At 40.9% G+C, this 72,089-nt stretch overlaps 1 long non-coding RNA gene across 1 annotated transcript; it reads left to right on the forward strand.

Annotated features, from left to right (window-relative positions):
• The first annotated feature begins 10,850 nt into the window (after positions 1–10,850).
• Positions 10,851–33,191, forward strand: LOC107794259 (uncharacterized). Its single transcript, XR_001649897.2, has 3 exons — positions 10,851–11,452; positions 13,792–13,920; positions 32,915–33,191. It is a non-coding gene; the product is annotated as an uncharacterized LOC107794259 (long non-coding RNA).
• The last annotated feature ends 38,898 nt before the right edge of the window (positions 33,192–72,089 follow it).

Genomic DNA, 72,089 nt, shown 5'->3' on the forward strand with positions numbered 1-72,089 from the left:
TGCTAGTATCAACAACTGGATGCAGGCAGCCACTTCTAAGCTGTCTGTACTTTCTACTTCGGTGGTAGCCTAGTCTGTACCTCCTCAGCCGCAGGTCCCATAGCCAGTGGAGGACACTCTCAAGGAGCTTCTGGACAACCCAAAAGGAGCTCCTGGAAAACCAGGAATTAATATTGGACGCTATGGGTTCTCATGGAAAAGCATTGAAGAAGTTGACCAAAGAAACAAAGAAATTGAGAAAGACTCGGGCATCCAAGGAGTCAGTGAAAGAGTTGAGGGTGGAGGTGGAGAAATTGAAGGTTGATCACTTGTCTTTGGACCTTTTATTGCATGACCCGGCTCCAGCTACCCAGCCTGAGCCGGAGCAGGAGACATAGAGGCCAGCAAAGAGGAATAGGGTTATTCCCCGTGCTGATGAAGCTATGATAGAGTTGGATGAGCCGTAGGGAGGTTCCTCTAGCCAGTCTCAGTCCCTAGTGCAGGCCCAGGTCCCAGTGGAGACACAAGTTCCCGAGCAGTCCTAGGACCCAGGCTCATGATCCTATGCAAACAGAGGGCCAATAGGGAGTTTCTCTTTACTCTCTATCTTTTATTGTTCTTATTTTGGTTAGTTAGCATTGAGGTCAATGCTATCTTTCATTTAAGGGGGTAGGCCCTATTTTGGATGATTTGGGGTTATATATATGACATTACTTTCTTTTTATTATGCTTTCTTTTTGCTTTTGGTATGTACATAATTTTACTATTTTAGTTCACTTTTCGTACTTTGCAACTTTGGTTTGTATATAAAGTTACTTTCTGATGTATATATTCTTTCCCCCTTATGTATATTCATCTAAATCCCCTCTTGTACATATTCATTTTTTTCTTTCATTGCTTCTTATTTCATTTTGATAACTTCTTATTTTGAGTTTTGCATTCAATAAGCCTATGATTTTCTTAATGTCACGGTTCTTTCCAAAGGTGGAATTTGTATGAATCGGGTGGCTCTTCTCGATGATGGATGACATGACAACCTTCTTAAGGGTTTGAGTCCGTTTTCTTTTGCTTTTTGTGTAAATAGTAGCTAGTTAGTAAGGGTGCCTCAATCAAAGCTTCACTTGGGCCTAACACATTTGCCTTTGATCCTATGATCAAAAACAAATTGTTGTGTATAGGATGGTTAAAGTTGTGACCTTGAGACTCTTGTGTTGGCCATTAATTATCAATTGGTTTTTCAGGATCATTCATGTTGCTCAAATCTTAGCTAAGGTTGTTGTGGGCCCCCGACTCTGTCTCTTTAGCAATCCTATAGCTTGTGTCATGAGAATTTGAATTGCAAGTCCAAGTCCCGAGCCATTAGTCTAGAACTTGCCCTGAATGTTTGTCTAGGCGAAATTCTAAGTGTAGTTTGACTGGAGATATGATTATAGGCTCTCCTTGATCCAAATGATGTCTTGAAAACTTCCATATCCTACCAATGATAATATCTCTAGTCAGCCCTTTTGAGCCATAGACCTTTTTCTTTCAAAAAACCACGATACAAGCCTTTACCTTATTCTAAAAATACCCTTTCTTGGCACCCGATCTTTTCTTAGCACAAGTCAAAAGTATAAGTTTGGGGGGAGAGACGAGGAATGCAATAAAGTGGTAAAAGTTACAAAATGAAGAAAAGGAAAGGCAATGAAAAAGAAAGAAAATCAAAAAGTCAAAAAGAATGATCAATGTAGAAAACAAATGGAGGGATTCAACAAAAGTAAAGAGATGAAAGGTGTGGAAAGTTGAGAAAGGAGAAAAAAGGTTTGAAATGAACAAGAAATAGTGATAGTGTGTCTCTATAACCCCTAAGAAAGAAGTTAAATGACTCAAAAAGTCAAGAGCATGTGTGCCAAAATGAAGCAAATGAAGTGCTTAAGGGAAGATGGAACCTACCTAGACCAAATATTTCCTACCCTGAACCAAAAGCCTTCACTGTATCTCGACAAAAGCCCTATATGATCTTGAGTTGAATGAAGCTTACATTAGTGGTAACTCACATAAGGGGCAAGCTTATGGTACTTAGAGCCGGACTTGTGATCTTTCTGTGAGAGAGATGAGTGTGTTTTCCACAATCCTCGTTCTGAGTGCTACAATCTAAAAGTGAGGTTTGCTTAGGGAGAGTTGAGGAGTATGAGTTTGGGTTCCACAATGACTAAAGTAGTAGAAAGAGTTTCTTTGATGGGTTGAGTAAACTCTTGATGCTCTTGTGTTTCACTAAAACCATGGTGCTTCGAAGGTCGAATGTTGTTACTGATTCATTTGAATCAAGGGCAACTGTTAGTCCCAATTGATGCTAGATGAGGTCACTTTAGGTCAACTGAATTTTCTTGGATTTACTCTTAAGGAGGTGGGTCTTATTTTGTTTGCTTGAGGACAAGCAAAAGCTTAATGGTGGGGCAGTAGTTGATAACTAGGGATTCTAGTTCATTTTATACTCCTTTTTACTTGAGTTTTGATTAAAATGTATACTAAATAGTCCTAAAGGCTTACATGTTGTACTTGTTTGCAGGGTTTGGTTAAAAAGGTGACAATTAGTCAAAACCAGCTCAAAAGGAGTGAAACATGCACAAGTACCAAGAACAAGTCCAAGCACAGTTAAAATAGATCCACTGCGGCCGCAATCCATTTAGTGCGGTCCGCAGTGAGCAGATTCAGAGAGGTGCAATTTTTGGTAACTCAAGCACTGCGGCCGCAAACCATTTTGTGCGGACCGCACTAGCCTCACCGTGGCCGCACTTCATTTTGTGCGGTCCGTGGAGATGAGATTTACAGAGTTATGAAAAATGGAGATTGAAGCCAGCGTGGTCCGCAAGCCATTTTGTGCGGACCGCATTGAAGCAACCGCAGCCGCGGTGCATTTTATGCGGACCGCGGTGGCCAGATTCAGAGAATGCAGAATCAAGCCAAAAAGCCTTAACGCGTTCCGCGGTGCATTTTGTGCGGACCGCAATACCTCGTCAGGGGTATTTTTGTCTAGAAAGTTCTACCCAGTATAAATACTTTCTTTTCACATTTTTTGAGCATCTTTTGTAATCTAATTTTCAGCTGAGCACGTGAACGGTGGTTTTTGACTATTTTGAGTAATTTTATAGTGGGTTTATCATTGAATCTTCAATTATTAGCTTGTAATTAAATCTTATGAGTTATTCTTCATCTATTTCTTTGTTTTCTTTCATTATTATGAGTCGCTAGACCCATTAGCTAGGGTTGTGGCTCAACGCTAGTGTGGGTATTTGATGGGTCTTTTGATTTAAGGCTTAGATGTTTATGGGTAGTTCATATTTGGACTGATTTATGTTTTTCATGTTGAATTAGTGGTGGAAAACACTAATTTGTGCCTATTTGACTTGGGCTCTTCTTGAGAAAGAGAGCTTGAGTCTAGGAAAATCAGTCCAACAAGGAATTGGGATGTAATCAAGAGATTGATAGCCCCAATTAAAGGGTTAAACCTAGAGATAGTAATACCCGACTTGAGCCTAAATTACTTGCACAATTTTGACACCCAATTGGTCTTGAGAAAGTCAATTAGGGCAAAGTGACTCAAACTACTAAGAGGTATAGATTGAGCAATTCCGTGCATTGGCTATATCACAATCCCCAACATAACGTCTTTGCCTTAGGCTTTACATCCCGTCAATTATTCACCTAGGAGAAAGTCACTTCCCTAGTGCCTCTTTAACTAATTAGAAAACCCTACAAGCAATCATTCTTAGTTTAATTTAGCTTATCATAAGCATAAATATTAGAAGTAATATCCAACCAAAAGATGATTGGAAGAGTAATTAAGAGCAATACGCGTCTCTAGTTTAGATAGGAATCCAATTCCCACGTCTAGCTCCATGTGGATTTGATCCTGACCATCTCGGGTAAAAGCTGCTTCGATGCTCTTGCCACTTCGTAGTGGTGTAGGGTTGGGTCTGATCACTTTCATCAAGGACGAGGTATCTAAACTCCTTAAAATAGGGTCCATTCGAGAGGTTAAATTAAGAATGTGTGTAGACGATAAGTATTTGAATAAGGCGTGTCCCAAGGACTCTTTCCCTTTGCCTAACATCGATCGCATGATCGATGCCACGATCGGCCACGAGATCCTCAATTTTCCTGACACCTACCCCGGATACAACCAAATATGGATGAACCCGGATGATCAGGAAAAAACCTCCTTCATCACTAAGTACGGCATATACTGCTATAATGTGATGCCATTCGGATCAAAAAATACCGGTGCCATTTATCAATGCCTAGTAAACTGAATGTTCGAGGAACAAATAGGAAAATTAATGAAAGTTTACATTGACGATATGCTGGTTAATTCTCTGCGAGTAGGGAACCATTTAAAATATTTGTAGGAAACCTTCAACATATTGAAGAAGTACAATATGAAGCTGACCCTGGAGAAATGTGCGTTTGGAGTCGGATTAGGTAAATTCCTCGGATTCATGGTATCCAACCGGGGAATCAAGATCAACCCCTACAAGATCAAATCCGTCGAAGATATCACTGTGGCGGACAACATGAAGGTCGTGCAAAGATTAACCGGGCGCATAGTCGCCCTGGGACGATTCATCTTGAGGTCCTTCGATAAGAGCCACCAATTTTTCCCGCTACTGAACAAGAAGAATAACTTCTCGTGGACCCTGGAATACCAACGAGCCTTGGAGGAACTCAAGCGATATCTATCGAGCCGACCATTGCTTCACATGCTGAAAGCGGACGAATAGCTATACCTTGACTATATCGGAGATAGCAGTAAGTGGAGTCCTGGTCCGGGAGGGGCAAGGTATGCAATTTCCAACATGTGTTGCGACTACTTACCATAATGCATAAACCTGAACTCTCGGGACGATTGGCCAAATGGGCCGTGGAAATCATCCAATACGATATTGAATATCGACCCCGGACAACCATTAAATCTCAAATTTTGGCAGATTTCGTGGTCGACTTTACGTCGGCCCTAATACCCGAGGTTGAAAGAGAGTTGGTGGTAAACTCAGGGACATCTTCGGGAATCTGGAACCTCTTTACGAACGGCGCCTCAAATGCAAAAGGGTCCAGACTTGGCATCATATTGAAGCCACTAACAAGCAATGTTGTTAGACAATCTATTAGGACTGTGAAATTGACTTACAACGAGGCCGAATATGAGGCCATGATTGCAGGTCTTGACATAGCCAAAAGCTTGGAGGCAGAGGTGATCAAATCTAAATGTGACACCTTCCTCGTGGTGTACCAATTTAATGGGACATTCGAGGTCAGAGAAGAACGAATGCAAAGGTACCTAGATAAGTTGTAGGTAACATTACATCAGTTCAAGGAGTGGACTTTGCAATACGTACCTCCGGATCAAAATAGTGAGGTTGATACCCTTGCTAACTTAGGGTCATCGGTCGAGGACAACGAGATCAACTCAGGGAAGTCGTACAACTCATGAGATCGGTAGTGGAAGAACGTCACGCTGAGATAAACTCTAAAAGCTTGACTTGGGATTGGAGAAACAAATATGTAGAATATCTGAAGATTGGAAAACTACCATCGGATCCAAAAGAATCGAGGGCCCTGCGTACTAAGGCAGCCTAGTTTAGCTTGTTTGAAGATGGAACCTTGTTCAGAAGAATGTCTGATGGCCCACTAGCAATATGTCTAGGATCAGGAGATAACGAATACGTCCTGAAGGAAGTTCACGAGGGCATCTGCGAAAATTATTCAGGCACCAAATCATTAGTTCGAAAGGTAATCAGAGTCGGCTACTACTAGATCGACATGGAAAAGGATGCAAAGGAGTTCGTGAAAAAATGTGTTGGATGCCAAAGACACGCTCTGATGATTCATCAACCCGGGGACCTGCTGCATTCGGTTTTGTCACCATGGCTTTAGTGGGGAATGGACATCGTCGGCCCCCTTCCATGGGAACTGGTAAGCTCAATTTATATTATTTATGACTGACTATTTTTCTAAGTAGGTGGAAGCCCAAGCATAAGAGAAGGTCGGGGAGAAGGAAGTCATCGATTTCATTTGGGACAGCATCATATGCTGGTTCGAAATGCCGGACGAGATCATGTGCGACAATGGGAAACAATTCATCGGTAGCAAAGTAAGCAAGTTTCTTGAAGACCACAAGATCAAAAGGATCCTATCAACACCCTACCACCCTAGTGAGAATAGACAAGAAGAATCGACCAACAAAACCATACTCCAAAACCTCAAAAAGAGATTAACCGGCACCAAAGGAAAATGGAAGGAAATCATGCCCGAAGTCTTATGGGCATTCCGTATGGCCTCGAAATCCAGCACCGGGACCACCCCGTTCTCGCTAGTTTACGGCGCCAAAGCCCTAATACTGGTTAAAGTCGGAGAACCAAGTCTCAGGTTTTGATACGCAACAAAGGAATCGAATGTCGAGGCCATGAATACGAGCCCGAAGCTACTAGACGAAAGGTGCAAAGCCACCCTTGTTCGGTTGGCCGCCCAAAAACAACGGATTGAGAGATATTACAACCGAAGGGCCAACCTTCGACACTTTAATGTCGGGGACTTAGTGCTAAGAAAGGTCACACTAAGCATCTGAAACCCGAATGAAAGGAAGACGGGGACAAACTAGAAAGGACCATATCAAATTATTGAGATGACCGAAAAGGGATCCTACAAACTCGGAACAATGAACGCGAGAAACTACGAACAATTTGAATATAACTCACTTGAAACGATATTACTGCTAAAGTAACCAACAAGGAGCAGTACAGATTTTTAGGTCTGAGAGCATGCGTTGCACTCTTTTTCCCTTGAACTGGTTTTGTCCCAAATGCGTTTTCCGACAAGATTTTTAACGATGCAATAGTGGATCGTGCTAACTTACAATAGAAGACCGGTAATAAATCGGTGTCAAAGATCACATCAACAATATCTGATGCTTCTCTCTATGATCAACCTCGAATACTTGGGGGCATTACCCTCGGATATCGACTATAACAAGGAAAGAAACTTCGTGATTGAATGGTCTCGACTCAATCGATAGGATTTATTGTATGGGCCAAATGGTCAAATGAACCTTGCCCTCATAAACTGCTCGATCCCTGGCATAAAACATGTACACATGTGTAACTAGTACACACAAGAATAAAAAGAAGTCTCTTCCTTGGGGATATATCTTGTCCCTTAAATTTTTTCTTGCATTTCTTGATGAATTTCCAACATCCGACCCCCTAAAGGTATCGATCCCAAGGGCCAATTTAATCTGAGTTCAAATGATCACTCTTTCTCAGGGACTACAGTCCGAAGACAAACTCGAATGGTCTGGGCTATCGGAGCTCGGTGGCACAAAACCTATTTTGCAATGCCTGAATTTTAAAGGATACGGCCATCCCCATTCAGGGACTATTATCTTAGGCAAGTCCAGATAACTTAAGGTAACAAGCCCACAAGGCAACACCTAAACTAAATAGGCTACGACTATATTAAAATGGCTAGGAGACATTCGAAATCCGTAACAAAAAACAATGCCTTAAACAAAATAATGTTGTAGGTAAGGCCTGTTTGAACCTCCGAACATAACCTAACTATTTCATGCTTAGACATTTCAATCTTTGAAATTAAATAATAAAGCAAAGGAAAAACTTAAAAACTGCTGAAGGAAAAAAGCTTCATATACATATCAAAAGATTTTTTATGAGGGCCAAAACGGCCTCGATACAAATTTTTACAAAGGACAAACGACATTAACAAAAAAGAAAGAAAAGTACACAAGTACAAATATACAAAAAACAACTAAAAAATGTACAAGGCATTTAAACGGCCTAGTTTCCACCGGTGCCCACCTCGTCACCAGGAGCTTCAGTGTCTCCTCCACCCTCGGATCCGCTCAAACTCTCGAAGCCTTCATCATCCTCAAGATAAGCCAACCTCTTGGCCTGGGTTTCGAGCCCATTAGCACTCTCGATTTCAGCCGACAGGTCGAAACCCCGAGTATGAATCTCCTCAAGAGCCTCCCTTCTGGACTGCCGCTTCGCGTGCTCGACTATATCTTCGCTCGATCCAGAGCTGCCTCGGCGTTGGCCTTATATTGGGCCACCATCTCGTCAGCATCAGATTTAAACACCACGGCCACCGACTTGGCTGTTTCAAGCTCATTGGCCAAAGTTTCTCGATTAAGGGCGGCAGAACTCAGCTGAGACTGGAGTTCCTCAATCTTTTTGGCCTGCACCACGACGTTTGCCTTTGTTGCCCGAAGTTGGACCTCAGCAGAAGCCAACTGTGCCCTGGCAGTTTCCTTTTTCAAGGCCAAACGATCTATTTTGCTTTTCCTTTCTTTGACCTCGACCTTTATCACATCTATCTCTGCCCGAAATTGGTCGATTTCATCAAGATTATATTTGACCTGTGGGTTCGAAGCGTTAGTCACTGAGTCTAGTTCATCGTCACTAACCTCAAAGACTTTTACCTTTTCCACTATGTCGGTGTGCTCCTTCTGAGTCGCCTCTAGCTCAGGCCGAATGCTCTTAACCTCCCCCTCACGTTGCTTGCTGAGAAGTTTGTAAGCATCCCTCTTCTTAATGAGCCCTCGAATCTCGGCCTCATATTTGTTTAGCTCTTCCTGATATCGGAGAAAAGTCTCGTGATGAAGCACCGAGGCCTACAAACAAAAAGGAAAAAGTTATGATTATCTACAAATTAATCTAAGTACAGATTAGAAATCATCAAGAGGCATGTAAAGTTACTCAGTTTAACGCCTGTTGTGCTTCATTGAACAGACAGGGCTCGTCCACCTCGTTCATCTTGGATTGGTCCTCCTCGGTCACCAGGCACCGAAGATAACTGGCCATGTCTACAGGGGCAGGGAGGACCGGGGCATCCTCCGGAATAGACATAATAATCGATCGCTTCCGGTCAGGATTCACACTTGGAGCTGGGAACCGGTTGACTAGTTTCAGGCTTGAGGAAGGCTTACTTTTCCCGAAGATGGACTCTTCCTTGGCACCGCTAAGTCATCCAACCGGGTGATGTCCTCCATGGCGGTAGAGTCTACGCCATCAAAAAAGTTGTGGAAGGGGTCTGCCGCCCCTTTGGGCCGCTTGTTGGGGAATCCTTTCATCATCTAAGCCTCGTTAAACATGGACTCAGTAAACGAAGGCAACTCAGAGGGGTCTATCACACCAAGTATATCCTTCAGGGCATTGCCCACCACACTAGAAGCACCGTCCACGACCTCCTTGTCGGCCTCTCTAACTTGAGGTAAAATGTCCTCGCCTCCCTCTGGTTTGAAAGCCTTGGCCACGACCTCCCTGAGTTGAGGCAACTCAACTTCTCCTTTGGTTTGGAGGCTCCTTGACCCTCGAGCTGCGACAACTCTCTGGCCAACAGATCAAACTCTTCTTTTTCTTCGGACTTGTCCTCAGCCGGTGGAGTGAGTCCGGTGAGAGCGCTCCGTTGCTGGTTCTTTCTTTGGATTTGCACACCAGCTTTCTCCTCGATTTTTTCTTCTTCGGGTTCGGAGAACTCGGAGCCCTTTTCTCTTCTTCTCCTCACCCTATCTTGAAGTAGAGGACTATGCAGGGCAATCCTCATCATCGGATGGAGGCCTCAGTGTGACGTCCTTGAATAAACCTGCAAAGGGAAACGAAAAAAGTAAGAACTCAGCGACATAAAAGAAACCCAAGTATTACTCACTCAAGAAAGGAATCTCACCATGAGAACGGGCCTCTCACCAGCCCTTCGAGAGTTCACGCCATGCACACTCGGAATATGACTTTTGTGACATGATGCCCTCGATCCACTCCTTGAGTCTAGGAACTGCATTCGGGAGCAACAATAGCATTACCACTAAGCACCGATAAGAAGAAAGGGAAAAAGAGTAAAATGAAATATTGAAAAATGATATTTTACTTATGTTTTGCATTCTACTTCTCGAAGAATGGCATGCGATCAGCTGGAATCAGGTCCAAGGTCCTCACTTGTAAAAAATGGCCTAGCCATCCTCGATCCCGATCTTCATTGATACTCGAGAACGGGGCTTTACTAGCCCGACGCGCGAGCTTGATCAGCCCCCCCCCCCCCCCCCCCCGAAAGAGTCGGGGTACTATATAGGCACATGAGGTGGTCAACGGTGAACGATCATCCATCCATCTTGCTCATAAACAACCAGAGAAGGATGACGATCCTCCAGAATGAAGGGTGAATTAGACCAAGGCACACCTCGTACCTTTTACAGAAGTCGATGATGACCGGGTCCAACGGGCGCAGCGTAAAGGGATAAGTGTTGTGAGCACGTGATTTTTGCCCTAAGTGAATTACTCCCATAAATTCAAACAAAATAAATCTTTCCCATTATTTGCAATTTCGCAGATTTTTGTAGCATTTTTTGTTAATTGCTTGCATTTGTCTGTGCACATTTATTTTATTTAAATCATGAACAAAACCAAAAATATCATGCAAGGCATTTAGGTTTTATTTTGTACATTTTTAGTATTAATCGGTAGTTACTTGTTTTATAAAAAAAATTTAAAAATCACAAAAACATGCTTCATTTTTTACACTTTTATTGATTTTTTCTCTTAGGATTAAGTGTTGTTTATAATTTTTATAATTAGCTAATTATTTTAATTTCACACGTATGGATAATTTAGGATTTTTAATTTTTAGGATTTTAATTAATTGGATTTTAAAATCAAAGAAAAGAAAAAGAAAACAAAGAAAGAAATGCACAAGGGCCATTTTGTAGCTCAAAATCAGACTGGGCCAGCTTGGAACAACCCATTTTATTTAAATCCCTAGTCCATTTTAAAGGCCCAGACCATTGTCCCATTAACCATTTTACCCTCTTTATACCCTAAATCCCTCACATTAAAGAGGGGGAGATCAAAAAAATCCATTAGATCATTAGACCCCTAAGACCCTTGGAAAATACAGAGCAACGACGCTCCATATCTGCTCTCTTTTGAAATGAAAAATCCATCCCAATTTGCTCTCAGGTCCCTCACATAATCCTTTCTCCCTCTCCTTCCTCTCTGATTTCACTAACATATACATGCAAAAAGCCTTAGCAGCAACTGGAATTTGAGATTCCAAATTTGGCGAAAACTCTCGAAAAACATAATCGAAAACCAAAAGAAAAAGATTTGAAAAGCTAGTCTGAATTCTGTTGTTTTTTTCAATAATTCATAGTTGCTTGAGCTGAATTTGGACTTAAATTGAAGTTGTGCATGTGTTTGAGTGGAAAACAAAGTTCTAAAAAGAAACAAAAGAAAAAGGGGAAAGTGAAATTTCAAGGGGAAAATCTGAAATCAACTCGATGGCTAGCGAGTTTTGAGAACCAAACGCTTCCTGGGTTTCTAAAAATTGCTGAGTTCGAAAATCTGCTGTTGTTGTATTCATGTAGCAGCTGAGCTCCACTCTGTCTCCTTCTTAGCCTTATTTGGCCTCACAAGTTTGTTTTAAATACTAGGTATGTACACTTCCAGTTTCTTTGATTGTTTCTAGGTCGAATGAATGAAATATTGATTTGTTTTGGCTCCAATTTTTTCTGTTGTTTGGTTGAATCTGTTGCCTTACTTTGGATAAGCATATTGAATGATGAATCTATGTTTATTAGTTTGAGTAAGAAGAAGTTTAATTTTGATGAAGGGTCATGACGACGGGTAATAAAAACGTGAAATCAGTGTATATAAACTCAGCTATATAAATTTGATTAGAGAACGATTACATCTAAAGCAAGTAGAGTAATAATTTGGCATATTGAGTTGGATTCCAAGGATCGGCTTCGTGCCTGATGTTTGAATTTGATTGTCTAAGATATTTGATTTTCTACTGATTAGGTTCTTAAAATCAAAAGCTGTCATTTTTGTCATTGTCTTTGTTATCTTACCCCAAAAATCTAGCCATGACAAGAGCCAACAACCATCCTCTATCTGTGAGCAAACTAGTCCAAAATGTTATCCCTTTTCCACTTGAAAACACCACAAAGTCAGCCTCCCAAAAGGCCATGAAAATCAGCCTTAAACTCACTTGGAAACTTCATTGAAACTAGCAACAAAGAGATCTATTTCCTCCACCAAAACAACTACTCAAACTGCCATGAAAATACCTCTGTCCCATCAAAGAACGCAGCCAGCAAAGCTAAAGAAAAACAACTGAAATCAACCACAAAAACGACCCCGAAACAGCTCGAAAACCCAGCTCTTTTCCCCGTGAAACAGTCCAAAACTCAGCTGAAAAAACGTAGCAAAGTAATCATGAAAACTGAGCTAAAAAACCAGCCAAAAATCACCTCAAAACTGCTGAAAAACAGTCCCAAAACCACCCCTATTTTAATTCTTTTGCTCTTGTTCATTTGAATAGTTCTAGGTATGGTTTAGCCATTTATTAACATTTATTATTTTGTGTTTTGTTAGTTTTGTTATTCTGTTTGGATGTGAAGATGTCGGAAAGTTGGCATGAATTTGACAAGTTGGTTGTGATGATTATTTTTAAATTTGAGGTACTTTTACTAATTAATGAGTTATTTAGTTAGTATTTAAGCTTGTTTGGCCATTTGATTGTCTTAGAAAACCAGAAGATTAGATTAAGCTTAAAAAGTATTATTGTATTTTAGTTTGGACCAATTTGATTAAATGAATGGTTGGGTAAAATAAATGTTATACCATGCCAAATAAAACCCCTAAGTCCATGGCCCTCGCAAAGTTGAAAATGCGTAGCTGCTTTAGGCGCGTAATTTAAAATTACTTTCCTAAACTCGGGTGTGCATTTCATGTGACCCAAATCCAAATCTTAGCAATGTTAAATAAAATGTGTCTCGGACTGCGGGTACATTTCATGTGGCGTGGTCCAAGGACGTGGTTTAGATGACATTGAAATCTTCCTTAAAACAATTAAAAGTGGTTTAAAGCTAAAATGCACATAGGTCTAAAAGTGTTTTTTAAAATCAAATAATTGAGCCAAAAATAACAGTTGAGCGACCGTGCTAGAACCACGGAACTCGGGAATGCCTAACACCTTCTCCCAGGTTAACAGAATTCCTTACCCAGATTTCTGTGCTCGCAGACTATAAAACAGAGTCAATCATTTCCTATATTCGGGATTCTAAACCGGTGACTTAGGACACCATAAATTATCCCAAGTGGCGACTCTGAATCTGATAAATAAATAATCCCGTTTCGATTGTCACTTTAAATTGGAAAAAACTCCCTTATATACTCCCTTCCGAGATATAGGGTAAAAAGGAGGTGTGACAAGTGTAAACACTTAACTATCCCTCGCCGTGGGTGGTGATATCTTCATCGGGCCTGGGAACCACCACGCGCTTGAAAGGAGGAAGGTTTGTCAACCTTAAAATTGGCAATTACCGAGCACCCACCAGGGATGAACGTGTTCAAAATGGGTTCCTCGACAATAGAACATGGAACGGTCTCCTCGACAACCATAAAGACATGTGAAAGTAGTTTTCTTTTGGGGAATGGTTTTTGAAGTCTTCGCCATTTTTCTTAAATGGAGGGAAAGAAGAAGAGGAAGTTAGAGCATCACACTTGATGATTTGGGGGTGAAGACGAGCAAAAGTTCTCATAAAGGATTTCAAGAAATCAAAGTATAAGTGCTATAAAGTAGATAAATTTCTAAGGAACAACAATAGAGATTATGCATGTAAAGTTTGAATGAACAAAGAAGGGCGTACTTATAGTTTTCAAATGAAGGTTCGCATCTAGTAGCCGACTGGTAACTGACAATCATTGAATACCATTAAGACTTGACTAACGCGTCATTTTTTTTATTTTGTCGTTTCTGTCACAGGATATCGAGGTGAGAATCGGGAGCTCATGTCGTTTCTTATCGTCTACTCTCCAAAAAACAAGGGGACTATCTGTGTACGTTAGAAATCGAGCTCGTATATGATATGGTAGATTGGGCTCGGAACATGAGGTATTGACTCACACCTTACTTGTCTTTACTTTCATGTGTCAACTTGTCAGGCATCCACATGTCGTTCATCAATTTTACCCCATACAGATAGTCAGCCTACTTTTCGGTAATAACACTTCGTGTTACCAGAAAGTAGATAAGGATTTTTTTCTTGATGGAAAAGGTTTTGAATAGTTTTTGACACTTGAAAGGACGTATGTCTCCTCGTATTTAATGAGTCGAACACGTGTTATACTATGATTTGGTAAATATTTTTGTCAGTTTTTAAGGTAACGATGACCATGAATTCTACTTCCTATAAACTTTTCCACTACTCATCCTTTTTATTTTTCACTTTTACAAACTTTTCTTCTTTGAATCACCCTTAGAGTTTTTCTGTAAATCTCTCTTTCTTAGTAAAATTTTCTTAACCAAATTCTCTATCACCATATCTTTCACTTTTTCTGTCCCCAAAAACTCTGGCCTTCACATCAGTGGTGGCCCTTCTAAAAAGAATAAAATCAAGGAAGCCGATGCCGGTCCTCCTACTACCAACACAATTATCCCATCCCAATTAAATTCTGAAACGGATCTCCAAGTGCAAAAGAACCTATCAACCCCAAGAAATAGAAATTATCCTGATAGTAGATATCCTTCTTATATTCGCCCTACTAGTATTCCGATTATGAAAGCAGATTTCGATTGGAAAACATTAAAATCTTAGCCCCAATAAAGTGGAAGGGGTTACCTTTAACAAACGGGGGTTCATGTATATCTACACGTATCCTTCCACTTTAAGAATGTGCCAAAAAATTAATCTCAATATCTTAGAATTTTGTCACAAGCCCATCAATTTGACGTATGGTGGCTTGCCTCGGGGTATTGTGCTCCCAAGACGGAGAAAGCCTCACTCTTGCCCATTTTATCAACCTCTACTCCCCAAAGAATTTTATCAACCTCTACTCCCCAAAGAATTTTATCAACCCTCACCCATCCACCAAACCTTATTTACTAGTGTTGATGATGATAATGATTGTGGTTGGATGGAACGGTTCATTGTCATTACTACTAGGGACATCCTTCTAGCAACAACACCTTCTATCCCAGAATCTTGGAACTTTGCTCGTAAGTTTTGTAGATAGGTTTTTTCTATTGCATTAAAGAAAATTCCCTCCTTTACTAACTTTTATTTCTCTTATTTAAGCTACCCGTTGGGTTCCATCATCGGCTAAGAACCTGACTCAATGGGTACAAAATATTCTAGATGCCTCTACACCGGATTCCCATAAGGGGAAAGAAATTTCTCCAAAATTTAATTGGAAGGCCAAGAATCATGATAAGGAAAAGTTCCTTTTTCCCTTTCTAATCTTCAACATGAATTTGATGGCTCTTTACTAACTCCCTCCTTCGTAATACACAGGTCTTACAACTGGGTCTTTTATTTTCCTGTTCTTGAGGTTTCCCATGACCCAATGGTGGCCCATCAACGGATGTAAGAATCCTTAATCGGAAGAGGGCTCGTGATGCTGCTTTTGCTTCCGATAAAGGCCCATCTTCCCTGAGTCCCCAGTCTAAGGAGAAAAAATCAAAATGAAAACGTACCCCCAAAGATGAGACTTAGGAGAAGCCTTCAACAAAATAAGTTTCAATTGGACCAACCACAATTATCACGACCCAATGCCCGTTTAGGTCGTGATGGCACCCAACACTGTTGCTAGGCAAGCCAACAGTCAACAAACTAGTGATTTCCCATTTTTATTAGTTTTTCAAGTAAATAAATTTCCTTAATTTAAAATATTTAATGAATAATAGATTTAAAGTAATCAAAATGAAAGCAGCTAAATGCAATCATAACCGTAGAAATACAACCCAAAATCATAAATCTACTAGCGTGTGCCAAGACCCGGTGTCACATGTGTATGAGCACTCTAGTAAAATATATAAAAGAATACTAGTCTACTGTCTAAAATGAAATAGACAGAAAATATAACAAAAGAAAGACTTCGGCTGCTGCAAAACGGCTCGGAAGGGCAGCTCACTGTATAGTCTTGTACCAGAAGTCAAGTGTGTGCACCAGACTGATAACCACATGTATGTGCCTCAGATCCTGCACATTTTAAGTGCAGAAGTGTAGCGTGAGTACATAAACAACATATACCCAGTAATTATCCAGTCTAACCTCGAAGAAGTAGTGACGAGGAATCAACTTTGACACTTACTATGGGCTAACAATGATATATCGAAATGATATACTAAGCATTGGTTACATGAATAATACTGAAACTCAATAATAGTAAATATTAAATGCTCATTTCATAAATATTAAGTCCCAAGTTTATTTTCATCATTTAACAGTTTGTATCTCAAGGCATTTAAGCAATATCAACCATGAATAGTTCCAAAGATTTATCATGCGCAAATTATGCTGAGGTCGAACGACCCAATCCAACATAATATTTAAACTCTACACTGCCGAGGATCGACTGGCACGAACCATAGATGCATCTATCCGCTATTGAGGCATTCGACCTACTCCATAAATGGAAAACGCTATGAAGAAACACAAATTTTCAACAACAGTCAAAATTCCTCATTTATAAATTCAAGTATTTGAAATTTAACCTTCTACAATTCTTTTATCAACTTCCATATGACTCAAATAATTAAGTTATCAAGTAGGAGCAAACATTACAAACAATAGCATGATATGGGTCCTAGACTACTAGGACAATAACACAATTAGTAGCTACGTACGGACTCTCGCCACCTCGTATATACGTAGCCCCCACAAATTAGACACACATATTTATTTAATTCACCTATGGGGTTAATTCCCTCTTAAAAGGTTAGAAAAGAGACTTACCTCATCTCAAGGCCTACTTTCCGGTCCAAAGTTGTGCTCAAACCCCCAAATTTGGTGCCAAACGACCCAAAACTAGTCAAATATTATATAAAATAATCAATTTATGCTCAAAAGTTCATATCCCAACTATTAAAGTGATTATCCAACTTTAAATGTAGGATTCCTAAAATTTACCCCCAGGCCAACGTGCCCGGATTCGGAAATTTTTTGAAGAAAGTTGTTACTCATAACCCCATGAACTCAAATATATGATTTTTACTAAATTCCATAACTAATTTCGTGGTCAAAACTCATTTTTATCAAAAACCTAGAGTTTCATCTAAACTCTTAATTTTCACCAATTTTTACATGTTAATCTACTCATAATCTATGTATTTAACTTATGTTGTGTGGAAATCACTTACCTCAAGGTGCTAGGTGAAACCCCCCTTCCAAGAGCTCCAAAAATCGCCTAGGAGTTGAAAGAAAATGAGCTAAATGGTCTAAGTCTTGTAATTAATAAGTTGTGCACAGGCCTCATATGTGCGACATCTGGTTCGCAAATGCGACAAACCCATCACAAATGCGAACCTGGGCTTAGGTTGCCATCGCAAATGCGACCAAGGAGTCACAAATGCAAACTCTGATGAGATCGCAAATGCGACCAATGTGTCCTAAATGCAAACACTACCTAGGTCGGTCTTCTTTGCAATTGTGAAGCCCTTCTCGCAAATGCGAGGTTTGCATTTGCGAGACCTGCAACTGCTGACAAGAATCACCAGAAACTGATGTGTTTTTCATCCTTCCGAACGTCGAAACTCACCCGAGCCCTTGGGGCTCCACACCGAACACCCACACAAGTCTAACAACATCATACAAACTTGCTCGCACGATCGGAACACTGAAATAACATCAAAAACCATGAATTGGTCGCCAAAATGCATGGTTTAGCTCATGAACTCAAAACTTCTATAAACACTTCCGCTCGTCCGATTCCTATCAAATCAACTCGGAATGATGCCAAATTTTGCGTGCAAGTCTTAAATGACATTACAGACCTACTCCAACTTTCGGAAGTAGAATTCGAACCCGATATCAACAAGTCCACACTAGATCAAACTTTCCAAAAACTTCAAATTTCTAACTTTCCCCAATTGACCTCGAGATGACCTACAGACCTCCGAATCCACTTCCGGACGCGCTCCAAAGTCCAGAACCACCATAAGAAGCTATTCCTAGGCTCGAAATCCCAAACGCATGTCTAGAATGTAAAAATCTACTTCAACCCAAACTTATGAAATTTACTCAAATGGCAACTTTCACTATTAGGTGCAAAAACGCTCTTGGGTCGTCCAAAACCCGATCAGAACATACGTCCAAGTCTGAAATAAACATATGAACCTATTGGAACCGTCAAATCTTAATTCCGAGGTCGTTTACTCAAAATGTTGATCGAAGCCAAACTTAGCCTTTTAAGCCAACTTTAAGGAATCAAGTGTTCCGATTTTAACCCGAACCTTTCCAAATCCCGAACTAACCATCCCCGCAAGTCATAAAACAGTAAAAGCATATACGAAAAGTCTTATTTAGGTGAATGAGGTTCTAGAAAGCAAAACAACCGGTGGGGTAGTTACATTCTCTACCTCTTAAACAAACGTTCGTCCTAGAAAGGGTTTAGAATCATACCCGGAGTGTTGAATAAGTGTGGATATCTGTTCCGCATGTCCTCCTCGGACTCCTAGGTCTCCTCCTCGACTGGTTGGCCCCTCCACTGAACCTTTACCGTGGAAATCCTCTTGGATCTCAACTTGCGATCCTGTCTAGCAACAATAGCAACTGGCTCCTCCTCATAACCTAGGCTCTCATCTAAATAAATCATGCTGAAGTCTAAAACATGTGACAAATCGGTGTGATACCTCTGGAGCATAGACACGTGGAACACCGAATGAACTCTCAATAGGCTGAGAGGTAAAGCAAGCTCATAAGCAACCTCCCCAACTCGTTTCAACACCTTAAATGGTCCTATAAACTTTGGGCTCAACTTGTCCTTCTTTCTGAATCTCATAATACCCTTCATCGGCAAGACTTTCAAGAGAACCTTATCTCCTACCATAAACGATAAATCGTGTGCCTTTTGATCCGCGTAACTCTTCTGTCTGGACTGTGTTGTGCGAAGCCGCTCCTGAATCAACCTTACCTTCTCCAAGGAATCCTTTACCAAATCACTACCGTAAAACTTAGCCTCGTCGAGCTCAAACCACCCAATGGGAGAACAACATCGCAGACCATATAGAGCCTCAAATGGAGCCATCTCGATGCTCGGCTGATAAATATTGTTGTAAGCAAACTCGGCCAGAGGTAAGATCGATCCCACTGTCCTCCTAAGTTAATCACACATGCTTTGAGAATGTACTCTAAGATCTAAACTGTCTGCTCCAACTGCTCGTCGGTCTATGGATGAAATGCAGTGCTGAGCTCTATACGGGTCCCCAACTCACTCTCTACAGCTCTCCAGAAATGCAAAGTGAACTGATGGCCACTATCTGATATGATGGAAACAGACACACCATGCAATCGAACTATCTCCTGAATATAAATCTGGGCCAACCTCTCTAAAGTATACGTAGTCACAACTGGAATGAAGTGTGCCGAATTGGTCAACCTGTCAACAATGACCCAAACTGAATCAAACTTCCGCAAGGTATAGTCATCTGCTGGAATAGGCCACCTGGACTCTGGTGCTCATACTTAACCTGCTGGAAATTTAGGCACCTAGCTAGATACTCAACTATATCTTTCTTCATCCGCCACCACCAGAAATGTTGTCTCAGGTCACGATACATCTTCGTAGAACCTGGATAAATGGAATACCGAGAACTGTGTGCCTCATGTAGAATCCTCCCTCTCAAGACATCGACATTAGGAACACATAGACAACCCTGGTGTCGTAGAACACCATCCTCGACGATAGAACCTCCTTGGTACCACCCTGTAGTACCGTCTCTATGGAACCATCAAATACAGATCATCAAACTGTCGAGCCTTGATCTGCTCTAATAGTGAAGACTGGGCAACGACTTATGCAAGAACTCGGATGGGCTCTGAAATGTCCAACCTCATAAGTTTGTTAGCCAAAGACTGAATGTCCAAAGCTAATGGCCTCTCCTCTGCTGAAATGAATGCCAAGCAACCCATACTCTCTGATTTTCTGCTCAAGGCATCCACTACTACATTGGCCTTGCCCGGATGATAAAGAATGGTGATGTTATAATCCTTTGGTAACTCAAGCCATCTGCGCTACCTCAAGTTGAGATCCCTTTGCTTGAACAAATGCTGCAAGCTACGATAATCAGCGTAAACCACATAGGAAACCCCATAAAGATAATGCCTCCAAATCTTAAGAGCCTGAATAATCGCGGCTAACTCTAAATCGTGCACAAGGTAATTTTTCTCATGAATCTTCAGCTAATGTGAATCATATGCAATGACTCGCCCCTCCTGCATCAATACATAACCCAAGTCAATTCATGAAGCATCACAATACACTTTATACATCCCCAAATCGGAAGGCAACACTAGAACCGATGATGTAGTCAAAACTGTCTTGAGCTTCTAAAAGCTCATCTCACAATCGTGGGACCAACAATATAGAGCACCCTTCTGGGTCAATCTGGTCAAAGGTGCTGTAATGGATGAGAAGCCCTCCACAAATCGGCGATAATAACCTGCTAACCCCAAGAAATTCCTGATCTCAGTCGCCGAAGTGGGACGAGGCCAGCTCTGAACTACCTCAATCTTCTTGGGATCCACCTTAATACCCTCGCCTGATACAACATGCCCCAAGAATGCTACAGAATCTAACCAAAACTCACACTTGGAGAACTTAGCATATAGCTTCTGTTCCGGCAATGTTTGAAGAACCACTCTCAAATGTTGCTCGTGCTCCTCCATGCTGCATGAGTAACCCAAAATGTCATCAATGAAGACAATGACAAACGAATCAATATAAGGCCTGAACACTGTTGATACCCAATTTTTCCCTCATATATTTTCAACATGCATATATATTTTCAAAAATAGTGCACATGCATTTACAAACATGCACAAGTATGTCTATAATTTTTTCTATAATTTTAAAGGCTTTCAACCAATTTATTTCTGTATTTTTACTATACAAATATCCAATAGTTATCCCTCATAGTATTTTTATGATGATTTAATCATCTAGATTCATCATTTATGCCCAAATAGTGCTTAAATATTTAAATTACATTTTTTATAATTACATTTGCATTTTTAAGCTAGAATTGCACATTTTGCAACAATAGCCCATGCATATGCATAATTATATTATCTATACAGAAAATGAATTTGTATTTTTTATAATATTAATAATTATTTAGAATCATTTTATTCATAAAAATCATTTTTATCATTTATTAACTATTTTTACAAATTATTTTATCAATTAATTGGGTATTTAACAAATAGCCTCTTTTAATTTGGTTTAATTTTGGACCTTAGCCCAAATTGTTACCCCCAACCCAATTAAAATCATAGCCCAATACCCTGACCCAATTTTTAAACCTGCTCAACCCCTCAGATCAAATCCTGGCCGTTGATCTCAAAAGATCAACAGTCCAAGATCATTTTTCTATTTTAATTAACCCCTAACATCCTAACCCTAATCATTTTCTTCCGCTCTGCCGCGCTTGAATCCCTCCTCCTCTCTTCTTTCTCAAACTCTCCCCTAACCCTAGCCCGTCGTCACTGGAAGCCCTTCAATTCATGGGGTTTTCCTTTGATTTTAGGCCCCATCCGGCCTCCTATCTCTACTGGCTATTCGATTTCTTTGTTGTTTGATGGAATATCAAAGAGATTCAACACAGATTTGGCTTCAAATCTTCATTTTCTTGGCGAACCTACCTGTGTTCATCTCTATGTTTGTGAGTGTTGTTATCTTCATGTTTATGGATTAAACCTCTAGTTCCAAATTGGATTTTTCTCACCTCAGTCCATTTTTTAAAACCATAGTTTCTTTCTACTCGAGTCTGTTAAGATCTTTGTACATCTGAGATGATTATAAGTTTATCTGATATTTCTCTTTAAAAATCTTCTGTTTTTCCTTATTATTAACCGATTTTAGTGTTCCTCTAAAATTATGGTTTCATCTCTTTACGTTTCTGCAAAAGTTCTAAAATTTTTAAGTGTTTAACTATGGTTCTCTTTACTTGTTCGACTGATTTTTATGTCTATATTCTAATCCCTAAGTTTTTTTTTTAAAATTATTTCACTGTTTGTTTTGATATTTGCCCGTTATTCCTTGGCCCTATCAATTAACAGAGATTAACTGATTCTTATTTGCCTAATTAGGGTTCGAAATAATATTTTTCTGTTAAAATTGGTATTTCTCTGCGATTTTACTTATTCTTTCCTTATTTGTGACTAATAAATGATACTACTTGCCTTAATTATGTTACTAGCCTAATTTATGGGATTTGATTGTTTTAACCGACCCCTAGATGGTGTCTGATTTATTTTTCTACCTTATTAAACCTCTAACTTGGCTGTTAATTGATTCTCCCTAATTTAAGGATATTTTTCGGATTTTGTTATATTAATTAATTGAGTTTAACCTTAAAAACTGGTTAATTTGATTTGCATACCTTTTTTGTGAACTCTTAATTTTCTTTGCCTTATTTTTTTTACTCTGCCGAATGCTATATAAACCGCCCTATTCTGATTTTTAAAACAGACGAACACATATGGAAAATTATAGAAACACCTACACACATAAACTCTTACTCTTACTCACACACTCACACCCGTAGTTCTTTCTGTTACTTCTATTTGCTATACTCTCTAGTCGGCTGAAAGCCAAGGCTAAACTCTTGGATTCTACTTGCCTTCACCTTCCCGTTTGGTATCTCCTTAAGCGGTATGCCTCCATTTCTATTATCATTCTATATTCTATATAGTTAAACTTCAACATGCTTCTGTTTGCCCCCATCTTTTCCTGTTTATTGCTCTCTTAACCAGTATGACCTATTTCTTGTTAACTTGTCTTGTCTTACATGTTAGTATGGCTAGTATACTTGAGCATATTCCTATTTTATCCATGACACTTGTTTACCTGTTTCTCCACTAGCATGCCCCAATTCCTGTCTTGTTTTTATGGGCTGGTAATTTACCATAGCATGTTCCTGATCAATTCATGGTTTCTGTGTACTTCTTTCAAGAATAATGTGCTTTAAATTCCTGCTACCTTTTCTGTATGGCTGTCTGATTAGTCATTTGACTTCAACATGTTTCTCTTTACTAAATACATGTCTATATGATTCCACCTAGTAATAGTTAATAGACTAAGTCAACTTTGGCAATGTGAAACCTTGTTTGACTCAATTGTGACTATGTTCTGTCTATGATTTCAATGTTCCTATTTTGTTGTGACTGTTTAACTACTGGTAACTATATCTGAATCAATCTGCTGAAATATGGTTCTGTTCTGTTTGCAACTTGTTTCTATTCACTTCTGAAAATAAACTATTTTTTCATAAAACTATCCCCTACCTTTGTATACTATTTTCAAAATCTTACTCTTAGCTATCTAGGGTCCTGCCACCCCTAGTGTGAGCACTGCCTAGGGTCAATGAGACTCCTCCGAACTCTGACACACTAGGGCTGGCCTTCCAAACTCTTTACAAAACTGTTTCTTTGAAAAGGTTATGGTGTGAGCATTGCCCGGGGACCCTGAGGCCCTTGTGAACTTTGACACACCAGAAGCCCATTTTGTGTATTGTGGACTACCTGTGGACATCAGACTTGCTTGCTTGAAGGCCTGATTTCCAGGTTGACATTGGGCCTGCCAAGACTCTCTATAGTATAATGATTTGTCATTATATTGGTCTGTAATAATGAAATAATCCTTGTAAAAACAGATATGGGGTTATGAGTAAAAGCAAGGGAGGAATCTTTATATATACCTTTTATCAAATTCGGGTAGAAATCATGCATATAGGTTGCTGTTGTGATTCTTTATGTGTATGTCATTAGAAGCCATGCCTATAGTACGTATCTCATTACTTGTAATCCTGATTTTTCACACTTTGCATCCTAGAAATCCTACTTCTAGGTCATTTATCAATTCTGCATCAAAGAACCATATTTCCAAAATCTCTTTGTGTGCATTAGAGATCATGTTTCTAGGATATTCTTTATTGAACTGGCTTGGCAACTTGTTAACGCCTTTACTCACCTAGATATCATGCCTATAGGGAATGTATAAAATCAGTCTTAATACTTAGATATCATGCCTATAGGGAATAATGTTTGTAACCCATTTCAGCACTTAGAAAGCATGCCTATAGGATTTAAAGATAAAATCTGCCTGTTAAAATTAGTAACTGGTTTACAGCTTAGATACCATGTCTATAAGGTTCTGCCCGACTATCACTTAGGCAAGCCTGTAGATTAATTAACATTCTGGGTCTAAAAACTATGATTGCTTATTTGACATATGCTCGGATTCAGAGTATTGACAAAATTAGTAGGCAAACTGATAGGTACTCGTCTGCTCGCTTTAATAAAACTATTGTATATTCCATTTGTGCTCATTTAGATATCCTACCTATAGGATTCTATAATCATTTAAAATGCTTGTTTGAATAGCGTGCATTTGTTTGTCTATTTGTGGAGGTTAACATGAGCCCACTTAATTGCTTCTTATGTGACAGTCCTACTTGATTTTGTTTGTCGCTTAGTTTTCTCCTTTTAAAACAACATAGGTGAGTATAGAACTGCCTTAAATAGAGGTCCTAAACACCTCTAGGGCCAGAGGTAAGGGACGGGGTAGTGCACACATAAGGTACATACTGGATGTTATTAGAACGCTTAGTTAATGATTGAAAAGGGGAGGGTAATTAGGTAGTAAAGGAGATGATGACATGTGCGCTAATGCTAAGCGTAACACCTCAATTTGGGGAAGGTTACCGAGTATTGCATGGAAGTAATCCTATAGGCTAATAAACTTAGCACACCTCTATTTTCCGTTTTAAAATAATCTCTATTTGTTTAAACTACTTTATTTCCTTAAAGACTAATTTGCTTAAATTGAGTTTGGCCGGGACTCATCGTTGTGGACCTCGAGGGGTGCCTAACACCTTCCCCTCAATGTAATTTCCATCCCTTACCCAATCTCTGGCGATGTGAACTAGTACATGCGTTATTTGCTCTAGTTGCCCTAACGCACCTTAATCCGTTAGGTGGCGACTCTTCAAATCTCATACCCAATTCCCAAAAGGAAAGGAGTTGTCCCAAAATGTCAAACCCCGAATTACGCAAGGAAAATGGGGGTGCAACAAACACCCTGTTCATCAAATCTATAAATGCAGCTGGGGCATTAGTTAAGCCGAAGGACATCACTAGAAACTCATAATGGCCATATCTGGTACGAAAAGCAGTCTTCAGAACATCCACATCCCGAATCTTCAACTGATCGTACCCCGACATCATGTCGATCTTAGAGAACACCTTAGCACCCTGCAACTGGTCAAACAAATCAACAATACGAGGCAACATGTACTTGTTCTTAATGGTAACATTGTTCAACTGGTGGTAATCAATGCACATCTGCATGGTCCCATCTTTCTTCTTCACAAATAACATTGGTGCACCCCAAGGTGACACACTTGGCATGACGAACCCTTTTGCTAGCAACTCCTCAAGCTAGTCCTTCAACTTTTTCTGAACCATACGATATGGTGGGATAGATATAGGCTGAGTACCTAGAGCCAAGTGAATACAAAAATCAATATTTCGATATGGTAGCATGCTTGGAAGGTCAGAAGGAAATATAGGGTGAACTCCCGAACTACTGGCACTGAATCAATTGTCGGAGTCTCCGCGGTAGTATCCCGAACATAAGCTAGATAAGCCAAACAACCCTTCTCGGCCATGTGTTGAGCCTTCTGAAAAGAGATGGCCCGACTAGATGTACTGACAGATGAACCTTTCCACTCCAATCTCGGCAACTATAGCATTGCTAAAGTAACAGTCTTGGCATGGCAATCAAGGATGGCAAGATATGGGGATAGCCAGTCCATGCCCAGTATTACCTCAAAGTCGATCATATCAAGTAATAGAAGGTCCGCTCTAGTCTCGTAACCACATAATGTAACCACATAGGACCGATAGATTCGATCCATGATGAAAGAATCGCCCACAGGAGTGGGTATATAAACAGGAGTACCCAAAGACTCACGAGGAATGTCCAGGAAATGAACAAACAAAGATGACACATAGGAATAGGTGGACCCTAGATAAAATAATACTGAAGCATCCCTACCGCAAACAGAAATAATAACTGTGAGTATAGCATCTGAGGCCACTGCATCTGGTCTGGCCAAAAAGGAATAGAACCTGGCTGGAGCGCCGGCTGGCACCCTCTGCTTGACTGAATGGTATCTGGCTCACCTCCCCCTGCCTAGCCTCCACATCTAGAATGGCCCCTACCCACCTTCCATCCGTCTCTGGGTGGCCGGAAAGCTGGTGCTGGAATCATAGGCTACTGGCCCTGCTACACTACCTTGCCCCGAAGCCTAGTGTAGAATCTCCGCACATGAATAAGATCTCCACACTAGAAACAACCCATTAGCGTAGTGATCTGCTGCCCTGAGGTCTGACCCTGATAGTGTAAATACCCACTGGAAAAACTCTGAATAGCTGGTGGGCGGTATGAACTCTCTAGCATGGCATTGAAGTAAGCACTGGAAGAACCCTGATGACCTGAGTACCCACTAGAAGAACCCTGAATAGCTTGTTGGCGGTAAGAACTCTCTGGCATGGCGCTGAAATAGGGTCACGCCGGAGCACCCCGAGGAGGTGGTAGTGTTGGATATGTGGGCCAGCTAGGCTTACCGCTCCCAAACTGACCTCTGCCCCCAGCCAGGGCACCTCTAAACTCTCTAGAAAAATGGGACCTCTTGTCCCACTGCATCTTCTCTCTACCCCTTTGACTGTAGCCCTCAATCTTCCGAGCTATCTCTACTATTAGCTGATAAGAAGTACCCATCTCAACCTCCCATGCCATAGTATCCTGAATACCTAAGTGCAACCCCGCAGCAAACCTCCGCACTCGCTCCACCTCAGTAGGAAGTATCATAAGTGCATGGCGAGACAACTCAGAGAATCTCACCTCATAATCGGTCACAGACAGCTGACCCTGCTGGAGCTTCTCAAATTGATACTGCAACTCTTCCCTCTGAGAGGGTGGAATATACTTGCCCAAGAAAAGGCGTGTAAACTGGTCCCAAGTCATGGGAGGAGAACCCACTGGCCTAAAGATAAGACTGCCGCCACCTATGGGCCCTGCCCTCTAACTGGAAAGTAGTGAAGTCCACCTTTTGGGACTCCAATATCCTCATGTTGTGCAGTCTGTCCCCGCACCGATCAATGAAGTATTGGGGATCCTCATGTCGCTCACCCCCGAAGATAGGAGGGTGTAGACTACTCCATCTATCCAATAGCTTTTGTGGCTCGACGGCCACAGCTGCTGCAACTGGCTGGGATCAGCCTACAGGTAGTGCACTCGGGGTCTGATATATGGAATCTACATGTCCTAGAGCATGGGCAGTAGGGGTATGTTCTCCCCCTCCTGCCTGAGACATGGCTGGGTCCGCTGGAAATAAACCACCTTGAGTCATAGTATCCATGAACCGCAGCATACGGCCCATGACCTCCTGAAAGCCCGATGCTGACATGAAATCTACCGAGGCTGGCTTTGTTGCGAGCACCTCGCCCTGCTCCTCAATGAAGGGATCCTCCACTAGATCTGCTGGTGGTGTAGCTAGGCAGCTTTGGGACATCCTCGTCCCCTATCTCGGGCTAGTGCCCTCCCCCGACCTCTGCCTCGGCCTCTAGCAATGAGGGGCAGCTCCTCCCGGGTCTGGAACATCTTCCATGTGTGTTCTCACCATCTGTGAGAAAATGAGAGAAAGAACATAATATACCATCAATTGCACGATCAGATATAAATAAAGAGTAGTTTTCTAACACCCTATAGCCTCTCGATGATAAGTACGGACGTCTCCGCCCTGATCTGCAAGACTCTATTAGGTCTGCCCATAACTTGCGAGACCTACGTGAACCTAGTTCTCTGATAGCATGTTGTCACGACCTAATTCTCGGTTAGGCCGTTATGCTTCCAGTACCGTTGCTAGGCAAGACAACAGTGTATAATCTAGTGATTTTCCATTTTTATAAGTTTTTCAATTAAATAACTCTCCTTAATTTAAAATATTTAATGAATAATGGATTTAAAGTAATCAAAACAAAAGCAGATAAATGCAATTATAATCGTAGAAATACAACCCAAAATCATAAGTCTACTAGTGTGTGTCAAGACCTAGTATCACAAGTGCATGTGCACTCTAGTAAAAGAATACAAAAGAATACAAAAAAATACTAGTCTATTGTCTAAAATGAAATAAACAGAAAAATATAACAAAAGGAAGACTTCGGGTGCTATAGAATGGCTCGGAAGGGCAGCTCACCGTATAGTCTCGTACCAGAAGTCAAAAGTGCGCACCAAACTAATAACCAGATGAATCTACCTCAGATTCTGTACATTTAAGTGTAGAAGTGTAGTGTGAGTACATAAACAATATATACCTAGTATGTATCCAGTCTAACCTCTAAGAAGTAGTGACGAGGGGTCGACTTTGACATTTACTATGGGCTAACAATGATATATCAAAATTATATACTAAGTATGGTTACATGAATAATACTGAAACTCAATAATAGGAAATAGTAAATACTCATATCACAAATATTAAGTCCCAAGTTTATTTTCATCATTTAACAATTTGGATCTCAAGGCATTTAAGTTATATCAATCATGAATAGTTCCAAATATTTATCATGTGCAAATTATGCCATGGTCAAACGGCCCGATCCAACATAATATTTAAACTCTGCAGTGTCGAGGGTCGACTGGCACGAACGATAGATGCATCTATCCTCTATCGAGGCGTTCGACCTACTCCATAAATAGAAAACGCTATGAAGAAACACAAATTTTAAACAATAGTCAAAATGCCTCATTTACAAATTCAAATATGTGAAATTTAACCTTTTACAATTCTTTTATCAACTTCCATATGACTCAAATAATTAAGTTATCAAGTAGGAGCAAACATTACAAACATAGCATGATATGGGTCCTAGACTACCTGGACAATAACACAATTAGTAGCTACGTATGGACTATCGCCACCTCATAAGTACGTAGCCCCCACAAATTAGACACACATATTTATTTAATTCACCTATAGAGTTAATACCCCCTTACAAGGTTAGAAAAGAGACTTACCTCGTCTCAAGGCCTACTTTCCGGTCCAAAGTTGTGCTCAAACCCCCAAAATTTGGTGCCAAACCACTCGAAACTAGTCAAATATTATATAAAATAATCATTTTATGCTCGAAAGTTCGTATCCCAACTATTAAAGTGATTACCCAACTCTAAATGTAAGATTCCTAAAATTCACCCTTGGGTCCACTTTCGCGGATTCCGGTAATATTCGAAGAAAATTGTTACCCATAACCCCATGAACTCAAATATATTATTTTACTAAATTTCATAACCAATTTCGTGGTCAAATATCATTTTTATCAAAAACCTAGGTTTTCATCTAAACCCTTGATTTTCACTAATTTTTACATGTTAATCTATCCATAATCTATGTATTTAACTCATGTTGTGTAGAAATCACTTGCCTCAAGGTACTAGGTGAAATCCCCCTTCCAAAAGCTTCAAAAAATTCCCAAGAGTTGAAAGAAAATGAGCTAAATGGTCTAAGTCTCGTAATTAATAAGCTGTGCCAAAGCCTCAGATGTCGCATTTGCGACAACTTGTTCGCAAATGCAAACTTGGGCTTAGGCTGCCAAGGTCGCAAATGTGACCAAGGAGTCGCAAATGCGGACTCTGTTGAGATCACAAATGCGACCAATGTCGCAAATTTGAACACTTCCTCGGTCGGGATTTTTCGCAATTGTGAAGACCTTCTCGCAAATGCGAGGTTCACATTTTCGAAAAAATTCTCGCATTTGTGAGACCTGCAACTGCTGCTATGAAACACCAGAAAATGAATGTGTTTTTCATCCTTCAGAACGTCCGAAACTCACCCGAGCCCTCGGGGCTCCACAAAGAACACCCACACAAGTCTAACAACATCATACAAACTTGCTCGCACAATCGGAACACTGAAATAACATAAAAAACCATGAATCGGATGCCAAAATGCATGGTTTAACTCAACCCAAACTTATGAAATTCACTCAAATGCCAACTTTCACTATTAGGCGCTGAAACGCTCCCGGGCTATCCAAAACCCAATCCGAACATACGCCCAAGTTCGAAATTAACATACTAACCTATTGGAATCGTCAAATCCTGATTTCAAGGTCGTTTACTCAAAATTTTGACCGAAGTCAAACTTAGCCTTTTAAGATAACCTTAAGGAACCAAGTGTACCGATTTCAACCCAAACCCTTCCAAATACCGAGCTAACCATCCCAGTAAGTCTTTAAATAGTAAAAGCACGTATGAAATGTCTTATTCAAGGGAACGAGGTTCTAGAAAGCAAAATGACCGGTCGGGTCGTTACAACAATGGTCCTTGGTGAATATGAAATCGAGAACGATGATGAAATAGTCTATATAAAGGAGACAAAAAATATCTCTCTCTACTCAACCAGAAGCTCAATCGAGAAAAATTCAAGCACTCTTCACGGATATGGAGATAGTTGAAATGTTGTGTCTCGTTTCCGAGTTTCTATTATTGCTTCTAGGTAGAGGAGTTTTACCATTGACGTTCCTCAAAATTCATCTTTTAGACCAGCCGCAACACCATCAACTTCTACCTCCCCACCGGCCTCAACCAAACTAATGGAAGATGTTCGCTCCCCGTGGTCACTCTATCATGGGAATATAGAGAATACTTTCTTGGCACCCATCCGAAACCCCGATGGTGAATCTAGTGTCATTCTTTCGGTTCGAATGAGTGCCATTTACTCTCCCAGACGGTGGGGTTGCAAACTACTTGAAGCCTCTGGCTTTGAGCAAAGATTGGAGAAAAATGGATGCTCTTTCTACCGTGTGTCTGATCAATAGTAGCATTCACCTTTCTACTCAGGTATCAATTTAATCTTCTTTTCTTCCCTTTTCTCTTGTTAGACATTGTCCTCATAACTTTAATCATTAACCTTTTAGGCTAACCTCCTCTGCTACGAAAGCTTACAAAAGATGATCTTGGACAAAGAAGCACTTACTGCTGAACAAGATCTGTTTGCTGCCGAACGAGATCAACTCATTGAGCACCTCCCGATTTTAGAAGCAAAAATTACTCAAATAAGCAAGATCAAAGCCTGATTAGAGCAATCTAGCAAGAGAAGATGGTTCACAGTCGAGAGGTCGCTTAACTACACGAAAATCTTAAGGAGTTGAAAGCCAAGTGGGCTGAGCTACAGGACAATGTGACTGCGGCAGCGGAACGTGAGTCCACTTTCAAGGAACAAATCAATAATCTGAAGCAACCTTGCATTCCAAAATCGAGGGGGCTACTGCTATCGAGCAGTAGAGAGCTAGCATGGAGGAAAGGTTCAAAAATATCATAGACCAGAACCGTGAACACGCGAGGACAAATACTGACCTTAGGCAAACTTATGGCATGGCGAAGGCTGAAACGGCCAACTCCAAAATCAAGAAACTTCGAGCCAAACTCCATGAATAAGAAGACTCTTTCCACCTCGAGAAGACTTATGTGATTTATCACATGAGGAGGAAGACTTTGGAGGAGGCCAAAGAAAGTATTGCAAATATAGATGGTTGGATTGCTGAAGCTCTCGAATTGGAGACAACTACCTTCAATAACATTCCTTCTCGGCCTACTGCTTCAAGCTCCTCGAGCACAAGTTCTGATAACTTAGAAACCGAAGAAGAAACTGAAGAAAAAGATAAGGGTGAAGCTACTGAACAGGATGCGGAACAACCTTTATCTACAAAAGATGTAGAAGATAGTAACAATGCCAAAACTTCATCACGTTTGGCATTTTGAAAAATAAAAAATATCTTTTGCATTTCTGTGCAAGACATTTCTTTTTTATTTGATAATATTTGGGAATTTGTTACATCCAATAACTTTAATTACGGGTAGTCATAGTTCCAGTGTCTACCCTTTGACTATGAGGGTTTCATAAGAGAGGGCCCTTATATTTACGGTGCTTTTGAAAAGGATGCCTCTTATTTATTACGGCACAAGCATTTGAAGTTTAACTAAGATAAAAACAAAAGGAACTTGTTTTATTCCTTCCATTTATAAAAGTACACCTACATACACATTTATCTGCTTAATAAATAAAGCTATCAATACATGTGGCTAACTTGTAAAACTTATTTTAATGGGTCTAATCATGCAGTCCCCTATCACAACCAAACTCGCATCGGATCTGCGACGGTGCCTAATACTACTTGCCAAGCAAGACGACAGTCACATAATAGCTTAACATTTGCACAAATATTGTATAATAAACTCAACAACGAAAATATCATGAATATCTGACACAAATAACCGAAATACTGCTATATCCACCACAAAATCTGGTATCAACGAGTACATGAGCACTACTAAGTATCAAAACATAAACCCAATCCTTAGTACAACTATCTGGGTAATAGACCAGTATTGAAGAAAATAAAGGAAAAGAAAGTCAAGGTCTACAGACGTCATAGCAATGTGATTGTGTGAGGTAAAAGCACAAAGGTTGATGTCGTGCCTATTCTATTGATCTTTATGGTGAAGATGAGAGTAAAAGCACAAAGGGTGATGTTGTGCACATGTTATTAAGTTCTTGATTCCTGTTGATAATTGAATTATCGCTTTCTTTACGTTCCTCTATTGGTTTTTTGTTGTTACCTGATATTCCCCGCAACATGTTTTCCCCCTTCTATATTTAACTGTAACTTTCTGCCTTTATTTTTCCGTTGTATATGATTTAACTACACAGATTTATTTGGTAGTCCTGTCCTAGCCTCATCACTATTTTACCGAGGTTAGGCTAAGCACTTACCACCACATGGGGTCAGTTGTGCTGATACTACACTCTACACTGTGTGCAGATCCCAGTGCTGCAGTTTTTAGACCACAGTGAGGTTGCTGCCTTCAGTCCATCAGGAAACCCAAGGTAGTCATGCAGGCGTCCGCAGGCCTTGGCGTCTCCTTCTATCTTTCCATTATATTTCTTTTATGTATTTTAAAGACAGTTTTGTATTTATCTTTCGTACCACTGTTTGTAATATTCGTAGATAGTCCGTGACATTGTGACACCAAATTCTGGGTAGAGTTGTATGTTGGATTCTGCACTAGTATATGGTTAAACTATTAGTTTTTGTCTTCTGTGTTTCTATTTATCATAATATTTCCATTTTTGATCACCTCTTATATTGAACTGATAAAAAGGCTAAGTAAAAAGGTAATGAATCTATAATACTCGGCTTGCCTAGCTTTCATGATTAGGCGCTATCACGACTCCCGAGGGTGGAAAATTCGGGTCGTAATAAGTTGGTATTAGAGATCTAGGTTGCTTAGGTCTCACAATTCACGGACAAGCTTAGTAGAGTCTGAGGGATCGGTACAGAGACGTCTATATTTATCCCCCAGAGGCTATAGATTTAGGAAAAACTTCACATCTATTCTTTCCTATCGTGCGACTTGATTTCTCAATGCTAATTGAACTTCCACTCTATTCTTTCATAGATGGTGAGAACACATACCGCTTCATCAGCCGACTAGCAGCCCGAGCCCCCAGTAGCAGCTCTTGTGAGGGGTAGAGGTTGAGGCAGGGCTCAGCCTAGAGTTCGAGCAGCAGCACCAGCGGTGGAGCCTCAGGTTGAGTTTGACAATAAGTTTCCAGCCCAGACAGTTCCAACATGACCAGCTCAGGTCCCAGAGGGGTTCATCACCACCCTGGTACTACAAGATGCTCTGGTCCATCTAGTGGGCCTTATGGAGAGTGTTGTCTAGGCAGGCTTGCTTCTTGTAGCACCAGCCGTCTCTCAGGCTGGAAGAGGAGCCCAGACACCTGCTACTCGCACTCTGGAGCAGATGCATCCCCAGCTTTAGACTCCAGCAGCTCAGCCAGCCAGGGTAGTTCAGCTTGGAGTTGTGGCACATACTGGTGAGGGGCCAGCTATGTCTGTTGATGCCTTGTGGAGATTGGATAGGTTCACCAAGCTTTTTACTAGTACTTTTGGTGGTATATCTTCTGAGGATTCCCAGGATTATTTGGACAATTGTCATGAGGTTCTTTGGAAGATGGGATAGTGGAGACCAATGGGGTCGACTTTGTTGCTTTTCATTTGTCTGGATCCACCTGGACTTGGTGGAGAGATTATTGTTTGGCTAGACCAGCTGGTTCACCAGCTTTGACTTGGGATTAGTTCTCTCATCTATTTTTGGAGAATTTTCTTCCTATCACTCAGAGGGAGAACTATCGGAGGCAGTTTGAATGTCTCTAGCAGGTTTCTATAACTGTCACTCAGTACGAGACTAGATTTATTGACTTGGCCCATCATGCTCTTCTTATACTTCCCACAGAGAGAGAGAGAGAGAGAGAGAGAGAGGAAGTTTATTCAGAAACTCGTTCAGCCTATTCGATTACAGATGTCTAAGGATATGGGAAACGAGATTTCTTTTCAAGATGCGGCTAATGTGGCCAGGAGAGTTGAGATAGTTCTGTCACAGAGGGTGGTCAGGGGTCTAACAAGAGGCCTCATCATTCGGGCCGGTTTAGTGGTGCCTCATATGGAGGTAGGGATTCTTTTGGTAGGGGTCATCCTTCCAGGCCATTTCGTTCAGCACTTCAGGCTTCTTACGGTTCTCCTGGTGGTCGTGGTTCTCGTGTGCAGTATTTAGATCAGTTGCCCTACAGTGCACCGCTAGCTCCTATCAGTGCACCTCGGCTCCAGAGTTTTCAGAGTGGTTATTTAGGTCGTTAGGGTCAACAATCTCAACAGCCGAGGGCTTGTTATACCTGTGGTGATACAAGGCATATTGCTAGATTTTGCCCTCGAGCACCGAGAAGCTCTCAGCATCAGGGTTCCCGTGCCATGGTTCAGGTATCGAGTGTTCCACCACCTGCTCAGCCAGCTATAGGTGGAGGTAGAGGTGCTAGAGGTGGATGTAGAGGTATTAGAGGTGGAGGTCAGGACGCTAAAGGTGGAGGTAAACCAGTAAGAGGTCGTCCCAAAGATGTAGTTTAGAGTGGTGGGGCCTAGCCCCGATGTTATGCTCTTTCAGCCAGGCTTGAGGCTAAGGCTTCTGATGTAGTTATCATAGGTATTGTTCTGGTTTGTAGTAGAGATGCTTCACTTCTATTTGATCCAGGATCTACATACTCCTATGTGTCTTCTTATTTTGCACCGTATCTGGTCATGCCTAGTGATTACTTGAGTACTCTTGTATATGTGTCTACACCGGTGGGTGATTTTATTGTGGTAGATCATGTCCATCATTCATGTATAGTTGTGATTGGAGGTCTTGAGACTCAAGTAGATCTGTTACTTTTGGATATGGTTGATTTTGATATCATATTAGGGATGGACTAGTTATCACCATACCACGCTATCTTGGACTGTCATGCCAAGACTATGACCTTAGCTTTGCCGGGTTTTCCTCATTTAGGGTGGAGAGGGACTTCTACCCGTAGGGTTATCTCATATATGAAGGCTTGGCGTATGGTTGATAAGGGATGTTTGGCCTATTTAGCATATGTGTGTGATTCTAGTGCTGAGGTTCCTTCTATGGATTCTATGCCTGTTGTTCGTGAGTTTCCTGAGGTATTTCCTTAATGCCTGCCGTATCGTATGGCCCCGCAAGAGTTGAAAGAATTGAAGGAGTATCTGCAAGACTTGCTTGATAAAGGCTTTATTAGACCTAGTGTCTCGCCTTGGGGTGTGCCGGTGTTATTTGTCAAGAAGAAGGACGGATCGATGAGGATGTGTATAGACTATCGGCAGTTGAACAAGGTTACAATCAAGAATAAGTATCCATTGCCAAGGATTGATGATTTGTTTGATCAACTTCATGGTGCCAAGGTATTTTCGAAGATTGACTTGAGATCTGGCTACCATAAGTTGAGGAATAGGGCATCTGATGTCCCTAAGACTGCTTTCCACACTCGGTATGGGCATTATGAGTTCTTGGTGATGTCATTCGGGTTGACAAATAACCCAACAACTTTTATGGATTTGATGAACTACGTGTTCAATCCTTACTTGGATTCGTTCGTGATAGTCTTAATTTATTATATTTTGATCTATTCCCGTAGCTAGGAGGAGCATGAGCAGTATCTGAGGGTTGTTCTTCAGACTTTGAGAGATAGTCAGTTGTATGCTAAGTTTTCTAAGTGTGAGTTCTGGTTGAGTTCAGTTGCATTCTTGGGCCATTTTGTTTCAGCAGAGGGCATTTAGGTGGATCCGAAGAAGATAGAGGCAGTCAAGAACTGGCCTAGACCCGCATCAACTACAAATATCCGGAGTTTCTTGGGTTTGGCAAGCTATTATCGTCGGTTTGTGGAGGGGTTTTCATCTATTGCAGCCCCGATGACCAGGTTGACCCAGAAGGGTGCCCAGTTCAGGTGGTTGAACGAGTGTGAGGCGAGCTTTCAAAAGCTCAAGATAGCTTTGACTACAGCACCGGTGTTGGTTTTGCCCACAGGTTCAAGGCCATATATAGTTTATTGTGATGCATCTCGTATCAGACTTGGTGCGGTGTTGATGCTGGATGGCAAGGTTATTGCTTATGCTTTGCGACAGTTAAAGATTCATGAGAAGAATTATCCAGTTTATAATTTGGAGTTAGCAGCCATTGTTCACGCGTTGAAGATTTGGAGGCATTATCTGTATGGCGTGTCATGTGAGGTGTTCACGGATTACAAGAGTCTACAGTATTTGTTCAAGTAGAAGGAGCTAAATTTGAGGTAGAGAAGAGCTATTGAAAGACTATGATATCATCATTTCATATCATCCGGGAAAGGCCAATGTGGTGGTCGATGCTTTGAGTAGAAAGTTAGCTAGTATGGGCAGTCTTGCATATATTCCGGTCGGGGAGAGACCACTTGCTTTGTATGTTCAGGCTTTGGCCAATCCGTTCGTGAGGTTGGATGTTTCTGAGCCCAACCGTGTGTTAGCTTGCATAGTCGATCGTTCTTCATTATTTGAGCGTATCCGATTTTGGCAGTATGATGATCCTCATTTGCTTGTCCTTAGAGACACAGTGCGGCACGGAGATGCCAAGCAGGTAACAGTTGGAGATGATGGAGTTTTGAGGATGTAGGGTCGTGTTTGTGTGCCTAATGTGGATGGACTCCGAAAGTTGATTCTAGAGGAGGCCCATAGTTCCCGGTACTCTATTCATTCGGGCACCGCTAAGTTGTATCAGGACTTGCGGCAGAATTATTGGTGGAGGAGGATGAAGAAAGATATTGTTGCATATGTGGCTCGGTGTTTGAATTGTCAGCAAGTAAAGTAAGAGCATCAGAGACCTGGTGGTTTGTTCCAGAAGATTGAGATTCCTGAGTGGAAGTGGGAGCGTATCATTATAGACTTTGTTGTTGGACTTAGAGGAAGTTCGATTTAGTGTGGGTTATAATTTATAGGCTGACCAAGTCAGCACATGTCATTCTTGTGGCAGTTTCCTATTCTTCTGAGAGGTTAGCTAAGATCTATATCCGGGAGATTGTTCGTCTTCATGGTGTTCCTGTGTCTATCATTTCGGACTGAGGTACGCAGTTTACCTCACATTTCTGGAGGGCAGTTCAGCGTGAGTTGGGCATATGAGTCGAGTTGAGCACAACATTTCATCTTCAGACGGACGGGCAATCCGAGCGTACTATTCAGATTTTGGAGGATATGCTCCGAGCTTGTATCATTGACTTTGGAGGCTCGTGGAATTAATTCTTGCCTTTAGCAGAGTTTGACTACAACAACAGCTACCAGTCGAGCATCCAGATGGCTCCTTACGAGGCTTTATATGTTAGGTGGCATCAGTGCCGGTTGGATAGTTTGAATCGGGAGAGGCTCGGTTGTTGGGTACAAATTTAGTACAGGATGCCTTGGACAAGGTCAGGATCATTTAGGATAGGCTTCGTACAGCTCATTCCAGGCAAAACAGTTATGTCGACCGTAAGGTTTGTGATGTGGAATTCATGGTCAGTGAGCGGGTGTTACTTTGGGTGTCGCCTATGAAGGGCGTGATAAGATTTGGGAAGAGGGGCAAGCTTAGCCCTAGATTCATTGGCCCGTTTGAGATTCTTGATTGAGTGGGAGAGGTGGCTTACAGACTTACGTTGCCGCTGAGTTTATCTGTAAGGCCCCGGAAAAATTTTTCTAAGTAATTTAGGATTTCGAGGTTCCATGTAGGCTAATTATAATATTTTATGTGCTATTAACATGATGGGAATAAATTGGATTTGATAAATAAGTGTATAAGTCTTATAACATGTAATGTGGGGTCTAATGGGAGGCCTAAGTCTAAGTCAAATTGGAAATTTCATAATAGGCTAAAATTCCAAATGAGTTCGCACAAGTCAACACTTTGGACGATAATATCTATATATATATATATATACACACACACATAAGGTTTTATGTGGTCAACAACCTATCAAATGAAAGATCTTCGAGTCTAGTTTCTAACTCTTCAAACCGTTCGTCATTTGGACACTCCTACAAGAAGTTATGACTAGATTACTGAATGCTGGCCGAAAATTGCACTACTGCGGCGCATGCGGCGAGTCTGTGGGGAGGTACAGAGAGCATTCAAAAATGTTTTCTGAGCACATTTTCCACAACCGCGACACCCCATGCGGTGCCTTACGCGTCGCAGCTGTGCAAAAATCGGGCTTTTGTTATAAAACGACCTCATTTCGCCAAATAAATACAATGGATCATTTCTTTAGCTAAAATAAGATATTTTAGAGTGAGAGAGTGTCCTAGTGTGGGAAAGTGTCCCTCATTAATATTTCTTCAATTCTTGCTTAAATCTTGAAAGATTAACAAGGAAAAACACACTAGGTCTTCATCCTTGAGGTAAGATTCTATACCCTAACCCTTAATTTCGAATTTAACTAAAGATGGGTATTTTTCAAGAAAGTTTGTGGGTATTGAAGTTGTTATATTGCTTGCATGTGTTGTCAAAAGGTGTAGGAACATTGTTGAGCTAAAAAAGATAAAGTATGGGTTGTGGGTTGATGAAATCCTCCATAAAAAGACCATAAAGATTTAACGCACATATAGTTTTTGATAAAATGCTCAAATGAGCTAGAATTATGATCATCTTTCTAATTTTGGTTCAGATTGTTATATTTCCAAAATAGATTGAAGTTACTAAGAGTCCCGGAATTTTGTAAGAATTTGAGGAAAGCTCTATTGGGGTATGTATTGCTAAAACCCCCTCTTCTTAGAAATTGAGCTCCTTTGGTGTCCATGATAATGTTGTTAAGACCGAAATTTGATTGATGTATTGATTGTTATTTCATATGAATTAGTGTTGCAAAATATATACGTGAAATGTGTGTCTCAATGTGTTCAATATGCATGTGAGAAGAATGTGAACCATGTGTTGAAATGCCTAGACTTCAAGTCAAGTTTCAACTGAGATTGTTATGCCAAATTGTGTGAGAAAACTCATTATGGTTGATCCTCCTAATTGTTCTTATGTGTACCAAATGTATTTGATTCATTGTGTCTAGTTGTTGGTAATGTATAAAGATGTTTGAAATAAATCAAATGAATTTGGTAAATAGCGTGTGGCCAACTTGCCGAGAACTTAAGTTATAATTGTGCCTGGTGATGCCTGTTACATGAGGAAATATGAAAAAGATTATGAAATGAGCCTTGACTCTACTTTCCATAAATGACTTCAATAGTAAAGAGCCCTAAAGGCTTTGTACACAATTTTTGCCCATAAGTGGTTGTTCGAGATAATGTTTCGCCTTATAAGTACATCCAATGTGATCCGAGTTATTACATACTTCGATGTTGAAACTGTATATTGTCGTGATTGGAGAAGAGTAATTCAAGAATAATTGGTGTAATTGCTTGTTTATGCCTTTGATGTGTGTTTCTATTGTTGTTTGGTGTGTCCCCTCCTTTTTGGAAGAATCCTTTGTGTTTAAAGTTCCATTGCTAATGAACTTGAGGTGTATGATTTCTAAAATACTCTATATACCATGATTCATGTTTCCTCTCATGTGTACTTGACGTCTTGAATTGAATGGCTTGTTTTTGAAATTGATATTGATGTGAAATATGCGAAAATGATGTGAAATGTGGGGAAGAAGAGCTTGAGTTATGAAATGTGGGGAAGAAGAGCTTGAGTTATGAAATGTGGCCTAGTGCGAAGTATGATGTGATAAATGTGGCCCCAAGTGCCTATGAATTGATATATGTGGAATAAATATTGAAATGGGATGATTAATGAAAAAAGGACAACGTCTTAGTAAGACAGCCTAGCCGATCGGGCCATGATCGGACACCATGCCGCACACATGGTGGTATTGTGCTGATATTGAATTCTGGAAATTGAGAATGAGATTGTGATTGAAGTACATGTCTCAAATGAGGCAACCTAGCCAATTGGGTCGTGATCGGACTTCGCTCAAAAAAGTGGTGGTATTATTAATGATGATGAACAATATCAAATGCCCCAACCTAAAGCTATGGGAATTATGTGAAAGTTATATGATTTTGCGATTTGATGATGTGGTGATTGTTAAAGCATTTGATTGACCTTTATGATTTCTTTATTCTTGTATGATAGTTCTTTCTAATGAGAAGGTGTTTATGATTTCTTTGTTCTTGTATGATAGTTCTTTCTAATGAGATGGCGTTTATTTATACATACTAGTGCTATTCGACGGTACTAACGTCCCTTTTGCCGGGGTGCTACTTCTTTAAATGGATGTAGGTATTTCCATAGCAGGCAGTGTTGGTCGCAGCTAGTGACGCACCTTCCTTTCAGCTGACTTGGTGAAGCCCACTTCATTTTGGGATCCTGTTTCATGTGTTTATCATTTAATTTGTATTTTGAGGTATAGCTGGAGCCTTGTTGCCGGCATTTCCTTATTATTCTTCAGTTGTATTTAGAGACTCCGTAGACAGGTTGTGGGTGGAGTTGGTAATGGGGAATTGAATTAGAAATATTGATATTTGGCAAAGATGTATAAAACTTGGAGTATTTTTGAAAATTATGAATGAAGTTGCTAATGGAAATGAAATGGAAGTCGTAAATGATATATGTACAAAGTATGATTAATGGAGTCCATCTCCTCCTTATTCATGGATTAGTTTGGGTAGAATGAAACCTAACAGGCTTGCTCAGTCGGGTTTACTCGGTTGAGCGCCGGTCGCACTCCTCGATTTTTGGGGTGTGACAAACTTGGTATCAGAGCCTAAGGTTTTAAAGTGTCCTACGATGTCTTGGAGCTGTGTCTAGTAGAGTCCTTCTTATCGTGTGTTGTTGACCACATCTATAAGTTAGAGGCTATTATGACATTTAGGAATTTCACCCTTCTTTTATACTCCAGATCGTGCGATATAGCACTCAAGATAGGGAGCTAATTTTCTCGCTATTTCTTACTCTCAAGAAGAGTAATCTTGAAACCATAATCCACGAGTTTGAAGTAGTAAGGAGGGAATGACCCCACCATTGAATCTGAGGGAGATTGCCCAAGGGTTTGTTAGAAGAATGTATCGAGCCATCGAGGGATTGGTAGAATTGTTACTAAGGGGAGTACCCTTATTCCTATTAATGTCTCTACACCACCAGATCATGTAGTATATCAGTATGTTACCAACGTACGTTAGGGATGTGGAGTCGAGGGGTATCGATTAAGCTATTGCCATATCAACGTAAAGTCACCAGGTAAGTAACTCCTTAGTACATCAATATGAACAACACAAAATTTCTACTTGTTGTATATGTACATCCATAGTGAAGAGTACTCATAAACATGGTCTTAACAAGATGTTGAATCACAAAACATTGCATGCACCTACTCTTTGAACGAGACGTATTATTCACGAAACCTCCCGATCACAGTTCTCTTACTTACAGCCTCCTATGGAATTGAGCTCTATAATTATGTTCCTGAATTGAGTTATAACACTATTAATACTTCCCACTTTCTTTCCTAAATTCTAAACTAGGGACTATACCTGATAAATTTCTTACATGATCTTTTTATTTAAATGGACAACATCTGCTCACTTGTGCCTATGCATGCACCGTCGTAAAGTTTACCTATGTAGTGTCAAGCTCTATGTAAAGCATCCCAGTGTTGCGATCCTTCTCAAGTCACTCTTTTACTTATTGGTGTATATGGATTCTATGGTCTGAACAGTCACTCTACTCTCTTTCGAGTATCATCACAAAACCTTCTCACTGTCAAGTAACATGAGAGCATGCATCAGCACCTATCATATCAGTGCATGTCAATCGAAATGGTCACCGTGTGCATAAATTCTCTTTGAAAATTGAGATCCTCACATCTCCGTCATAGGAAAATCATGTGTCGCCATCGTGGTATAACTTTCGTGTCCACTTAGGACATCCCGTAGCAAGTAGCTCACTTGGTTCCTAATATTGTGGTCGCCCATGATGTGGTTTTGTATTGCAGTTTGGAAGTTAGTATAGCAGAAGCATGTCTAGCTCATAACAAATGATTATTTTCTCTTTATAACTCCACAACGTGTTAATTGTATTCCTTAGTTTGTGAATTCATTGAGCTAGTTTCCCAACACTTTTTCGATAACCATGAGAGAACATGCCCTTCTATGTGTCACCATGACATTTCCTTTCTCAAGTAAAAATCCATGGAGAATTCATCATGAACATCTGTAAACCTTCCATGATTATTTTGCATTGTCTCATTGAGTTTGGTTGTCTTTACACCCTCGACTTCTAGAATCATTGACTATGTCATATAGGATTTCGAGGTGCCATATAGGCTAATTATAATATTTTATGTGCTATTAACATGATGGGCATCAATTGGATTTGATAAATAAGTGTATAAGTCTTATAATGTGTAATGTGGGGTCTAATGGGAGGCCTAAGTCTAAGTCAAATTGGAAAATTTCATAATAGGCTAAAATTCCAAATGAGTTAGCACAAGTCCACACTTTGGATATATATATATACATATGGTTTTATGTGGTTAACAACCTATCAAATTAAAGATTTTCGAGTCTAGTTTCTAACGCTTCAAAGCGTTCGTCATTTGGACACTCCTACAAGTAGTTACGACTAGATTACTGAATGCTGACCGAAATTTGTACTACTGCGGTGCCCTACGCGGCGCGGCTGTGCAAAAATCGGGCTTTTGTTATAAAATGACCTCATTTCGCCAAATAAATACAATGGATCATTTCTTTAGCTAAAATCTGATATTTTTAGAGTGAGAGAGTGCCCTAGAGTGGGAAAGTGTCCCTCATTAATTTTTCTTCAATTCTTGCTCAAATCTTTAAATATTAACAAGGAAAAACACACTAGGTCTTCATCCTTGAGGTTAGATTCTACACCCTAACCCTTAATTTCGAATTTTAGCTAAAGATGGGTATTTATCAAGAAAGTTTGTGGGTATTGGAGTTGTTATCTTACTTGCATGTATTGTCAAAAGGTGTAGGAACATTGTTGAGCTAAAAAAGATAAAGTATGGGTTGTGGGTTGATGAAATCCTCCATAAAAGGACCATAAAGATTTAACGCACATATAGTTTTTGATAAAATGCTTAAATGAGCTCGAATTATGATCATCTTCCTAATTTTGGTTTAGATTATTATATTTCCAAAATAGATTGAAGTTGCTAAGAGTCCTGGAATTTTGTAAGAATTTAAGGAAAGCTCTATTGAGGTATGTATTGCTAAAACCTCCTCTTCTTAGAAATTGAGCTCCTTTGGTGTCCATGCAAATGTTGTTAAGACCAAAATTTGATTGATGTATTGATTGTTACTTCTTATGAATTAGTGTTTCAAAATATATACGTGAAAGGTGTGTCTCAATGTGTTCAATATGCTATCCTTAGAAATTTAAGGATGTGAGAAGAATGTGAACCATGTGTTGAAATGCCTAGACTTCAAGTCAAGTTTAAACTGAGATTGTTATGCCAAATTGTGTGAGAAAACTTGTTATGGTTGATCCTCCTAATTGTTCTTATGTGTACCAAATGTATTTGATTGATTGTGTCTAGTTGTTGGTAATGTATAAAGATGTTTGAAATAAATCAAATGAATTTGGGAAATAGCGTGTGGACAACGTGCCGAGAACTTGAGTTATAAATGTACCCGGTGATGCCTATGACATGAGGAAATATGAAATAGATTTTGAAATGAGCCTTGACTCTACTTTCCATAAATGACTTCGATAGTAAAGTGCCCTAAAGGCTTTGTACACAATTTTTTCCTATAAGTGGCCGTTCGAGATTATGTTTTGCCTTATTAGTACATCCAATGTGATCCGAGATATTACATACTTCGATTTTGAAACTGTATATTGTCATGATTGGAGAAGAGTAATTCAAGAATAATCGGTGCAATTGCTTGTTTATGCCTTTGATGTGTGTTTCTATTGTGGTTTGGTGTGTCCCCTCCTTTTTGAAAGAATCCTTTGTGTTTAAAGTTCCATTGCTAATGAACTTGAGGTGTATGATTTCTGAAATACTCTATATGCCATGATTCATGTTTCCTCTCATGTGTACTTTACATCTTGAATTGAATGGCTTGTTGTTGAAATTGATATTTATGTGAAATATGTGGAAATGATGTGAAATGCAGGGAAGAAGAGCTTGAGTTATGAAATGTGGCCTAGTGCCAAGTATGATGTGATAATTGTGGCCCCAAGTTCCTATGAATTGATATATATGGAATAAAGATTGAAATGAGATGATTAATGAAAAAAGGACAACGTCTTGGTAAGACGGACTAGTCGATCGGGTCGTGATCGGACACCATGCCGCACACATAGTGGTATTGTGCTGATATTGAATTCTTGAAATTGAGAATGAGATTGTGATTGAGGTACATGTCTCAGTTGAGACAACCTAGCCGATCGGGTCGTGATCGGACTCCACTCAAAAAAACAGTGGTATTATGAATGATGATGAACAATATCAAATGACCCAACCTAAAGCTATGGGAATTATGTGAAAGTTACATGATTCTGCGATTTGATGATGTGGTGATTGTTAAAGCTTTTGATTGACCTTTATGATTTCTTTATTCTTGTATGATAGTACTTTCTAATGAGAAGGTGATTATGATTTCTTTGTTCTTATATGATAGTTCTCTCTAATGATATGGCGTTTAGTTATACATACTAGTGTTATTCGACGGCACTAACGTCCCTTTTGCCGGGGGCGCTACATCTTTAAATGGATGTAGGTGTTTCCATATCAGGCAGTGTTGGTCGCAGCTAGTGACGCACCTTCCTTTCAGCTAACTTGGTAAGTCCCACATCATTTCGGGGTCCTGTTTCATCTGTTTATCATGTACTTTGTATTTTGAGGTATAGCCGGAGCCTTGTTGCCGGCATTTCCATATTATTCCAAAATCAATATCTCTATCAGGCGGCATGCCTGGAAGATCAGCTGGAAACACATCGGGAAAATCCCGTACTACTGGAACTGAATCAACTAAAGGGGTATCATTACTGACATCTCTCGCATAGGTTAAATACGCGTCACACCCCTTCTCAACCATACGTTGAGCTTTAAGAAAAGAAATAACTCTACTGGGAATGTGAACTAAAGTACCCCTCCCCTCAATACACGGTAAACCTAGCATAGCTAGCGTTACGGTTTTGGCATGACAATCAAGAATAGCATAATGGGGAAACAACCAGTCCATGCCCAAGATAAAAATTTACCATGCTAAGCAACAATAAATCGTCTCTGGTCTCAAAACCACTAAGAGCAACCAAACACGACCGATAAATGCAGTTCACAATGAGAGAATCTCCCACAGGAGTAGAAACATAAACAGGGAAACTCAAAGAATCCCGAGGTACACCCAAATGCAGAGCAAAATAAGAAGACATATAAGAGTAAGTGGAGCCTGGATCGAATAGAACCGATGCATCTCTGTGACAAACCAAGACAATACCTATAATCACAAAATCGGAGGCAATAGCCTCGGTACGGGCAAGAAGGGCATAGTATCTGGCTTGGCTTTCCCCTCTAGGGCGACCGCCACCTCTAGATGGCTGAGCAGGTGAGGTAGCAACTGGAGCTGTAACCATAGCCTGAGAACTCTGCGGGGCACGATATGGCTGAGAAGTCTATGGAGGTGCACTCCTCCCAAATCTATGGCAATCCCTCACTACATGGTGGGTGTCACCACACTCAAAACAAGCTCTGGGAGGATGTGACGATTGTGACTGGCTCAGTCCAGGTCTGCTGGACTGACCTCTGAAAGCACCCCGCGCACGAGGCGCACTAGATACTGGAGGTGCATAATAAGGCTTCTGAGGCCTATGAGGAGTTGGAATACCACTGGCTGCTGGAAGAGTTGAATGAATAGGGCGAATCATATAACCCCTACCATGATGACCTGCAGCTGGGGCACGGGCACCAGAATAATGGCCCGACTCTCAAGACCTCTTGGCCTCCCTCTCCTCTCTCTCCCTAGCATGCATACCTTTAATCCTCCTAGCAATGCTCATCACCTACTGATAAGAAATATCTATATCTAACTCATGAGCCATGCTAGACCTGATGCTGGGAATAAGTCCCTCAATAAACTGGCGAACCCTCTCGCGAACAGTAGAAACCAAGGCTAGGGCACGTCTAGCCAAGCTAGTGTAATGGACAGCATACTCCGAGACAGTCATAGCACCCTGGCGCCAATGCTCAAACTCTGCACGCTATGCATCCTTGAGGCTCTGAGGAACAAACTCCCTCAGGAACATATCTGAAAACCGAGTCCAAGTCAGGGAAGTTGCCTCATTCGGACTGTTTAACTCATAGGTGCACCACCACTCATAGGCGGCTCCTCGAAGCTGGAAGGCAGTGAAAAAACCCCACTCGATCCTGATATACCCATAGTGTGGAGGATACGGTGACACTCCTCCAGAAATCCCAAGGCATCATCTGATGCTAACCCACTGAATACAGGAGGATCATACTTCTTGAACCTCTCAAGTCTCCACTGCTTATCCTCTGAAGCTGTTGCCCTCTCCTCAGGATGACCTGGGACTATAGGTTGTATCGGAAGAATCTCTGGGACCTAATCAACATGCACTCACTTCTTAGAGTGCGGGCGACGGGAGTCTATGCTCCTCCCCCGGCCTGAGATGTAGCTGCAGCAAGGGGAAGCAACCCTGCCTAAGCCAAAGTGTTGTACATGCTCATGAACTGTGCTAGAGTCTCCTCAAGTGCTGGCATGGTAGTAGCAGTAGGCGTATCAGGTGCTTGGGCTCCGACTGGCACTGCTAGTGGCTCCTCGGTGGCAGCTCATGTAGGTTCTTTGGCTGCACCGCGTTCACGTCCTCGACCTCTACCCTGGCCACGGCCTTTGACGGCTACAGTAGGGGACGTGGGTGCCTGATCATCTCGGGTAGCACATTTCCTCACCATCTGTGAGAGAATAGAAGATAGAAGTTTAAAATTGTGATATCAAAATCTAGCACGACAAGGAAATCAAATGAAGTGAAATTTTCCTAACAGTTATATAGCCTCTCGTAGATAAGTACAGACGTCTCCGCACCGATCAGCGAGACTTTAATAAACCAGCTTGTGATTCATGACTCCTATGAACCTAGAGCTCTGATACCAACTTGTCACGACCTCGGTTCTCCCTCCGTGAACCATCGTGACGGCACCTAGTCTCTACGACTAGGTAAGCCTAAAATGCGGAAAATAAGCCAAATTGCGGAAGAAACAACTAAAAACAGAAATAGTGAGATGAAACAGTGTTTAAAAGTGCCGATCGGCATACACAATAACAACTCTCGAAAGCTAAATACATTTTTCCAAAAACCCGGAATCTCATGATCACAAGCTAAGGATACTACATAGTACTCTAACTCCAGAATAGTTTAAAACAAAGTAAATACATAAGGGCTGTAACTACAAGAGAGAATGGAGAGAGACTCCTCGGTCTGAGGACGCGGCAGATATACCTCGAAGTCTCTGAAGGGTCGCCTTGCCTCAAAGATGGTAAGTCTGAGTTGAAGTACCTGGATCTGTACAAGAAAAACATGCGCAGAAAGGGCATGAGTACACCACAGTGGTACTCAGTAAGTGTCAAGCCTAACCTCGATCGGATAGTAATGAGGAAGGTCAGATCCATACTGAGATTAAATAAATATAGAGATGACAAAATAAGATAAGCAGTACAATTGAGAATCTATAGTAAGAATTTAATACAGGATAATAAGGAATACAATAACTGAAACAGAGATAAAGACAATCACAAGAAAATACCACTCATAACAAGGATGATAACTGGGGATCTCTCAGTATCCTCAATATATATGTCGGGGATCTCTTGGTATCCCGAGGATCTCTTGGTATCCTCAATATAAGCTAAGGATCTCTTGGTATCCCGAAGATCTATTGGTATCTTCAATATACATGCCAGGGATCACTTGGTATCCCGAGGATATCTTGGTATCCTCAATATACATGCCAGGGATCTCTTGGTATCCCGCACCTCAGTTCAAATTATAAATACGTACAGAGGATCTCCCGGATGCCATCCCGTAGTCCCAAAGTAAAACACACAGCAGCAAACCAAGAATACTCAATTAAGCTCAATTTCGTACCAAGTAAAACAGGTAATTCTAATTTAACATACTTCACATAATTCAATTAAGGCAGTTTAAGCAAATAAATAGTTAAGTCAATTAGACATGCTTTTTCTAAGCTAGCAGCAGGGTTAAATTGCGAGTAAAATGAAACAGAAAAAGGAACACAATTGAAATTACTTAAAGAAAACCGGATTTTCAACAATTAGCTTAAGTACGCACTCGTCACCTCACGTACAGGGCCTTTCAATTATCAAATATACCAAATCCTAAGGGGAAAGTCCTCCACACAAGGTTAGGCAAGCCACTTACCTCGAACCACCTCAAAATTAACCTGAAACTACGCTTTTGCCACGAGTACTCGACTCCAAATGGCCCAAATCTATTCAGTTCAATTACATAATGTAAATAACACTTCAAGTAACTGATTCTATAAATAAATTCTAAGTAATACGCGAAATTAGGTAAAATGGCCAAAATGCCCCTCGAGCCCACGTCTCAAAATCAAGTAAAATTTACATTTTTAGAATCCTCATACTCTTACAAGTTCATTTATATCAAAATTATCCTAATCAGACATCAAAATCATGATCCAAATTCAAATGTTATGTCTAAGAAATTTTCTAACTTTTCTTCAATTTTCCACCCCAATTCGAATTTAAAGGATGAATTTAAGCATAGATTCATGGAAAAAAATCAAAACCGAGTAAGAATTGCTTACCCAAAAAAACCAGGTGAAAATCCCTCTCAAAATCGTCAATCCCGAGCTCCCAAATCAATTTCTAACTTTTTGAAACTAAATCCTCGAAACTCTGATTTTCTGCCCAGCAAATCCACTCCTGTGGTCCACCCATCGCATCTACGGTTGGAGAACTACTTCTGCGGTTCTCACTTAAAACTCCCTTTTACGCACCTGCGACCCATATGCCGCATCTGCGGTCACGCAGGTGCGGTAAGACATCCGCTTCTGCGGGTTCCTGCACACTTTCCTCTTGGCCGCTTTTGCGGCTTGACTCCGCATCTATGGGAGTCGCATCTGCGGCCTCTCAACCGCAGATGCGGTTATGACAGCAGCCCAAAAGACTTCAACTGCAAATTCCAACTTTCCAACTTTCCGTTAACCACCCAAAATCATCCCGAGGCCCCTAGGACCTCAACCATAAGCACAAAGAAGTCATATACTACTATCCAAACTTATATTAATCTTCCAAACACCTTAAACAACATCGAATCAACCAATTAGCATCGGATTCAAGCCTAAGAACTTCAAAAACTCTCAAAATACGCTTTCGATCAAAAAGTCTAGCAAACCTCGCCCGAATGACCTAAAATTTTGCACACGCGTCAAATTCAACACTACGGAGCTACTACAACTTTCGGAATTCCATTCCGACCCTCCGAATGCTCCTCCATAAGGAATGCTATGCTGAAGTGAACACATCCGCTCGATATAGAACCCACATTCACCTTTAGATCCATCCACAGACCTTATGATTGTACCGCACTGGGCTAACAAACTTTCAAGGATTCATAATAACCCTTTTTTCCCATGACACGCAAAAACAACTGTCAAATCCGAAACAAACTTCCATAGTCCACAACCAAACGAACCGAACACCCTTCAAGCATAAATTCTCACATTAGAGATAGTACTACAATCTCCATACCTGGTTTCAATCCTTAGTGTGAGCATGTGATTTTTGCCCCATACAAAACACTCCTATAAAATCCCAAGAAAAATAGATTTTTGTTAATTATTGACCATTTTAGGAATTTCTGTAGAATTTTCCAAATTATTTGCATTTTTTGTGCACGTTTAATTTTTATTTTAATCATGAAAAAATACCAAAAATATCATGCATTGCATTTAGGATTTGTTTTACATTTTTAGAATTAACCAGTAATCATTTGTTTTATAGAAATTTGAAAATCACAAAAAATAGCTCATTTTTACATTTCTGTCTTTTAATTTTTAGCTTATTGATTTTTCTCTTTTAATTTAGAATTATGTATTGTTTATAATTTTTTATAATTAGTTAATTAGTTTAATTTCACATTTTTAGATAATCTAGGATTTTAATTTTAGGATTTTTAATTAAAGAAAAAGAAAAAAACAAAGGAAAAGAAATGAAAGAGGGGTTTTAATTTGAATTGGGCTAATTCTTGTACCCAAATCAGGCCCAAATCCCAGCCTAAAAACTACCCAAACCCGTCCAAACCACCCAGGCACCGGCTTCAAGGGCACCGCCTCCAACGTTCATCTTTCAGGGTCCACAACTTCAACCAGAAAAAAAATAAGTGACCCGATTATAACAACTTCGAATAATAAAACCTTTTTGAAATAAATTGAGGTGCACCATGCCAAATAAAACCCCTAAACCCATGGCCCTCACAAAAGTAGTTAGCTTTTTTTTTTATAGAAAATTTGAGGTGTGTCATTCTCATTAAATAACCCATGGCCCTCATTTAATTAATACTAACTCTTTAAAAATAGAGGTGTGTCATCAATTGAATTTTTCATGGTCCTCGCAAACATTGTTATTAATTTGAACCTTCATAGTTGCTACTTGATTTTTTTTAAATACTAAATTCGGGTGTACATTTCATGTGACCCAATTTCAATTCTTAACAATGTTAAACAGAACGTGTCGCAAACTGCGGGTACATTTCATGTGGTGTGGTTCAAGGCATGTTTTAAATAACGTTAAATATTCCTAAAAGCGTTTTAAAATAATTAAAAGCGGTTAATAAGTTAAAAATACACAATAGGTTAAAACATGTAATAAATCGGATAATAGGCCAAATTTAATGGTTTAAGCGACCGTGCTAGAATTACGGAACCCGAGAATGCCTAACACCTTCTCCCAGGTTAACGAAATTTCTTACTTAGAATTTCTGGTTTCGCAGACTTTCAAATAAAGTCGATTTTCCTCGATTTGGGATTTAAAATAAACTGGTGACTTGGGACACCAAATAAACTATCTCAAGTGGCTACTCTAATAAATAAATAATCCCATTTCGAATAATGTCACTTTAATTGAAAAAACTCCATTATATCCCATCGGGTGGTAAAAAAGGAGGTGTGACACTTAGTCAATTAGGTGACTACCTGTCACACTTATATAATCTTTTTGTAGGACACGCTCCCACAACCTTCTGCACTAGACAACGAGCCTGCGCATCTATAGTGCTGGCCATACAAATACTGTAAAGCAAATCAAGAATTCGCAATCAGTATGCAAGGCCTCTCACACCAGACACCTATCTCAGGTGATGCCAAAGACAATAGCAGCTGACTCTAACCATCTGAGTCCTCTCTCGCTCATCCGATCTCGTGATATTCTTGCCAATACCAAATGGCAACCTTGATCCTCAACTTCCAATTATTACACCGCTTATTGTGCCTAACTATGCCAATACGCAAATGTACACGAATTTTATCATAACTCCTGAACCACTAAAAGATTTGACATGAGATTTTACAAAGCACATATAGATGATTATGGTCCATTAATTATGTAAATGTGACAACATCTGATTTATGAATATATATTCATTCTTGGAAAAAATGTGCTAGTGGATATACCACACTAATCTCTAGAAAGAGGTTTGAGATGAAATAAGAACATAATTTTATTATTATGGAATGAATGGTCATTTGATCATGTACCTATTGTGATTATGACAAAATATTATGGCAATGTGATTATTATAGGGCAAAAGTAATAGAAGCAACATATCTTGCCCTATAATGATTTTGACTATGACCATAATAGTATAACTTTCTCCTTGAAAGAGATATTCATCATATGGATGTTGATAAATATGTGGCAGTACAAAATTAATTGAAAGCTCTAGAAGAGCCAATTATAATACTTCGAAGAAATAAAATTGATTATCAATAAGATATGATGACGTAGTAAGTCTCAAAGAAACTTATTGAGTTTCTAAAGTATTCGCAAAAGTGATTAGTTATATTGAGATTATAAATAAAGGAAAGATTTAATATCTTATATTACTACAACTTGTAGCGGGGTAATATGTATATGAAAAGCTACCCACTTTATTGTCCAGTTTGTACTACACAAACAAATGAATGACGCAATAAAGTAGAAGTTTATTGATATAAAAACCCATATTATAATAAAGTTGGAGTTTACTCATAATTGCACATGTCATGGTGTAAACCTAAAGTTTATCAATATTAATAATATATCTAGTTGGCATAATTGATTTAGACATATTAAGTTAAGTATGATTTGTAGAAATAAAAGAGAATTCACATGGGTAAATATTAAAGAACTAGAAAGTTCTTTATGAATTCTCTCACGTTGCTTGTTCCCATTAATTAATATACCAACTAAAATTGGGATTGAATCCCATGAATGCTAGAAATATTAAAGGTAATATGGGACCATTCACCTACCATATATACCACATAGGATGCATCTATGAGATGGTTAAATGTGCGATTATTATTAACCTGCAACCTGGTATTTGCGACGTAACTTGCTCAACAATTTAATTTAAGGCATAGTTTCCAGATTTTCTATTCAAGATAATTCATCTTGATAATTTGGTTTACATCACAGTTGAGTGCCTCCACTTAATATCTAAATTGTTGCTTATGAGAATAAAGTTATCTATATCAGTTTGATATATGTTATATACGAAAGTATATTACATTCTTCCCTCACAAGTGGTTCAAGGTCAGGAACCAAATAAATTCATCTTATTATTATTGATGTGCGGTGTATATTTTAATTAACACCATAATGCACAAAGATGGGTTCCCAAAATTGAGAACGAAAGTTAGTTTTCTAACAGGAGGGGAAGACATAATAAATAATTAAGAAAAAGTTATGTGGAATGAATTATCATTTGTACATCTAGATGCTCGAATAAAACAATATGAACTTGAAGTTCATAAAAAGATAATTCATTTGGAATATATTGCAAAGCATGCCAGACGCATTTGCTGACCCAAAGAAAGTAACTATATTATCATTGCAAATTCTCCTATTAAGTCCTAAAAGGACAAAGTATATGGCCCGCTTAAGCGTATAGACAAATCGATTTCAAATAAACTTCTTGATAAAGAATGTAACGCCCTGATCGATTGTTTTAATTTCTAGAACCACGTTCACCTAAATAAGACCTCCCTTACTTGATTTTACTGATTTATGACTTGAGGAGATGGTTAGTTTGGGATTTGGAAGAATTCGGGTTAAAATCGGAACACTTGATTCTTTAAGGTTGGCTTAAAAGGCCAAGTTTGACTTTGGTCAACATTTTGACTCGAAATCGGGACTTGACGGTTCCAATAGGTTTGTATGATGATTTCGGACTTGGGCGTATATTTGTATTGGGTTTTGGATGACCCGGGAGCATTTCGGCGCCAAATAGTGAAAATTAGTTCTTGATGAACTTTGAAGTTCTTTAAATTTGGTTTGGAGCGGATTTTGGTGATATCGAGGTCTGAATTGAATTCTGAGACTGGAAATAGTTCTGTAATATCATTTAAGATTGGCACATAAAATTTGGTGTCGTTCTGAGTAGTCTAAGTATGATTCAGCACATTCGGAGAATTTGGAAAACTTGAAGTTCAAAGTTTGATTCAATTTGGTTTTGGGGTATTATTCTTGGTTTCATTGTTGTATTTTGTGTTTTAAGAGTTATATTAAGTCTTTATTATGATTACAAACCTATTAGTGCCTTTGGACGGAGTCACGAGTGGCTTGGGTAAGTTTTGGACCCCTCGGAGCAAAGTGTGAGAAACCAGAAATGCCTAATTCTGATTTCCTTCTTCGCGAACGCGAAGGGACTATCGAGTTCACATAGAAGGAGTTAGGGCTTGGGTAGAAATGTGTACGCGTTTGTGATATCTATTCCATGTTTGCGAAGGTCTGGGCCAGTGACCTTCGCGTTCGCGTGAGGTGACTCGCGTTCGCATAGAGTAGATGAGTTGGGTTGGGGGCCGCTTTGTTCTTCGCGTTCGCAAAGCAACACTCACGCTCTCAAAGGGTAGGCCAAGACAGCCTCCGCGTTCGTGATGAAGGGTCTTCAGGGGGCTTGAGTCATTTTCCTTCGCGAACATGAGGCCTCTTTCGCCTTCGCGAAGAAGGGGGCAGCTGGGCAGTGAGTTTAAAATCGGGACTTAGGCATTTTTGGGTTCATTTGAGAGCTCTTAAGGAGGGAATTTTGACCTATCTTTGTGAGGTAAGTAATTTCTACCTAATGTGAGTTTAATACATAGTTTATGGGTAGATTAAACATGTACATTAGTGAAAATCATGGGTTTATAGGAAAACCTAGGTTTTTGATAAAAATGGAGTTTTACCACGAAAATGGTTATGGAACTTATTGAAAATCATATATTTATGTTCTTAAGGTTATGGGTAACAACTTTTTTCAAAACGTTCCGGAATCCGGGCACGTGGTCCTGGGGGTAAAATTTAGGAATCTTGCATTTAGAGTTGGAAATTACTTAAATAGTTGGGATATGAACTTTTAAGCCTATATTGATTAGTTTTCAAACTATTTGGATAGGTTTGGATTGTTCGGCACTAAATTAAGGGTTTGGGCATAAGCTTGGACCGGAAAGTAGGTCTTGAAGCGAGGTAAGTCTCTTTTCTAACCTTGTAAGAGGAAAATTTCCTCATAGGTGAACTTAATTAATATATGATTATTTATGGGGGCTATGTACGCACGAAGTGACGAGAGTCCATACGTAGCTACTATTCTTATTATGTCCGGGTAGTTTTAGGCTTACACCATACTTTGTGGATACCGTTATCTGGACATATTTGTTGATTTGCATTGAATGGAACTAAGTTGAGGATTTCAAGATTTCAAAGGTTTTAAGTAAATTATTATACAAGAATTGAGAAAAGTTACATTTTATTTATATCTAACCATGTCGCAAGTATATCCTGCGAGCGGGGTGACTATTTCCACTACTCTCATGCGAGCGGGTCGTTCGCCTCGGCTGGTTAATAGATGCATCTATGGTTCGCGTCGTTTGACCCTCGCTAGTGCACAGTTTACATTTTTATGTTGGATCAGGCCGAACGTCCTCGGTGAAATTTATGTGTGATAATAGAACTGGAAGCCCTTTTTGTAATTGGTATAATTTTACTATTTTAGAGATCATCTGTTTAAAATGAAGGAAGTATTTTGGGTTCTTAAATATGATGGAAGAACTGTTTAGTTATTTCTTGTTCTGAGTTTATTGTTAGTTCTGTATATCATGCTTATTGAACACATTATTATATTGTTGGCCCTAGTGAGTGTCGAAGTCGTCCCCTCGTTACTACCTCTTCGAGGTTAGACTAGATACTTACTAGGTACATATTTTTATGTACTCATGCTACACTTATGTACTTGATTGTACAGGATCTGAGGCAGGTGCATCTGGCCACTAGTCCGGTGCGTAGATTGATTTCCCAGCTCAAGACTTCCCAGTGAGCTGCCCTTTTGAGCCGTTCTGTAGCAGCTGGAATCTCTCTTATACTTTTCTTTTCTGTCTATTTCCTTTTAGACAGTAGGCTAGCATTGTTTTGTATAGTCTACTAAATTGCCCACATGTTTGTCACCAGGTCTTGGCACACACACTAGTAGACTCATGGTTTTGGATTGCTTACATGATTACGATTCGTACTAATTGCTTCCATTTATTTATGTTAAAATTGCAAACTCCCAAACCTTTTTTTTAAAAAAATAAGGAAAAAGCTATCGTTTACTAATTTATCTAAAACGGGAAATCACTAGTTGATCAGTGTTGGCTTGCTTAACAATGGTGTTGGGCACCATCATGGCCTATAATGGAATTGGGTCGTGACAACATGGTATCAGAGCACTAGGTTCACGTAGGTCTCACAAGTTATGGGCAGACCTAGTATAGTCTTGCGGATCGGTTTGGAGACGTCTATACTTATATTCGAGAGGCTATATGGTGTTAGGAAACTACTCTTTATTCATCTCCTATCGTGAAGTTGATGGTATACTATGTTTCCTTCTTCTATTCTCTCACAGATGGTAAGGACGCGTACAGCGGACGTTTCAGACCCGGGAGGAGGTGCTCCCCCCATTGCTAGCGAGGTAGAGGTCGGGGGAAGGCACCGGCCCGAGGGAGGGGATGAGGGCATCCCAGAGTTGCCCCAGTAGCACCACCAGCGGATCCAATGGAGGATACCATCATGGAAGAGCAAGGTGAGGTGCCTGTTCTAGAGCCAGCCCCGGTAGATTTCATGACAGCACCAGGCTTTCAAGAGGTCATGGGCCGAATGCTGCGATTCATGGACATTATGACTCGGGCTGGTTTATTCCCAGCAGACCCAGCCACATCTTAGGCAGGAGGGGGAGCACAGACCCCTACTACTCAGGCTCCTGGGCACGCAGTTGCAGTATATCAGACCCCGGGTAAACTAACCGTGGGCGGGCCCAGCCAGTTTCCGCAGCTGCACCTGAGCCTAGACCAGTTGCGGATGACGATCTACAGAAGCTATTCAACAGATGGACTAGGCTACACCCTCCTATCTTCGGGGGGGAGTGACATGAAGACCCCCAGGACTTCATTGATCTGTGTAGGGACAGACTGTACAACATAAGGATATTGGAGTCCCAAGGAGTAGATTTCACTACTTTCCAACTGGAGGGCAGTGCCCATAGATGGTGACAGTCTTACCTTCTTGGCAGACCAACGGGTTCTCCTCCCATGACTTGGGACCAGTTTACACAGCTTCTATTGGACAGGTATATTCCACCCTCTTAGAGGGAAGAGTTGCGAGGTCAGTTCGAGCAGCTTGAGTAGGGTTAGATGTTAGTGACCGATTATGAGGCGAGATTTTCTGAGTTGTCTCTCCATGCACTTATGATACTTCCTACGAACGTAGAGAGAGTGCAGAGATTTGTTGCAGGGTTACACCCCGGTATTCGGGCTAGCATGGCCAGAGAGGTTGAGATGGGTACTGATTATCAGCTAGTGGTAGAGATTTCTCGGAGGATTGAGGGCTACCGCTAGAGGGATAGAGAGCAGATGCAGCAGGAAAAGAGGACCCAATTCTCGGGAGAGTTTAGAGGTGCCCTGGCTAGGGGTAGAGGTCAGTTTGGGAGGGGTCAGCCTAGCATGCCCACATATCCAGTACCACCACCACCTCCTTGGGGTGCTCCAGCACGACCATATTTTAGTGCTATGCTAGAGAGTTCTTATCGCCCATCGGTTTATTAGGGTTCTTCTGGTGCCAATTTCAATGCCATCCCAGAGAGTTCATACCGTCTATCAGTCATTCAAGGTCCTTCTAGTGGGTATTCAGGCCATTGGGGTCAAACTTTGGGGTAGTAGTTTATGGCACCGAGGGGTTATTATGAGTGTGGGGATCCGGGTCACATAAAGAGATTTTGTCCCAGACTTTGGGGCAAGGCAGTATAGTAGAATCATTAGCTTATGATTACAGCACCAGTCGTCTGACCGCCCAGAGGCGGAGGACAGACATGTAGCGATCGTCCTAGAGGTTGAGGCTAGGTAGGGGTAGGTCAACCAGCTATTGTTCAGCCAGGCGGAGGCCATCCAGCCGGCGCTCCAGCTAGATTCTATACTTTTTCGGCCAGACCAGATGCAGTGGTCTCAAATGCCATGATCACAGGTATTATTTCTGTATATGGTAGGGATGCTTCAGTATTATTTGATCTAGGGTCTACCTATTCATATGTGTCATCTCTGTTTGCTCATTTCCTGGATATCCTTCGTGAGTCCTTGGGTACTCTTGTTTATGTGTCCATTCCTGTGGGCGATTCTATGGTTGTGGATTGGATCCATCGGTCATGTGTGGTCATATTCTATAGTTACGAGACTAGAGCGGACCTTCTATTACTTTATATGATCGACTTTGAGGTCATCCTAGGCATGGACTGGTTATCCCCATATCACGACATCCTTGATTGTCATGCCAAGACTATTACTTTAGTGATGCCAGAGTTACCAATATTGAAGTGGAAGGGTTCCTCCGTTAGTGCATCTAGTCGGATTATCTCTTTTTTGAAGACTCGATATCTGGTCAAGAAGGGTTGTTTGACTTATCTAGCTTATGTTCGGGACACCACCGCAGAGTCTCCGATGATTAATTCAGTGCCAGTAGTCCGGGAGTTCACCGATGTGTTTCCTTCTGACCTTCCAAGCATGTCACTAGATCGTGATATTGATTTCTGTATTGATTTGGCTCCAGGTACCCAGCTTATATCTATCCCACCGTACCGTATGGCTCTGAAAGAGTTGAAGGAGCTTAAGGAGCAGCTTGAGGAGTTATTGACAAAGGGGTTTATCATACCGAGTGTATCACCTTGGGTTGCGCTAGTGTTATTTGTGAAGAAGAAAGATGGAACTATACGGATGTGCATTGATTACCGCCAGTTGAACAAAGTTACCATCAAGAACAAGTACTTATTGTCGTGTATTGATGATTTGTTTGACCAGTTGCAGGGTGCTAAGGTGTTTTCTAAGATCGACTTAAGATCGGGGTACCATCAGTTGAATATTCGAGACTCAGATGTTCCAAAGACTTCCTTCCGTAGTATATATGGCCATTATGAGTTTCTAGTAATGTCCTTCAGCTTGACTAACACCCTAGTGGCGTTTATGGATTTGATGAACCGGGTGTTCAAGCCTTATATTGATTCCTATGTTATTGTCTTCATTGATGACATCTTGATTTACTCGCGTAACCTGGGGGAGCACGAGCAGCATTTGAGAGTGGTGTTTCAGACATTGCGAGAACAGAAGCTATATGCTAAGTTCTCCAAGTGTGAGTTTTGGCTAGAGTCTTTGGCATTCTTGGGCACGTTGTATCAGGAGAGGGTATTAAGGTTGATCCTAAGAAGATTGAGGCAGTTCAGGTTGGCTACGTCCCACTTCGATGACTAAGATCAGGAGTTTATTGGGGTTAGTAGGTTATTATCGCCGGTTTGTGTAGGGGCGTTTCATCCATTACAGCACCTTTGACTAGATTGACCTAGAAGGGTGCTCCATTTTGTTGGTCTGATGATTGTGAGGCTATCTTTTAGAAGCCCAAGACAGCTTTGACCACAACACCAGTTCTAGTGTTGCCTTCCGGTTCGGGGATGTATACAGTTTAGTGTGATGTTTCACGCGTTGGCTTGGGTTGTGTCTTGATGCAGGATGGGCGAGTTATTGCATATGCTTCACGTCAGCTGAAGATTCATGAGAATAATTACCGTGTGCATGATTTGGAGTTGGCCGCGATTACTCATGCCCTTAAGATATGGAGGCATTATTTATATGGGGTATCATGTGATGTTTATACTGATCATCGCGCTTACAACATTTGTTCAAGCAAAGGGATCTCAATTTGAGACAACATAGATGGCTTGAGTTACTGAAGGATTATGACATCACCATTGTTTATCATCCAGGCAAGGAAAATGTGGTCGCGGATGCCTTAAGCAGTAAGGCAGAGAGTATGGGTAGCTTGGCATTCATTTTAGTAGAGGAGAGGCCACTAGCCTTGGACATTCAGTCCTTGGCTAACAAACTTGTGAGGTTGGACATTTCAGAGCCCAGCCGAGTTCTTGCATGTGTTGTTGCCCAGTCTTCATTATTGGGGCAAATCAAGGCTCAGCAATTTGATGATCCGCATTTTGTAGTTCTCAGAGAGATGGTGCTACAGGGTGGTGCCAAGGAAGTTTCTATTGGCGAGGATGGTGTTCTGCGACTCTAGGGTCGCCTATGTGTTCCTAATGTCGATGGCTTGAGGGATAGGATTCTAGAAGAGGCACACAGTTCTCGGTATTCTATTCATCCAGGTGCTACTAAGATGTATCGTGACCTGAGACAGCATTATTGGTGGTGGCGAATGAAGAAAGACATAGTTGAGTATGTAGCTATGTGCGAAAATTACCAATAGGTTAAGTATGAGCACCAGAGGCCAAGTGGCATAATTCAGCAAATGACTATACTTGAGTGGAAATGGGAGCGCATTACTATGGACTTCGTAGTTGGATTGTCGCGGATCTTGTGGAAGTTTGATACAGTTTGGGGTCATTGTCGATAGGTTGACCAAGTCGGCACACTTCATTCCAGTTGTGACTACATATACTTCAAAGAAGTTGGCCTAAATTTATATTCGGGAGATATGTCGGTTGTACGGTGTGCCTGTTTTCATCATATCAGATAGAGTCCTCAGTTCACTTCACATTTCTGGAGAGCCGTACAGAGTGAGTTGGGGACCCGTGTAGAGCTCAGCACCGCATTTCATCCACAGACTGATGGGCAGTCAGAGCGGACAGTTCAGATACTGGAGGACATGCTAAGAGCATGTGTGATTGAATTTGGAGGGCAGTGGGATCAGTTCTTGCCTTTGGCCGAGTTTTCTTACAACAATATTTATTAGTCCAGCATTGAGATGGCTCTATTTGAGGCTTTATATGGTTGGCGATATCGTTCTCCTATCGGGTGGTTTGAGCCCGGCGAGGCTAAGTTATATGGTACTGATTTGGTAAAGGATGCCTTGAAAAAGGTAAAGTTGATCCAGGAGAGACTTCGCACAGCATAGTCTAGACAAAAGAGTTACATGGATCAGAAGGTGCGTGACGTATCATTTATGGTCGGTGAGAAGGTTCTCTTGAAAGTCTCATCGATGAAGGGTATTATGAGATTTGGGAGGAAGGCCAAGTTGAGCCCCAGGTTTATAGGCCCATTTAAGGCGTTGAGGCGAGTTAGGGAAGTTGTTTATGAGCTTGCTTTACCTCCCAGCCTATCAGGGGTTCATCCAGTTTTTCTCATGTCTATAATCCAAAGATACCACACCAACTTGTCACATGTGCTAGACTTCAGCACTATTCATCTAGATGAGGGCTTGGGTTATGAAGAGGAACCAGTTGCTATTGTTGCTAAACAGGATCGCCAATTGAGATCCAAGAGGATTTCCGCGGTAAAGGTTTAGTGGAGGGGCCAACCAGTCGAGGAGGCGACCTGGGAGTCCGAGGAGGACATGCAGAGCAGATATCCACATTTATTCAGCACTTCAGGTAAGAATCTAAACTCGTTTGAGGACGAACGTTTGTTTAAAAGGTGGAGAATGTAACGACCCGGTCGGTCGTTTTGCTTTCTAGAACCTTGTTCCCCTAAATAAGACCTCCGGTACTTTCTTTTACTGATTTACGACTTGCGGGGATGGTTAGTTCGGGATTTGGAAGAATTCAGGTTGAAATTGGAACACTTGGTTCCTTAAGGTTGGCTTAAAAGGCCAAGTTTGACTTTGATCAACATTTTGATTAAACTACCTCGGAATCGGGACTTGACGGTTTCAATAGATCCGTATGATGATTTCAGACTTGGGCATATGTTTGGATCGGGTTTCAAAGTTCTTTAAATTTGGTTTGGAGCGGGTTTTGGTGATATCGAGGTCCGAATTGAATTCTAAGATCGAAAATAGTTCTGTAATATCATTTAAGACTTGCACACAAAATTTGGTGTCATTCCGAGTAGTCTAAGTATGATTCGGTGCATTTGGCGAATTTGGATAACTTGAAGTTCAAAGTTTGATTCAATTTTGTTTTGGGATATGATTCTTGGTTTTGTCATTGTTTTTCGTGTTTTGAGAGTTTGAGCAAGTCTATATTATGATTACAGACCTGTTAGTGCCTTTGGACGGGGTCCCGAGTGGCTCGGGTGAGTTTCGGACCCATCGGAGCAAAGTGTGAGAAACCAGAAATGCCCAGTTTTGGTTTCCTTCTTCGCGAACGTGAAGGGACCATCGCGTTCGCATAGAAGGAGTTAGGGCTGGGGGAATGTGCTACGCTTTCGCGATAGCTAGTCCGCATTCGTGAAGGTCTGGGGCCAGTGACCTTCACATTCGCGTGAGGCGACTCGCATTCGCATAGAGTAGCTGAGCTGGGCTGGGGGCCGCTTTGTTCTTCGCCTTCGCGAAGCAACCCTCGCTATTGCGAAGGGTAGGATAAGCCAGCCTCCGCGTTCGTGATGAAGGGTCTTTAGGAGGCTTGAGTCATTTGCCTTCGCGAATGCAAGGCCTCTTTCGCGTTCGCGAAGAAAGGGGCAGCTGGGCAGTGAGTTTAAAATCGGGACTTAGGCATTTTTGGGGTCATTTATTACACTCTTGGGCAATTTGAGAGCTCTTAAGGAGGAGATTTTGACCTAACTTTGTGAGGTAAGTAATTTCTACCTAATGTGAGTTTAATATAGTTTATGTGTAGATTATAACATGTAAATTAGTGAAAATCATGGGTTTAGAAGAATACCTAGGTTTTTGAAAAAAATGGAGTTTTACCACGAAAATGGTTATGGAACTTAATGAAAATCATATATTTATGTCCTAAGGTTGTGAGTAACAACTTTCTTCGAAAATTTCCAGAATCCGGGCACGTGGACCTGGGGGTGAATTTTAGGAATCTTGCATTTAGAGTTGGGAAATTACCTAAATAGTTGAGATATGAACTTTTAAGCCTATATTGATCGGTTTTCAAACTATTTGGATAGTTTTGGATTGTTTGGCACTAAATTGAGGGTTTGGGCATAAGCTTGGACCGGAAAGTAGGCCTTAAAGGGAGGTAAGTCTCTTTTCTAACCTTGTAAGAGGGAAATTTCCCCATAGGTGAATTTAATTAATATATGATTATAATTGGGGCCTACGTACGCACGAAGTGACGAGATTCCGTACGTAGCTACTATTCTGTCAGGACCCTAACCCCGAACCCAGTCGTGCTGGCGCCTCTCGTGAAGACAAGGCCAGCCAGATCAAAACAGACCACCTCTTTTAAATAGTTAAATATCATAAATAGTTCTAAAACATGATATAATAACCATAATTTGCGGAAATAATGATAACAATAGTAGAAACCATCCCGACACAGCCCAAACCGGGGTGTCATAAGTCACGAGCATCTATTAGAGTATAAATACAACTACAAGGTCTGAAACATATAAAATAGGACTGATAAACAAAAGGAAGAAATGCGGTGCTGCGAACGCTGGCAGTTACCTCACTAAACTCCAATAACTTAGCCTCCGACCAGCTCAAAACCCGCTACCCGGTGAACAAATACTTGCATCTACACATGAGGTGCAGGGAGTAAAGTGAGTACTCCAACTCAGTGAGTAATAAACGTAAACAATAATTGAGCAGTAAGAAATCACGTAAAACAGACCATCATGTTGTATAGAGCAGTCTAAAACACTTTGAGTACAAGCAGTGAAACTGTGAAATCCTTGGAAAACATCTTAGCTCAGTTTAAACCTCTTTTTAAAATGACTTTTTCAACGGTTACGCAAATGAGTGCAAAACAAATAGTGTAGATAAGCACAGAAATCCGCCCCTCGAGCACAGTACTCAATTAACAGATAGTTCCTGGCAATCAAATAGATATCACATGAAGTAGCCCCAAACAACAGAAAATGGCAGATAAATGAAATAAAGTAAACACATAGAATAGTACCAGCACAGCTGCGGCGTGCAGCCCGATCCATATATCTCGTTGACGGCGCTCACTGAGGGTGTGCAGACTCCGGGAGGGGCCCCTTACGGCCCAAACGCAATATCAAGCCATCTCGTGGCATCAAATCTAGGCCCGCAGCCTCATATAAATCACAAGCCACCTCGTGGCGTACATATCTTAGGACCTCGGCCTCATAATCAAATCAGTATCTCACTATTGCGGCATGCAGCCCGATCCCAAAGTATCCTCACAATACAGGCCCTCAGCCTTACTCAGTCAAAAACCACATAAGCCCCTCGGGCAGCAGTAAAACATGATGTTCACCCTAAAAATATTATTGGAAATATCATTTCAAGTGTTAAAGCGAAATAAACTTGGTTGAGTTTTGAAAACAGTGGAAATACATGATTGAGTTCAAGTATAAAATCAAAACAATGAGGAAATATCACCAACAGTCCCCGAAGGGTTCAAATAGCTGGCACGAAGCCCAAATATGGCAATCAGCCCAAAACATAATGATCGCAAATAAGTTTTAGTCAAATACGCGGTAAAATCATCAATCGGGATGGACCAAGCCACAACTCAATAGCGCACGACCCCACGCCCGTCATCCAGCGTGTGTCTCACCTCAATATAGCACTACGATTTGCAATCCGGGGTTTCAAACCCTCAGGATATCATTTACAATCATTACTCACCTCGAACCGGCAAAATCTCTAGCTCGCGACGCCTTTGCCCCTCAAATCGGCCTCCACGTACGTCAAATTTATCCAAAATCAGAACGAATACATCACAATATGCTAAGGGAACAAAGCCTACTCGAAAACAATCAATAACTGGCACAAATCTCGAAATTACCAAAACCCGAGCCCCGAGTCCACTTCTCGAAACTCAGAAATTTTTACATCAAAGGGTTCCTTATCCTTCCACGAGTTCATACATATCAAAAGTTCTCAAATCCGACCTCAAATGTCCCTTCAAATCTCAATTTAAAATCTCAAAATCCCAAGCCCTAGTTCTTCCATTTTTAGTTAAATTTCCATGAATTTCTAGGTAGATTTCACAATAGAAACGAGTTTTAAGTTCAAAAATCTTACCTCCAATCGATTCCCCTTGAATCCCTCTTTAATTTCCTTCAAAAAAGCTCTCAAAATGATCAACAATGGGGAAAATGAGCCCCAAAATTGCGGATGAAGTGACTTAAAACATTCTGCCCAGGTCTGACCATTCCTTCTTTGCGAACGCGGTTAATCTCTCGCATTTGCAAAGCACAACTTTGCGTTGACCAATTGTTCCTCTTCGCAAACGTGACTCAGCTATTGCGAACGTGATGCTTCTTCCTCCTATACCTTCGCGAACGCGAACCCCTTATGCGAACGCGATGAACAAAAAGGCATTGATCTCAATTTACACTACGCGATCGCGAGTACCCTCGCAAAAGCGATGCCCAACCTACCAACCCTCCGCGAACGTGAAACTCCACTCGCGAACACGAAGGCTTAACCCTGGCCTTCCACAATTCCTTCTTCATGAACGCGAGGACTCCCCTCGCGAACGCGAAGAGATAAATCTCTGCAACACTGAACCTGCATTTTTTGCAATTTCCCAAACTCCAAAATGGTCTGATTGACCACCCGAAACTCACCCGAGGCCCCCGGAACCTCAACCAAAAGCACCGACACATCCTAATACCTCATTCAAACTTGCTCCAATCATCAAAACACCTAAAAAACACCAAATCCATCAATTCACATCGAATTCAAACCTAAGTTTTCTAAAAACTTCCGAAATACGCTTTCGATCAAAAATCCAACCAAACCACGTCCGAATGACCTGAAATTTTGCACACACATCACAAATGACATAAGGAAGCTATTGCAACTCTCGGGATTCCATTCCGACCCTCAGATCAAAATCTCACCTATCAACCGGAAATCGCCAAAATACTAACTTCGCCAATTCAAGCCTAATTCTACACCGGACCTCCAAAACCAATTCCGATCACACTCCTAAGTCATAAATCACCTAATGGAGCTAACCAAATCATAAAAATTCTGATCCGAGATCATATACAAACAAGTCAAATATTGCTCAAATCTTTCGAATTTCAAGCTTCCAACTGGGAACTGTTCTTCCAAACTCATTCCGATTACCCTGAAAACCAAAACCAACGATTAATATAAGTCATAATACATCACACGGGGCAAGTCATGCCCAAGAACTGGCGAGCAAAGTGCAAAAGCTCAAAACGACCGGTCGGGTTGTTACATCCTCCCCCACTTAAACATACGTCGTCCTCGAACGTGCCCAGAGTTGTTCTAAAAGGCAACCAATCACTAAATAACCTTACCATGCATATACCCGGGGGTGATCCAACGTCACCCTATCTCATATAGGTCTGATAACACATTGAAACTGAAATTACACAACCCCATCTAGCCCATAAACCATAGAATCACATTTTTACTTCTGAAACCATCAATACGATCAAAACCTCACACCTATGCCCTGAATAGGCCCAAACCAGCTGTAATAACCCATGCCTGCAACCTCAGGTGCAACTATCTGATATACCACATAACTCAAACACATGTAGCGATAACTTCCATTCACAGCAACTGTACACAATGCCCGAATACCGGTAGAAAACCTCTTATCAACTAAAGTTTCATTCCAACACTTTTATATGTAGTACAAATGATAACTAAAACATGCAGTGAGCCATAACCATTTCTCAGATCAACCATTCATGAAGTCACTTCTCCTTTGGCAAATACCATAGCATATTTCCGAGCCGAACCTTAATAGTATCCTTCCAACATGTTGAAATTGAATCTGTTTTTATCCATTAATGATCCCAACAATCTAATCTATTCCAACATACTACTCTGGTGACATGACACATCAATACAGGCCTAAGCCACTACTTGCGCAATACGCGCACCAATAAGCAACAGTCCGAACATACTCAATTCATGAAAATGACTCAATGAAAGAGCTATACCTCAAGCTCACCAGAACCATCACAACACCAGCCTGAGAACTTGTCTCACATCATAGAGATAGAACACACGAATCTAACCCGCAAGGTCATATCTCCACATAGCTTCACTGCAATGCGCGATCCTACCCAAACACTGCTCCACATGAAACACCGCAAGTCACTGTGCTCGAAATTGACAACCACGCACAATTTGATGTTTGGAACCAAAGCAAATCATTACACCCACGGTGAAACAAGTAACATATGCCACGCAAACCCGATAGGACATAACCGATACGCCATTCACTGAGCAATACCCAATTACTCTTCCCGCTCAACTTCGACTATGAACCCCAATAGAACCGCACCATATGTGCCCATAACCAATAAATCATAACGTCTCGCAACACAGAAAAGCAACTCATAGATCTCCCCGGATCACAAATATACTCAATAACAGTCGAATCGACACATCCCTCAATAATGCAATTCGCAGCCAACCAAGCCGACTCAAGTTAGAACACGCATCCACATCAGCCCACCAATGAACTCTTTATCAAGGAAATCCTGAAGTTGTTCCTTCCACTACTATAACTCCTGCCGGTGCCATATGATAGGTGCCCGGCACCAAATCAATACTAAAATCGATAAACCTGCCCGACGACATGCCCGGCTACAAGAAACACATCCGAAAAGTCCCTTGCCACCGGAACTTAATCAACATAAGGAGCCTCAGCACTGACACTCGTCACAAGAGCCCAAGTAAGAAAGACAAATCCTTCCCAGTCGTCCGCTGGGTCTTCGAAATATAAAATCTCTCCAATAGGACATAATCCGTCGAACATCACCACTCAATCCGTGGCATTTTCCGGCATGGCCAACAGTGCTGCCTCAGCGCAATAGTCCAGAATAACACAACACGGAGACAACTAGTCTGAGCCAAATATCACATCCAAGATCTAATATACCAAGAAACAAAAGATTTGCTCGGGTCTCCAAACCCTGATAGTCACTAAGAAGTGTCGATACCCACAATCTACAACCACAACATAGCCTGAATATGGGAACTTCCGTCTCCAATTCCACACGGCACATGAATCACCATTTACTTAATCATCTGGAGATCCCTTCTCAAATCATTTGAAGTTCATTCCTCTAATTATTTGAAACTGCCCGCGCTGCCTAAGAATTTATGACCTTCCATTCATATCTGAATTGTGACCTTACACATGCAAATCCCAGTTTTACCTAGCATACCGCATAAATTGTACCACTCTAGGATAACCGCGAGAAATTCATAACCCTTCCGAGCCACAAATATCTACATACTCAACTAGTCCAGAACTTCCCATTGGTCCCCTCTAGAGGAAAATTACTATACATCACATGCTCCTCACGCCAATATGAAAAACATACCTCTCTAACTGTGGTGGAAATCATCTAGAACTCTTCGAATTTCCTTTTCACAAATCATACCTGTCAGGACTGAATCCTTCTAACTCGATCAAGCTAAGCAAGCCATCACAACCTAAGAGCATCGCCGCAAAATACCTGAAAGAACTTATTACTTCGAACACACACAAGGAATTAATCATATCCTTACCATACTGATTCAGTCTACTATCAAGCTACTCCATCTATCTAAATTTCCTTCTAGTTCATCTTCAACTTGATATTCTCTCTTGCTGTAGCACTAAAATTCCTCAACCCATGATTACTACACGAGACCCAAGCATAAAACAACACTGTCTAAGACTCATAAGCCGCTGAATACTCCCTTAAATATTCCCAAAAGTACCACATTCCAAAATACTTTACTCTGAAGAACTTCTTGCAAATCTCCATTACCTTTACTTTCCTAACATTGATACATAGAATCCCATTATTAACATAGAATTACCACAAGTCTTGACCTCTTCCCATGAAAACTCAGTTTCTAACCGCATATACAACTCTAAAATACATGATTGCTCCATGTAGAATCTTGAACACATTTGAAGCATTCTCGAGAGTCATTCACTCTTATTCAAACTGCAATTTACTTGACCCAACAAACAGAACCACCCATGCCTCATTGGCACTCTGACACCGCAGAATGAAATCCTCATCCCAATACAACCAAGCAACTTCCTGCTCTATGCACCGAGCATTCTTTACCAACAACAACTCAAGACATGCCGTGATTCTCTTACCCTCTGAAGCATAATATAACCTTTGTCAAAATCTTTCCTTTACTCAAGCCATCCTCGGTCTCAATTTCCGCAATCCATAACTGATTCACCGGCACCCTCGAACTGGAACCAACATAGTACCTAACCATGCAATTAACTACTCACAGCAGACTCCCCCACTTGGATCGAAGCCATAGATTGAAATACACTCAATAACTCATAACACTTATACTCTATTGATGCCATAATACCATAGTGACATTAAACATTGATCCCTTGCAAGCTTGTGAACACACAGATCATCTAGTACTTTAAATCTTTGGCAAATCTCGCATTCATTCTCGCAACAGTTAAGCCCTCTTTCTTAAGTGACCCAACATTCAAATTTCAACACTTACATTTCACTTGCACATGAGATCTTCTAACAGTCACATAAGGGTCACACAACCCCAGAATTCTCTGCAGGAGGTAACCCACCTGCTTTGTCTTCAATTAACATTTTTGTATACCTTCCACCGTTGTAAATTGTACGCAGCCACTTAGTCTTCCTGAGTCGGAAATCGTACCGCAACATAAAATTTACTTCACTCTCTCAACGGGAAAACATGAACGGATCCTTCACACGCCCATAACTCGGGGCTATACCTCGAATCGTGATGGAATTCAAGCACCTAATAGTTCTTCTATCATCCAGCAGACCTTCCTCATCACTTCTAAGTCATATAGATACATCTCGCAGCACCAACATACTCATCACATAGTTATCCAGCTGTCACTTCCACTAATAGGAACGATACCGAACATATAAATTCAAATACTTGCTCACACAGTCAGCACCTCGGTGCTCAAGCCATAGGCAAAGATCCAGCCTCGAGTCCTCCAGACTGGCCCCACATCAAACTCACAGAGATCACATCTCGCCCCTCGATCAGGGAATCACAAGCCATCGAGGAACATCTGATACTGAGCGCTCATGCGCGCATGCGAACGCATGGAAGGAATTCAAAGAGTTACATTTCAAGCTGAATCAAGGATGCACGATAAGAATTCAAGAACGTGAAGTTTTCCTAAAGGTTCTGCAGCCTCTCGAGGATAAATACAGACGTTTCTGTACCGATCCGTGAGACTCTACTAAACTTGCTCATGACTCGTGAGACCTATGTAACCTAGGCTCTAATACCAATTTGTCACGACCCTAACCTCGAACCCGGTCGTGATGGCGCCTCTCGTGAAGACAAGGCCAGCCAAACCAAAATAGAACACCTCTTTTAAATAGTTAAATACCATAAATAGTTCTAAAACATGATATAATAACCACAATTTGTGAAAATAACGATAACAACAGTAGAAACCATCCCGACATAGCCCAAACCGGGGTGTCACAAGTCACGAGCATCTATTATAGTATAAATACAAATACACGGTCTGAAACATATAAAATAGGATTGATAAACAAAAGTAAGAAATGTGGTGCTATGAACGCTGGCAGTCACCTCACTAAACTCCGATAACTTAGCCTCCGACCAGCTCAAAACCCGCTACCGGGTGAACAAATACCTGCATCTGCACACGAGGTGTAGGGAGTAAAGTGAGTACTCCAACTCAGGGAGTAATAAAGGTAAATAATAACTGAGCAGTAAGAAATCACGTAAAACAAACCATCATGCTATATAGAGCAGTCTAAAACCCTTTGAGTGCAAGCAGTGAAACTGTGAAATCCTTGGAAAAACATCTTAGCTCAGTTTAAACCTCTTTTAAAAATGACTTTTTCAACGGTTACGCAAATGAGTGCAAAACAAATAGTGCAGATAAGCACGGAAATCTGCCCCTCGGGCACAGCACTCAATTAACAGATAGTGCCAGGCAATCAGATAGATATCACATGAAGTAGCCCCAAACAATAGATAATGGCAGACAAATGAAATAAAGTAAACACATAGAATAGTACCAGCACCGCTGCGGCGTGCAGCCCGATCCATATATCGCTGCAGCGTGTAGCCCGATCCATATATCTAGTCGACGGTGCTCACTGGGGGTGCAGACTCCGAGAGGGGTCCCATATGGCCCAAGCGAAATATCAAGTCATCTCGTGGCATCAAATCTAGGCCCGCAGCCTCATATAAATCACAAGCCACCTCGTGGCGTACATATCTCAGGCCATCGGCCTCATATTCAAATCAGTGTCTCACTGCTGCGGCATGCAGCCCGATCCAAAAGTATCCTCACAATACAAGCTCTCAGCCTTACTCAGTCAAAAACCACATAAGCCCCTCGGGCAGTAGTAAAACATGATGCTCAGCCCAAAAATATTATTGGAAATATCATTTCAAGTGTTAATGCGAAACAAACTTGGCTGAGTTTTGCAAACAGTGGAAAATACATGACTGAGTTCAAGTATAAAATCAAAACAGTGAGGACATATCAAAAACAGTCCCCGAAGGGTTCAAATAGCTGGCACGAAGCCCAAATATGGCAATCAGCCCAAAACATAATGATCGCAAATAAGTTTTAGTCAAATACGCGGTAAAATAATCAATCGGGACGGACCAAGCCACAATCCCCAATAGTACACGACCCCACGCCCATCATCCAGCGTGTGTCTCACCTCAATATAGCACTACGATGTGCAATCCGGGGTTTCAAACCCTCAGGATATCATTTACAATCATTACTCACCTCGAACCGGCAAAATCTCTAGTTCGTGATGCCTTTGCCCCTCAAATCGGCCTCCACGCGCGTCGAATCTATCCAAAATCAGAACGAATACATCACAATATGCTAAGAGAACAAAGCCCACGTGAAAACAATCAATAACGGGCACAAATCCTGAAATTATCAAAACTCGAGCCCCGGGTCCACTTCTCAAAACTC

Source organism: Nicotiana tabacum, chromosome 11 (assembly GCF_000715075.1).
Source record: "Nicotiana tabacum cultivar K326 chromosome 11, ASM71507v2, whole genome shotgun sequence".
Taxonomy (NCBI): domain Eukaryota; kingdom Viridiplantae; phylum Streptophyta; class Magnoliopsida; order Solanales; family Solanaceae; genus Nicotiana; species Nicotiana tabacum.